Source organism: Myotis myotis, unplaced genomic scaffold (genome assembly GCF_014108235.1).
Source record: "Myotis myotis isolate mMyoMyo1 unplaced genomic scaffold, mMyoMyo1.p scaffold_m19_p_28, whole genome shotgun sequence".
In the NCBI taxonomy this organism is placed as follows: Eukaryota; Metazoa; Chordata; class Mammalia; order Chiroptera; family Vespertilionidae; genus Myotis; species Myotis myotis.
Genome location: NW_023416333.1, coordinates 1489 through 71797, shown reverse-complemented (window position 1 = coordinate 71797; position 70309 = coordinate 1489). Strand labels below are relative to the sequence as shown.

The window sequence follows — 70309 nt, the reverse complement described above, 5'->3', positions numbered from 1 at the left end:
TGTGTCTGTCCTTCCAAAGACTTCCGCAAACTCCTATAGCAACCAGAGCACGTGCTGATTTCCTGAAACACCAAATGCAACAGAGCACCCCTTCTTCCCCCCAAAAAAGCCTGCACTGAGGCCCATCCTATGCCACCTTTAACCAGTTCACGCCTGAGGCCTGCGAGGCTCCCGCAGAGCTGATTTCAGTAGCGCTGGGTAAAGCATCAGTCCCAGCACGCCTGAGACCTCTGGTAGTGTGATGTGTCACAGTACAGCTGCTCTGAGTCCATATATTCTTCTGAATTCTACTTGACTATGCCATGTATCAGAGTAGGTCACATGCCCAGGAGTGCTTAGTCCTAAATCCTGCTTTATTATAGAGCTAATCTGGGGATGTGCCCGCAACCAAGGTACATGCCCTTGACCAGAATCAAACCTGGGACACTTCAGTCTGCAGGCCGATGCTCTATACACGCATCAAGGTGGCATTGCAGTACCTCTGGAACGGTGCAAGAAGAAAAACAAAGAAACAAACAAACAAAAACCCCCACAAAAACAATTAGGGTGGTGATTTTTTTTTTAATGTAATGATATCTAGGTTTAAAGATGTGAAAATGTGGAGACTACCTTATATTAAGAAAAGAATGATAAGAGAGCTGCTTGTGAGATGCCACCAATGCTTATTTCAGCAGTTAATGACTATTAACATGAATAAAATGTCAGAAATCCATGGGAGAGAAGAAAAGATTGGTCCTTCTAACATTCCTTACAAAGCATCCTGTGGGGGCAGACTCAGTCATTCCTTTCCCAGGTCACCTCCTTCTTGCCATCCCAGCAAAGGACAAGGGGCCCATCAGGAACATACCAGTCTCTCCCTCCGTGTGAATAAGGTTTGCAAATGGAAGCAAATAAGTATACATTTGGCAAACCTTGTAAACTGGAGATTTATAATTCTCTGTCAAATCTGCTTCAATACCTCAGTTGTTAAATTAACCATATCAACACACAAGCCGAAATACCACAACTTAACCATCCACACCCCATCAGCTCCCTCTCATTCAAATTAGGGTTCCCCTCCTCCCACTACTATGTATTTCTGTCTGTGGATCTGTCTCTGTCTCCCCCCGACACCCCTATGGGCCCCTCTCTGTGGACCCCTCGCTGCCCTCCCTCCCGCCCACGTGTCTGTCTCTCACTCCCTCTCCTCACCCCCCAGCCTGGGTCCCCGCCCCCCGCAGTCACCGCGCCCACAAAGCCCCTCCCTGCGGGCAGGTCGCCTCTTCAAGGGACACCGCGTCCTCCCCCCTGAGCCCCCACCGTGGACACTGTGCTCCCCGGGCAGGCAGACCCCTTATTCAATGGGGGTGGGCCTAGGAGGGGGGTGCAGAACCCCAGGCCGGGAGCCACCCGGGCTCTTTGGGCGGGAAGCGCCGGGCGGGAGGAGGGCCCCAAAGGGCGGGAAGCCCCTGACCCAGACTCTCAGCCCCGCGGGGAGGACCGGCGGCCCCGGAACGGTTTTCAGCGGGAAAACCGCGCGGCAGGCGGTGGCCACAGCCACAGGCGGAGAGACCCCGGGCCGGGGCCTCCGTTTCCTCCCAAAGGAACGTGGCGCCCGCACCGCGCAGCCTCCCGGGGCGCGGACTCACCGCTGAGAGGCTCCGGGGCGGGGACCCCAACAAGGACTTCAGCGCCCGCAGCGCCCTCAGCCTTCCCTGCGGGGAGGGGGACGGGGAGCGTCAGCTTTAAAGACAAACACCCTCCTCAGGGGGAACCGCCACCTTCCCCTCCACGGCCGCTTCCGCGTCTGCAAGGAACTGCGCATGCGCCTCCCTGCGGGTGGGCGGGGCCAGAGCCTGAGCTGAGCGGCTCCGCGATGGGGGCGGGGCCGAGCCCGGCGGCCAGGCCTGTGCGGGGTCAGAGGGAGGGAGGGCGGGGCAGGAGCGAGGGGGCAGCCCCGGGTCCCCGCACCTCCTCCCACAGGGACAGCCCTTCCTGGGGGAGTTTCCCACGTCACTGTCAGGGTTATGGCTGGTGACGCGGCTGCGAAAGGATTCACAAGGGAGAGAAGAGACAGGAGCAGAGAGAGGGCGTTTATTTTACTTCTTTAAAGGGGGGAAAGGGCCAGGTGCCCTCTGATGGCACAAGGCACCCCAGATAGAGGGGCTGTTCCTTTATTAGGGTGCTAGCGAGTAAATGGCAGCTGTGGCAAAAGCATAAGGAGGGAGGAGGAACCTGGAATTCACACAGAAGTTTCCCAGCTCCCAGAGGCTGTGCTGAGAGCTACTGGCTGGTCTGCCCTTCAGCTGCAGGTGTCCCAGGGAGGGGTCTTTCCCAGGATCTTCACAAGCCGGGAGCACATTCTTACAGTGAAGTTACAGGGAATTTGAAAGGCGGGCAGCTTGGGTTTTGTTGGAAGCTATCCATTGTCTTCACTATCAGAGAAGTGTAAAAAAGGAGCCCTAAAAGCTGATGAACCTTGAGCCCTGGCAAGGGCCTGAGGTATGCACTGATGGGTTAGTTGAGACAATGGTAGCTCAAGCAATTTCCTGACCAAATAGTCTGAGAGTAAATCTTTACTTATATTACTGACCTTTAAGATAGTCTGTCTTAAAGTTACCGGAATTGCCTGCCTCAGGGCTATATTTTTATCCAAAATTGAATAAAAGTTTGGCAAGGCCTGGGCACCAGTGGGAGTCCTTCCCCTTGAGTTGGACTTTTGCCTGGCCCCCAATATTTCCAAATTATTATTTCTTGTCTCATTTCTGCCATTTGCGGGTGGCCCTTCTCCAGATCCTGAACCCAGAACCACGCGGGACATGGTTTCACCCAGGGGTTGAAATCAAAAACTTTCTGCCTCTGATTTGCCTGGATCCTTAAACCCTCAGTAATGGGGAGGGGAGGTCAGCCTGCTCTCTCAGCCCCTCCCTGTCTCCCCATCTGAAGGGAGAGGCAGCTTCAGTTAGGGAAGCAGGTGGATGGGGGTGTCAGAGACAGACCCAGATATCCATTCATGGTTAGGCACCTAATGAGATAAGGTCCCATCCAACACAGTGGGAAACAGATTTTAATTCATGTATTTTTCAAGGGATAAACTTTTTTAGTTGTACGTTTTGGACTTTGAAGTCTTTGCGTTTGGGAAGGCATTCTTTTTTTTTTTTTTAAATTAAATCTTTATTGTTCAGATTATTACATTTGTTCCTCTTTTTTTCCCCCCCATAACTCCCCTCCTCCCAGCTCCCGCCCCACCCTCCGCCCTCACTCCCCACCCACTGTCCTCTTCCATAGGTGCACGATTTTTGTCCAGTCTCTTCCCGCATCTCCCACACCCCTTTCCCCCCCAAGAATAGTCAGTCCATTGAGAAGGCATTCTTGAATTAAATTACCTTGAATACTGTTTTTTCACTACACACCTGTTATTATTTCATCAAGCGTTTGAATATAACACTTATTCCAAAATACACACATGAAAAATAAACATTGCTGATTTACCGACCACTGCACTAGGCAGTCCCAGGATCATGTCACATGCATTAGGTTTTTATTACTGAGCACCTCAATCTCAGGAACTCTTTTCTCTTACAACTAGTCTTTGTTGTGAAATAAAACCCCCAAAGTTCAGTGGCTTAAATTAAGCAAAATTCTCCATTGCACGTAATTCCGGGGTGGCTGAGCCTTTCTTTGCTGCTTTCACTCAGGCCAGGGGTCGTCAAACTACGGCCTGCGGGCCACATGCGGCCCGCCGAAAACATTTATCTGGTCCGCCGGGTGTTTTTGCCGCCACTGCCTGTTGCTTAGCAGCCGACTCGTCCTGGGCCCTGGGCCCAGAGTGGGCATGTGAGAAATGCGCGCTGCACTCTCCGACTCCCCTCCTTCTCTCTGTCTCTGGACTCCTCCTCTCAGTTTCCGGTGTGATCAGAGGAGTCACGAGCTTGCCTGTGCAGAGCCTGCTGCTGCCTGAGGACCGAGGTAAGAACAAGTTAGGATTTTTTTTTTTTTTTTTGAAGTTAGGAGGTCTATTTTTTTTTTAATTTTGCAGTTAGTAGGGCCTTTTTTTTGAAGTTAGGAGAGCCTTGTTTTTTGAAGTTTTGTTTTTTTACTTCAAAATAAGATATGTGCAGTGTGCATAGGAATTTGTTCATAGTTTTATTTAAAACTATAGTCCGGCCCTCCAACAGTCTGAGGGACAGTGAACTGGCCTCCTGTTTAAAAAGTTTGAGGACCCCTGACTTAGGCTAATAGATGCAGGTGCCTCCAGCTGGCAGGGCAGCTGTCTGGGGCCTCAGGAAACTGGAAAATACCTTGCTTTGAAGATATTTTTAAAGAATTTTTAGAACTGAATTCCTTAGAGAGGAAGGCAGAGATGGAGAGAAACATCCATGTGCAAGACAAACATCCATTGGTTGCCTCCCTAACATGTCCTGATATTTGGAATCACACCCTCAATTCAGGCATTTGTGGGACTAGGAATCAAACCTGCAACCTTTTGGTGGAGGGCACTACAGGCAAACAAATGAGCCAAATGGGACAGGGTTAGAAAGACCTTTGAGATAAACTTCCTTACATGGTGATATATTTGTCAGTCATAACTCATATAATGTAACTTCAAATTTATTATATGTCCCTTCAAAGAGAATCTACAGCTCAGCAGGTGTGGCTTAGTGGGTTAGAGTGTCATCCCTCCCACCAGAAGGTCACAGATTTGATTCCGTCAGGTCTGGTACCTGGGTGGAAGGTTTGGTCTCCAGCCTGCCCTGTGTGCCTGAGGGAGGCAACCAATTGATGTGTCTCTCTCATATCAATGTTTCTTTCTCTCTACCCACTATCCCTCCCACTCTCTCTAAGATCAATGGAAAAAATATCCTTAGATAAGGATTTTTAAAGAAAGAGAGACTACATTTATTTTTTGAATATTTTATTGATTTCAGAGAGGTAGGGGGAAACATCAATGATGAAAGAGAATCAATGTTCCACAGACTCCTGCATGCCCCCTGTTGGAACTGAAGGGGAAACCCAGGCATGTGTCCTGACCAGGAATCTAACCCGACCTCCTGGTTCACAGGTCAATGCTCATCCACCAAGTTACACAGGCCAGGCCACACGTTTACTTATATTGCTAGAGGCCTGATGCACTGGTGGGGTCCTTCCACCTGGCCTGTGGGGATCAAGCCGCGACCGGCTCTCCTATATCCCCCAAGGGGTCCCCAATTGTGAGAGGGTGCAGGCCAGATAGAGGGACCTCACTGGTGCACAGTCAGGGCCTGGGAGAGATGGGGGAGGGCTAAAGGGCATGTCTGGCCCATCTTGCCCAGTCCCGATCAGCTGGACCGCAGCACCAAGCTAACCTTACTAGTCAGAGTGTCTGTCCCTTGATGGTCAGTGCACATCATAGCTATCAGTCAAATGGTTAAAGGAATGGTTGGACACGTAGCATATATAGGATTATAACCTATTTGATCGTCCCCTGACTCCTGAATTCTCCATTTATTGTTTTGTTTTCTATTTCTGAATGATCTGTTACGTATGGATAACAAACCTGCCAAATATAAACACTGGAGACATTAAGACATAGTTTTAGCTCAAGAATAATTAATTCTGGCCCCAGCCAGTGTTGCTCAGTGGATACAGCACTGGCTCATGGACTGAGAGTCCTGGCTATGATTCCAGTAAAGGGGACGTACCCACCTTGCAGGGTGCATCCTGGCCCTTGCAGAAGGCTACCAATCTATGAGTCTCTCCCACAAAGATGTTTCTTTCTGTCTGTCCCCTTTCCTTTCAGTCTCTCTAAAAATCAATGGAAAAATATTCAGGTGAGGATTCACAACAAAAAGATTCATTAATTTTGTCCTAGCCAAGAAGTAACTTTGCTGGTTAGAGCATCATCCCAATTTGCCAGGATTGAGGGTTTTAGCCCAGATAGGGGCACATCCAGGGGTCAAAAATAAACAACAAAGGAATCCTTAATTCTACAACATTTTGTGTGGTGGCACATTCTCTGTAATGTAAGCCTAAAACAAAGTAAGGCCATTTATCAAATACCCAATAATTACATCTCCCTTTATACCCACAGTAATTTTTACCACAATATGTTAGTGGACATCTAGTGTGAAGTATGTTTTATTGAAAAAGATTCCATCTATAGACGAGCAGCAGGACATTCTCTGCATATTGAGTAGAAATTCTGGGAGTAAGCTGAGTCCTGGGAGCTTCGTTTTTTTGTTGTTGTCCAAAAGCAATGTATTTTCCAAACTTTCAATCTATCTCAGCATAAGCACTTAATTATTAAAAATAATAAAACCTGCCCAGACAGCGTTGCTCAGTGGTTGAGCATAGGACTATGAACCAGAAGTTGGGGTTCCGTTCCTGCTCAGGGCACGTGCTCTGGTTGAGGGCTCCATCCCAGTGTGGGGTATGCAGGAGGCAGGGGATCCATGATTCTCTCTCACCACTGATGTTTCGATCTCTCCCTCTCCATTCCTCTCTGTAATGACTAAAAAAAATTTTTTTTAATTAACAAAAGTATAATAAAATCTTATTAAAATATTAGGATAAAAATAATTTAAATTTTTCAAAACTATTATTTGAGAAAACCCGGAGGCCCTGTATTGGAAATAAGCTTTTAGAAATGTCTGTGGAACATACAGATGTGACCAGGTTGATGCAAACTCCACCAGCACAATCTCCAGAACTTCCACAGGAAACAGAATAATATTAGGTTGTTTATTTCAAGTTTAAAATTATTTTGGGTTTAAATGATGCCATTAAAAACTTGAAAGCTAGGTTTCCTGTTTCCTTTTATGTTCACATAAGGAAATTAACATCCTTACCACACGTCTCTATATGAGGCAGTAACATGGAACTCAGCCACAGGCTTTGGTGAGGTACTCACGTTGAGAAGGGGTGTCTATTCACACATGGACTAGAGCCTGCAAGTAGGCTCTGGACTATCAGCCAGGTCGTTCAGTAAGGATTGCTCAGGGGCCTCATCTGGATGATGCCCTGACGGCTCAATACAAACCAGGAACAAAGAGACTACATAGACTACATATGAAGTGATATATTAATGTGCACAAATCCCCAGGAATCTATGGGAAAAAACAACACTGATAGAAGAAACACCTTTGCCTGATTTTATGAATGCATCTGAGGTTACAGAATAGAATTAGGATGTTTCGGACTCAGAAGGATTAATAACTGGTAACAAAATGGAAAGTTCACATATAGAACTAAGGTTCCAATAGGTGTCTTAACTGACAAAATTAGTGTTAAAATGCATCATGAATGTGATTTTTGAACAGTAACCATTTGTTATTCTCTGCACATCCTTCTCACAAAAAACCTTGGTGTTCAGCTGGGGACTCTCATTGAGCAGGTGACTGCAATAAGAATGGTTATGATTTATCCAAAATATAGAAGCCATATGTGAGCTAAATGTAAGAACTCTGACATAAAAACATAGGGTTAATTCTTCATGACCTAGGATTTTACAATAGTTTGAGGTATGACAACACAAAAACAGAGAAAAGTTAAATACATCATCATCAAAATGTATGCTCTGGCCCTGACTGGTTTGGCTCTATTTGGCTCAGCGGGTAGAGAGTTGGGCTGCAGACTGAAGGGTCCCAGGTTCGATTCCAATCAAGGGCATGTACCTTGGTAGCAGGCACATCCCCAGTAGGGGGTGTGCAGGAGGCGGCTGTTCGATGTTTCTCTCTATCCCTCTCCCTTCCTCTCTGTAAAAAATCAATAAAACATATATATTTTTAAAAAGTATGCTCTGTGCATTCAAAGACTCTAGCACCACAGGGAAAATACAGTCTATTGGATGAGAAAAAGTGATTTTCAGTCACAGGTCTTGAAGCATCTGTATCCCTATTTCCCCAAGTCAACAACCAAAATACAAAGATCCCAGGGGGAAAGACAAATTCCTGCCTTCATGTGCACCAATATTTGCTTTATATACTCAGGTCCTCCTACTTTGCATCCACAAATTTTTAAAAAAATATATATTTTATTGATTTTTTTACAGAGAGGAAGAGAGAGAGATAGTTAGAAACATTGATGAGAGAAACATCGATCAGCTGCCTCCTGCACATCTCCTACTGGGGATGTGACCGCAACCCAGGCACATGCCCTTGACAGGAATCAAACCTGGGACCTTTCAGTCCTCAAGCTGATGCTCTATCCACTGAGCCAAACCGGTTTCGGCTTGCATCCACAAATGTTTACAAGGGTTTTATCCTCTTGATAAGTTGATCCCTTTAGCATTAGGAATTATCCCTCCATTATTAAGGCCTCTCTTTCAAAGTATATGTTTTATCTGACATTAGGATTGCAACCACAGCATTTTACAAATTTGATTTCCATGAAATCACTTGTTTTAACCTCCAAAGGCAGAGTTTTGTCCTGTATTGGATTTCCAAGTTTTATAAAGAGACTGTAAAGCCATCAATTAAGTGGTTCACATAAAGGAGAGGCATCTTTGCCTGAGACTCACAGCAGGCCTGCTCTGACCTGCTCCAGCTCCTTCCACAACTTTCTGGGCATTGAAACAGTTTATGTGCAGACTTCACTAAAAGGCAGCGCTTCCACATGGGTCAGCTAACTCTGAGCACGGTTGTTCTCATGCCTATATTATATGTACACTGTCCAAGATTAAAGCTCTCACTAGAGCAACATTCTCTGCAAAGTAGTTTCTTTGGGGCCCAAAGGCAGAGCTGAAATAACTTTTTTCCAACCCTTTACTTTCATGCTGTGTTTTTCATCTGAAGTGGGTGTCATGTAGACTGCATATGTAAAGATCGTCTTTCCCTATCCATTCAGATACCCTGTGTCTTCTGGTTGAAGCAGTGAAACCACTTCTATTGTGATTATTGATAGGTATATAGTTATTGGCATTTTCAAGTTAATACAATCATAGGAGAGGACTTTAACTTCCCATTGACATCCATGAGTAGATCTCCCAGAGAAATAAATCAATAAGAAAAAAGTCATCTTAAATGACATTAGACAAGATGGATTTTATATGTTTACAGCTGTGATTTTTCAACTGGGGTGTCACACAGGTAAACTCATGTGCTGCAAGAATTTTTAAAACAAGCAACAGTGACTTTTTAGTCAATAGCAAAGACTACATTACCCATAGAGAGTCGAATAAAATAGGTTACAACAGCCAACACAGCAATAACTGTGTGGTGTGCATGGATCAAAATCATACTTTTTTTTTTTTAGCAGACTGTCAAGTTATGTATTTTGGTGGACCACTGAGTTTCAGTACTTAGTCCACGTGTGTCATGGAAAGAAAAAAAAAAAGTTGAAATCTCTGATTTAAAGTTTTTCACCCCAAAGTGGAAGAATATGCATTCTGGACAAAATGAAGACAGAATGCCCTCTAACCCAAGGGACAGTGTCTGCTGCGTCTATTTTCCTAATGGCCACGTGAAAAAAAATTTTATGTGTATTTTGTATCAATACACCTCCACAACATTGCACACTACAGTATCAGAATATGGAACTATTGTCCAGATGGGATGGAATTCTATGAATGATCTGGATCCCATACTATGTCCTATAACAGAACAAATTAATAAAGCCCCTGGTCCAAATGAGTCCCAATCACAAAATATCAGCAGATACATACACATACATATTTCAGAAAGCAAAAGAATATTGAACATCTTGTCTCTGCAATGATTTTGTCAGTCCTTTGGGTGGCATGTGCATAAGAACTGATGTTCACCACCTTGTACAAATTCAGCACTGGACACTGGTGAAGTAATAAATGTGGGGCTTTCATTTCAATCTGTGCTATCCTGCCATCTCTGGAACTTAGAGTGATGGCGTGGAAAACACCCCAGGGACAGCTAATGCCAATGGACATACCTCTGGTCAGGCTGTGAATATACAAAATAACTTTGCATCCAAAATAATAAAAGATTTCAACTGCAAAGCTGCCATAATCTCTGGGGTTTCTCTAGAAATAATGACCAACATTAGGCTACATTCAAGAAAGTGAGAATAAAACCTATTTAACATGGGCTAATCCCACCCCAATAAAGAAGTTACTGATTTAACACTGAGAAATTGTTAAAGTTTCCAATGAGTATCAGGACAAGAAAAATCATTCTAATTAAAAGTACACAGATGCTAATTTGTGGTATTCCAAAAGTTCATATTCATATTAAAAACAATAGGTGTCAGCATGAGAACCTGAATGGTGAGCTTCCTAGTGAAAATAAAGCAAAATATTCACCAAACCCTAATGTCATTGCATTAGTGAATTCCAAACAACTGAGCAGAAGCTACACAGGCTTGAGGGGCTGGTGTGGACAAGAAAAGCTTGATATGCTGTGGTCATAGCACTGCAAAAAGAATTGCTGGGGTCCAGCCCCAGCAGGTCCAGGGGTCCCCAAAGGTGTGGATGGAGTCGGCGAAGAAGGAATGGCACGGAGACAGTGTTCAGTTGATCAGCAGCCTAGCCAGGATCTCTAGCCAGGAACTCCAGCCAAGTTCTGTTCAGGATCTCCAGCCAGGTTCTGTCCAGGTTTTCCAGCCAGGTTCAGTCACCAGGTTCTAGTCAGGTTCTCTTGCCATGTTCTATAGTCAGGTTCAGTCCAGGATCTTTTGCCATGTTCTCTCGCTAGGTTCTGTCTCTAGGTTTTGTTGCCAGTTTCTGTCCAGGATCTTTTGCCATGTTCTCTCTCTAGCGAAGTTCTTCTGTCTCTAGGTTCTGTCTTCTAAGTTCTGTCTTGTTACATCTGTATTTATACCAGTTGATTCCAATCCTATCAATCTCTATTCCAAAGGTTAGGGCGTTTCTTATCTCCATTCCAGGGAGTAAAGATTATGTAGCTTAAGCATGATTGTTCGTAGTTAAAGTGATTAATTACCCACCTGGCACTTAGGTGGTTTTATTTCCTCCCTAACTTCAGGGGAAAATCCCTACCTGGGGAAACAACCTTTCTCAGAGACCTTGGTTAAAACACATAGTGCCAAGAAGGTGAGCAAACATATTAAGAACAGTATGCCATATATGCCAGGTCCCTTGAAACAGCAAGGATGGACCAGCTCCCGGCAAAGAATGGCAGCTTAGAAGACAAAGTGAAAAACCAGAGAGAAACAGGAAATAGGAAACAAAAGAAATAGAATTAATTTTTCTGAGTTCAGCCAGCAGTGCAGCCTGGGGAAGGTGTAGTCTTTCCACATGCAGAGTTCATGCCAATTCTGAATCCTGGGTACAACAATGTCACTGCTATTGCAATATTCCTCTTAATTATGGAAAACCTAATACAGACAGCACTGTCCTGATTGTACTTCCATCACAAAAACTTTAAATCAGAGATTTCAACTTTTTTTTTTTCATGACACACGTGGACTAAGTACATCAAAACCACAAATGGACATGCCATCAGAAAGTTTTCATCTGAACACATTGGCACAGAAAAGGAAGTAACTTTGATGACATCATTTATAAAACTCAAGAATTATTTTAAGAGATTCTTTCAATAGTGTAATTCTCTAATAGAAAAAAATGTGTGCCTTACAATATATCTAATATTCCATGGGGAAAAGTGCATAAGTGAAGTCCATATAACATACAAGAGCTCACAGATCTTTAAGGCAGAAAGAGTCAACCACATGATTTCACACATACACCAGGAAGAACACATAACAGCATCAAGTAATATGGGAGTAGAATCACATGAATATTTCCTTCTCAAAATACTTAAAGTGATTTCAAAATAAATGAGATAACACTCTGAGAAATTGTACATATTGAAACATAAATTCTTTTGATATATTCAAGCATACAAAATATTAACTAACTACATTTAAAGTTTGGAGTACACTGTGTAGGAAACACTGATTTAGAGCAATACCTGAAAGGCATTTTGGCTACCTACCTAGTGTGAATTCAGTAATACTTTAAAATTCATAATCAATTACATACTTGGGTCAAGTCTTTACATTAAAAAAATATTTTATTGATTATTTACAGTGAGGAAGGGAGAGGGATAGAGAGTTAGAAACATCTTTTTTTGAGAATATATTTTATTTTTTTAGAGAGGATGGGAGGAGAGTGATAGTGAGAAACATCGATGAGAAACATCTATTCAGCTGCCTCCTGCACGCCCGCTACTGGGGATATGCCCACAACCAAGGTACATGCCCTTGACCGGAATCGAACCTGGGACCCTTCAGTCCGCAGGCCAACGTTCCTTTCACTGAGCCAAACCTGTTAGGGCAAGTTTTTACATTTAAAAGTCATCTAAAGGCATAAATTCCTTGGAGATTTGTAAACTCTCTATTTTGAACAAAAGTCCTCCCTCCTATATCATGAATGTAGAATTTCTACCCAATTACAATCCCTAATATTGACTGAGGCTGTAGGTCCAACTATACAATTTCCCATATTCTTCAGATTTAAGGTTTCCCTCTAGAATGAATTCAAATGTGAGGAATAAACTATGGATGCTGATTAAACATTTAGGACATTGTTTACATTTGTATTGATTCTCTCCAGTATGAATTCTGATGTCGGGTAAGGTTTGCATACTGAGTAAGCTTTCTCAGATTCTTTATATCTGCTGGGCTTGTATTCAGCAATAATTATTAGATGTTGTATGACATATAAATTAAGATATACACTTTGACATATGGCTCATAATTTGTAAAACCTTTTTTATCATTCTCAATGATAAATCATGGTTGAATCTTTGGATGAAAACTTTCATATTATTGCTCTTTCTCTTTAGAATGATTCCTAAAATGTTGAGTAGGGTAGACCTCAGATTAAAGGCTTTCTCACATTGTTTACAGTATAAGGCTTTCTCCAATATAATCATCTGTTATTCAGTAAATTTTGAGCTGTGGGTACAGTCAATGCACATGCTCTACATTTGTAAGGACTCTCTTTGTTATAAACTCTCTCAGGTACAGGTAAAGGCTTTTCTACATTTTTCACATTAATAAGGCTTCTTGCCAGTATCAGTTCTGTGATGTTCAGTAGGTTCTCACAGGTGGTAAAGGACTTACGACACCCCTCACATCTGTAATTCTTCTCTCAGGTATGAACTCTGCTGTGCAGTAAGGCAGGAACACTGATGAAAGGCGGATATATTTTCTACATTTACAAGGCTTCTCTCCAGAATGAACTCTGATGCTTAGCAAGGCCTGAGGAGCTGCCAAAGGATTTGCCACATTTTCTACATTTACCTGGTACAAAGTTTCTCTGCAGTGTGAACACTCTGATGCTTAACAAGGGATGAGGACTGGCTAAAGGCTTTGCCACATCCTCTACATTTGTAAGGCTTGTCTTGTGTGAACTCTCTGGTGCTTTTTAACGTCTGAGAAGCTGGTAAATGTTTTGCCACATCTCTACATTTATAAGGCTTCTCTCCAGTGTGAACTCTCTGATGACAAGTAAGTAATGATATAACACGGAAGGCTTTGCCACATTCTCTACATTTGTAAGGTTTCTCTCCAGTGTGAACCCTCTGATGATAAGTAAGGGATGAGGAGTGGCTAAAGGCTTTGCCACATTCTCTACATTTATAGGGCTTCTCTCCAGTGTGAACTCTCTGATGTGCTGTAAGGTTTGAGGAGTCGCTAAAGGTTTTGCCACATTCTCTACATTTGTAAGGTTTCTCTCCAGTGTGAATTCTCTGATGATTACTAAGGTTTGCGTGTCGGCTAAAAGCTTTGTCACATTCTCTACATTTAAACGGCTTCTCTTCACTATGAACTCTGTGATGTCGATTAAGGGTTGCAGACTCCCTGAACGCTTTGCCACATTCTGTACATTTATAAGGCTTCCCTCCAGTATGAATACTCTGATGACGACTAAGCGAGGAGGACATGCTAAAGACTTTGCCACATTCTCTACATTTGTAAGGTTTCTCTCCAGTGTGAATTCTCTGATGAAGAGTAAGGGTTGAGTGTTGGCTAAAAGCTTTGTCACATTCTCTACATTTGTAAGGTTTCTCTCCAGTGTGAATTCTCTGATGATTCCTAAGTTTTGAGTGTCGGCTAAAAGCTTTGTCACATTCTCTACATTTATACGGCTTCTCTCCACTATGAACTCTGTGATGTCGATTAAGGGTTGAAGACTGCCTGAACGCTTTGCCACATTCTGTACACTTATAAGGCTTCCCTCCAGTATGAATACTCTGATGACGACAAAGGGAGGAGGATGTGCTAAAGACTTTGCCACATTCTCTACATTTGTAAGGTTTCTCTCCAGTGTGAATTCTCTGATGAAGAGTAAGGGTTGAGTGTTGGCTAAAGGCTTTGTCACATTCTCTACATTTATACGGCTTCTCTCCAGTATGAACTCTCCGATGACGATTAAGGGTTGCTGAGGTATTGAATGCTTTGCCACATTCTGTGCATTTACAAGGCTTCTCTTTAGTATGAATAATCTGATGACGATTAAGGTGAAAGGACTGGCTAAAAGCTTTGCCACATTCTCTACATTTGTAAGGTTTCTCTCCAGTGTGAATTCTCTGATGAAGAGTAAGGGTTGAGTGTTGGCTAAAGGCTTTGTCACATTCTCTACATTTATACGGCTTCTCTCCAGTATGAACTCTCCGATGACGATTAAGGGTTGCTGAGGTATTGAATGCTTTGCCACATTCTGTGCATTTACAAGGCTTCTCTTTAGTATGAATAATCTGATGACGATTAAGGTGAAAGGACTGGCTAAAAGCTTTGCCACATTCTCTGCATTTGTAAGGTTTCTCTCCAGTGTGAATTCTCTGATGAAGAATAAGCACTGATGGCCGGCCAAAGGCTTTGCCACATTCTGAACATTTATAAGACTTTTCTTCTGTATGATATCTATGATGTTGAGTATATCCTGAGGACTGACTAAAGTGTTTTCCATTTTCCCTGAGTTTGTCAACTTTTGCCCTAGTATGAATTCTTCCCTCATGTACAATAAGAGTTAAATGACATTTAAAGGCTTTGCCACATGCTTTACATTTGTAAGGCTTCTCTCCAGTTTGACTTCTTTCATTTAGAATACAACCTAAAGGCCAATTGGATGCTTTACTAGAATTTTCCCATTTATAATGTTTTTCTTCATTATGGAATTCTTTCAGTCTATTTAGATTGAATATTTGACTGAAGATTCTACCACATGAATTACCTGTGTAATCCTGCTCCCCAGCATGAATATTCTTTTTTTCAGGGTAATTTGAAGATTCCTGAAAGGATTTGACACATCTACTTTCTTCTTGTGTCTTCTCCACAATAGGAAAAACCTGACCTATATGGTGTGTGGGCATTTGGTCAAAGAGTTTTCCACTTTTATAATGATCCTCTGCAAGCTCAATTCTCCATTGATTATGAAGATATGACTCTTGCTTAAAGTTTTTCCAATGTTCGTTCCATTGGTAACTTGCGTCTTCATTATATTTACTCTGCTGGTAAGGGAGATAGAAAGGCCTTTAGGGACAGTTATAAGTTCAAGAAACATGTACACTTGTTGCGTAAGAACTATTCTGTGATACACATTAAACCATGATAGCTGTGTAAAAAAACATTCCCAATTTATTGAAATTATAGACAAAACAGAAAAATAAAATTGTTTGGGGAAGAATAAGGAGTCCTCATTTAAAAGACTGCCAAAATGCTCAGCTGGCAGCGCTCAGTGGTTGAGCATTGATGTATGAAACAGGAGATCATGTTTTGATTCCCCATTAGGGCATATGCCCGGGTTTCAGGCTAGGTCCCACGAGGGGGCATGCAGGAGGCAGCCAATCAATGACTGTCTCTCATTATTGGTGTTTCTCTCCCTTTCTCTCCCTTCCTCTCTAAAATCAATAAAAATATATTTTTTAAAAATCATAAATTGCCAAATTGAGCAGATTTTAATTTTATAGAAACATTATAAATATCTAAATTTTAGAAATTAATGACTAAAAGATTAATCCCACCCCACATTTTAAATAATTCTAATCATTATTCACACCAAAGATTCCCTTTCTAAGAATACATAACAGGCCGAGACCGGTTTGGCTCAGTGGATAGAGCGTCAGCCTGCGGACTGAAAGGTCCCGGGTTCGATTCCGGTCGGGGGCATGTACCTGGGTTGCGGGCATATCCCCAGTGGGGGATGTGCAGGAGGCAGCTGGTCGATGTTTCTCTCTCATCGATGTTTCTAACTCTCTATCTCTCCCTTCTTCTCTGTGAAAAATCAATAAAATATATTAAAAAAAAAAAAGAATACATAACAGTAAAAAGTTTTCAATCATCATGTGCAGAAACACACTGATCTGCCAATGTAATTGACTTTAAAGTGGGAGGTTTCCCAAATGCATAGCACACTTGACCTCTTTAGTTAACAAGAACTGTATTATGAATAACCGTTCCAGGTTACTTCGGTTTATATTAACATCCTCTCTTCTCATCACATTCGTCCTCAAATTCCAAGGCTTTCATTAAGTGTACATTATCAAAACCACACCTTTTATATCTTACCAGAATAATTTCAGAGAATAAATCTTGAATTCTGGGCTTTAGGAAAAAGGCCTGGGCATCTTCAGATGGCATAGCTGAAAGAAAACAAATTTTTAGTTTTGACAATCAAATGAGTGCACTTTGAAATTACCAGCAAGTACTGACCAAATGACTTTGAGTACTCCGAATGCAAGTGCAGAATTCCAAGAAAGCTCACGATAGGTACAATGAGGAAAAGTCCCATCAAAGAGGAACAAAGAGTTGCTTACATTTGCCAATGATACCTGCTCAAACACCCTGGCACACAATTGTAATATTATCAAAACACTTCTGTGGGCAGCCGCCTATTGTCTTATCTAGCAGAGAGGTGTGGACAAGGAGCCCGGAATGCTGGTGACCCTTGAAGCCCAGGCAAAGGTCAGGGCTATGTATCCACTGTTTAGTCCAGACAATGGTAGCTGAAGCAACTTCCCCAACAGATAGTCACGTAAATCCTTACTGATAAGATAGTCTGTCTGTTACTAGAACTTGTCTGCCTAAGGGCTACAGGTGTATCTCAAATTGAATAAAAGGATGGAAAGGCCTGAGCACAAGTGGAGTCCATCCTCTTGAAATGAGCTCTCACCTGGCCCCCCATTTTCCAAATTATCTCTTGTCTCATCTCTTTCATTTGCATGCAGATCCTGAACCCTGAATCAGGCGGGATGAGGGGGAACACACACAATTTCCACCTCCCGGCTTCTTCAGTGGAGAGAGAAAAGAGGGAAGTGGGTGCTCAGTGATCTCCCTGTTTTGAAGCATCTTGAATAACAAGTGTCTGTTGTGCATGACACAGAGTGCGAACAGAATGGCGGTACACAATGAGTGCCCTGTAGTGGTTGCTACAAAGAAACAATGAGAAACTGTTTGAGCACAACAAAGACTGCGGCACTGAAGATGTATATGAAGCTTGAAAAGATACCATGGGGCCTTAATCGGTTTGGCTCAGTGGGTAGAGTGTCGGCCTGTGGACTGAAGGGTCCCAGGTTCAATTCCGGTCAAAGGCATGTACTTTGGTTGCAGGCACATCCCCAATAGGAGATGTGCAGGAGGCAGCTGATCAATGTTTCTAACACTCTACCCCTCTCCCTTCCTCTCTGTAAAAAATCAATAAAATATATTTTTTTTAAAAGAAAAGATATCATGGGTCTGAGAAAGAAACATACAACATTTAAAATGGGAAATTAAACAGACAACTGAACCAAGACTACAGATCCTGAAAACAGTGTTGACCGAAAATAGAATTTATGCATCAGATGGTTATTAGTTGTTTCCTCCTACAAAAAGCATATTCAAAAGCCTGCTTGTTTACAATTCCTGAATCTTAACAAAAGACATCGAGTCATGCAAAGAAACAAAAAAATGTCCCATCAGAAAAACAAAATATATGTAATCAAACGGGCAATATATTAATGGAAATATATTAATTACCTGAAGAAAAATGAAAAATATCTTAAAACTAAAAAGTAGAAAAAAAGAGAACTATATATCACCATAATATTATATAATCAAAATAAAAATACTAAGAGAAAGAAAATATTTTACAAACACCACAGGAAAATGGGAAATTGAAAAATATAATACCTGAATTAAACACCTTATATAAAAAATTAACAGTTGAAGGTCATGACAATTGGAGAAATTGAAAATATCATGAATCCCAGAATACAATCCTAAAAGCATATGAAAAAATAACTTCTCAAAAAATATATTTTTAAAAAGAATAAATAAAAGGAATAAAATCTTAAATCTCTGCTAGAAGACACACAACATAAAAGATAATGTGATATCAATAACTTCAGTGGGTACAGGGGTAGAGATGGCAAGTAGCACAGTTTTGTATGCAACTGACATACTGAGTTTAAAGTATATTGTTATAGCCTTGAAATATTTTAAGTAGCTCCCACGATCACAACAAAAATAGAAAATAATAAAATGATCTGTTAATAGGTCACAGAATTGTGTGTTGCAAATCACAGACTACATATTTCTAAAAATATATATAAATCCAATGAATTTCTCAAAACATGGTATTTAAAGCCAACCCTCAAAGTTAGCGGTGTTCCTGTACCGTAATAGAAATTAGTACAAGATAACAAATTAAGTGTGTAATTACATGAATAGCAGCATAAAGTGAAATTAAATAATTAACAGTTTACGCCGAAACCGGTTTGGCTCAGTGGATAGAGCGTCGGCCTGCGAACTGAAAGGTTCCGGGTTCGATTCCGGTCAAGGGCATGTACCTGGGTTGCGGGCACATCCCCAGTAGGAGATGTGCAGGAGGCGGCTGATCGATGTTTCTCTCTCGTCGATGTTTCTGACTCTCTGTCCCTCTCCCTTCCTCTCTGTGAAAAATCAATAAAATATATAAAAAACAAACAAACAAACAAAAAAAAACAACAGTTTACTTCATGTAGAAGGTGCATTAATTTGTATGCTGTAAAGTATAAAATACTGCTGGCCGCCATCCTACTTCTAGGTATATATTGAAAAATATTCACAGAGGATCTTCAAGAGACATTTACACATTTGTGTCCATTACAATGTTATTCAGAAGAGCCTGCATTAGATGGAACCAACTCAAATGTCCATAGATAGTTGAATGAATGAATGAAATTTACTGTATACATGTAATGCAATACTATCCTTCTAAAAAATAAAAAGAGGTATTATCACCTGATACCACAAAGAGAAACACTGATGACACTTTGTCACTGAAGCACACAAGTTACAAACAGAGAGATACTACAGGATGTCCCTCAGGTGAGTACTCTAATATAGTCCACATTATTTTATAAAAAAAAAAAAAAAAAAGGTAGTTACAAGCAAGCCTTCCTTTAAAGGCAAATGAGGAAGTAGTGGTTTAATACATAATGAGATATGTCTGCAAGATGGAAGTTTTGAGATCAGATACACAACACAGAGAGTAAGAATCTACCCTAGAAAGCAGAAGCCCCCTAAAGATAGCATTTTAGGCTTTTATTGTATAGGATATCTTTAGGGGGCTTCTGCTTTCTAGGCTGGACACTTAGCATTTTAGGTTTTCATTGTATAGGGTAAGTGTCTGGTTGACCAGTTGGCCATTCAACCAATCAAAGCGTACTATGCTAATGATATGCTAAGGGAGCTCAACTGCTCGCTATGACATGCACTGACCACCAGAGGGCAGACACTCCAACCAGTAGGGTATCTTGCTACTGGGGTCCAGCGGATCGGGATTGAGCAAGATGGGTAGACACACCCTGGAGCACTCCCGTGGTACCTTCCCAGCTGGCCAACCTGCCTTGTCTTACCCCACCGTGATCGTTCACTGGTGGGGTCCCTTGATGGGCCTGTACCCTCTTGCCATCCAGGACCTCTCATGGGATGTCGGTGAGCCAGTTTCGGTCGGATCACACGGGGCAAGGCCAAGGGACCCCACTGGTGCATGCATTCATGCACAGGGCCTCTAGTTAAATAATAAAAGGAACAAAACCCTGGTAATAAATGAATAAAACCCATGCATAGGAATTCAGGAGAGAAGTCATCCTCACCCACGGAGGCCAGGTTGCCATAGTTCTCCAACATCACATCCATGTATAATTTCCGCTGAGCTAGGTCCAGGCATTCCCATTCCTCCTGAGAGAAATCTATGGCCACATCCGTGAAGGTCAGCTGTCTCTGAATGAAAAGAGAAGACACACTTACCAAGAGACCGCCGGCAGAGTTCATGTCACCCAACATGAAAAAAGCGCTAGGGGAGTATCTTGAATCATCCAATAAGATCACTTTGCCCCAATAAAATTCGCTGATGTTTTCGAACACTGACACATGAGGGTGACACATGTCCAACAATCCATGGTACGGATTTCCCATTTCAGAAAAATAAACTTTAAAATTAGGATGTGGACACAGGCGTATGGATTTCTGAGTGCTGTGTTTGCATTATTAAGGTTCAGTGGTGTATATTTCTCAGCGGGAAATGTCAAGATATGTCCGAAATATAAGCACTTCTTCAAGCGTAATTCAGAAAACAACTGCACTTTTCGGAAAATACACATGCTGATTCATGTTCTGAGATGGGGCCTCTGTTTCCACTTGTGTAATAAGCTCACTTTTTACTTGTGATACCAATGTTACCGGATCACATGCCATATGTCTGAATACACAGAAAATGAAAACACTGGAAAATTCATATATAACTTTGATCTCAAGGACTTTGTAAATGGAATTTATAGTTCTCATGGAATAGGATATACAAAAGCCACAATCCTATTTGAAAATTTACTATGGGTAATCTTAGAACAAGATCATCTGCCTGGTCCAGCGGGTGTGCCTCAGTGGTTGAGCATTGACTCATTAACCAAAAGGTCTGGTCAGGACATATGCCCAGGTTGCCAGATTGATTCCAATGTGGGGCGTGCAGGAAGCAGCCAGTCAATGATTCTCTTTCATCACTCATGTTACTATCTCTCGCTTTCTCTCTCTCTCTTCCTTTTTGCAATCAATAAAAATATACTTCAAGAATGAGAGAGGGAAATATAGAAACTGCTGACATTGACTATCACCAGAAAATAGGAAAGAAATAAGGAAAGGAAAAGAACCTAGCAAGGCAAAACATCAACAGTAGAGAAATAAATCCAAAGATATCAGTGGAAAAGCAAATACAGTCTCTGACCCAGGACACATCTTTTACCTGAGAAGCAGCCATCTGGTCCCAGCTACTGATCCTGGTCCTGGGATGTTTTCTCAGGTGACAATATGTTGAGAAGTCAGACAACGTGCCTTCAAAGGCATCTGCACAGCCTGTTCATCAGCTCACCTCACACCCACAGTGAGAAGAACCTGGAAATGAGGAAAATGCCACCCCATCCTGCATTTGTCACAGGAGTCTTAGAAACAATGAGCTCCTACATGTGAGATGTTTTATTCTGTCTTCATGTGTCTGTCCTTCCAAAGACTTCCACAAACTCCTACAGCAATGAGAGCATGTGCTGATTTCCTGAAAAACCAAAAGCAACAAAGCACCCCTTACCTCCACCCCAAAAAAACCTGCACTGAGGCCCATCCTATGCCATCTTTCTCCAGTTCACGCCTGAGGCCTGTGAGGCTCCCCTAGAGCTGATTTCAGTAGCCCTGGGTAACAGACATCAGTCCCAGCACACCTGAGACCTCTGGGTAGTGTGATGTGTCACAGCACAGCTGCTCTGAGTCCATATATTATTCCGAATTCTGTTCGACCACACCATGTGTCAGAGTAGGATCCATTTCTTCGGGAGAGCTTTCTCCTCAATCCTGCTCATAGTGCTAATTGTGAGAAGTTCCTCCTTGAACCCTGCTCACTGTACCGTTGGTAATTTAGTCTACGTTCCTCCTTTACCCTCAGCTTAACTACCCCAACTGTGGGGTCCTTGCTTCTCTGCCAGGGGCTGTACCTTCTTGTACACGAAATAGTAGAAGGAGATGCCATGAGAAGCTGTGGGTATATAAGAGAGTCCTTATTATAGAAGGTAGTGGGCCTATAGGCACTGCTAACAATGAGCCATCAGACAAAACAGCTCTTCACAATAATCCTATACAGGCAGCCGCACACCGGCTGATAAATACATCTTTCCCACAAAGTAGCAGTAGCCTCTGTGCCACAGCCTGAAGCAGCAGCAGTATCCTCTGTACCTACATCTATTATCTGAGCAGCCGCATGCTGCCTCTGAACTCACAGCCTCAGATAGTAGAGGCACCTGAGCTCCCTGCATCTTCCCAGCCTCTTTAGCACGCTGGGTTCACAAGGTAGCTATATCTGAGCTCTCCATAAGCTCATAGCCTCATGTCATAGCCTTACCAGCTCTCAGCTTCATCTGAGGTCTCTAACCTTACTAATATATTTTAATACTAATTAGACAAAAGAGGCTTCCTGCCAACAGTGACATCAATCCTTTGGGTTATAGAAGGGCACAGTATAGATTGCAGTGGCCTTGTATCTCTGTATAGTCCTTGATCACCCTGATAAGATTCCCATGCTCAGAGTGTCCTTGGCTGTCTGGCATATTACAGATGAGTCCTTCACACTCTAATTACCCTTGACTATCTGGTATCACTGGCATGGTTCCCACAGATGGCTGGAAGCAAGAAGTTTTACCAGTGCAGGTTTCCTAGGTAGATTTCCTTCCCCTTTCCCAGGAAATTAGAGAATAGGTCTTCATGCTAAAATCTTTGGGAAAGGTTAGATATTCAAATGTGCTGATCAAGTGAATTCACCATGAACAGATGGGCTCTGTGGGAACCAAGTTTCAGGTCAATCCAGCCCGTCCTTCAACATTTTCTGAGAATGGAAAAGAGCGACTTGAGGGGAGCCGCTCCTTTGTGGCTCAACAAATCACATGAAGGCAAGGAAGCAGCTGCTCAAAGAACTTGGCTCTGTTAAGATCACTGACATCCTTACCAGTGCCCGCTGAGATCGCCTCATATTACTAAGTGCCAATGAATGTTTCGAGACATGATAAACAGTAGAAACGATACAGGAGTTAGAATGTGAACTACACACAATATATTTGAAACTAAAAACATCACTACTCAGCCTTTTGGCTAAGATCAAGCATAGGATCTGTTCTTATCAGTTTAATATGTGATATGTCCTCTATGAAAGGACATTATATTGAATGTATTTTTGTAGCAGGAAAATGGAACAGGAGTTTGCTCCATCCACTCCACGCATCGTCCACTCCACACATCAAGTTGGTATTGCAGTACCTCTGGAATGATACAAGAAGAAAAAGAAACAAAAAACCCCATAAAAACAATTAGGGTGATTATTTTTTTAATGTAATGATATTTAGGTTTAAAGATGTAAAAAGGTAGAGACTACCTTACATTAAGAAAAGAATAAGAGCTGCTTGTGAGATGTCACCAATGCTTATTTCAGCAGTTAACAACTATTTACATGAATGAAATGTCAGAGATGGAAAATGCAAATACATGGGAGAAGAAAAGACTGATCCTTCTAACATTCCTTACAAAGCATCCTGTGGGGGCAGACTCAGTCATTCCTTTCCCAGGTCACCTCCTTCTTGCCATCCCAGCAAAGGACAAGGGGCCCATCAGGAACATACCAGTCTCTCCCTCCGTGTGAATAAGGTTTGCAAATGGAAGCAAATAAGTATACATTTGGCAAACCTTGTAAACTGGAGATTTATAATCTTCAGTCAAATCTGCTTCAATAATTCAGTTGTTAAATTAACCATATCAACACACAAGCCAATATATCATAGCTTAGTCATCCACATCCCATCAGCTCCTCTCATTCAAATTAGGGTTCCCCTCCTCCCACTACAATGTATATATGTCTATAGTTCCATTTCTGTCTCCTGTTCCCTTTCTCTCCACTGTGGTCCTTTCCTGTGTCCCCCCCTCTCACTCCTGCTCTCTCTCCCCTTTTCTCTCTGTCCTCACCTGGACCATGAAACTCCTGAAACCTACTTCCCTTCAGGGGCTCTTTCTCCTGGTCTCTGAGGCTCCATCTCCACACACGTCTGCGTCTTCCCCTCCCCACGCCCGTGGCCCCTCTGCTGCCTGTTCCCGTCTGTCCACTCCCACAGCTGCTGACTCAGGGCTGCTCCCTCTGCTCCCTCATCCCTGAGCCCCCCTTTCGGTGGACCCCTCGCTGCCCTTCCTCCCGCCCACGTGTCTGTCTCTCACTCCCTCTCCTCACCCCCCAGCCTGGGCCCCCGCCCCCCGCAGTCACCGCGCCCACAAAGCCCCTCCCTGCGGGCAGGTCGCCTCTTCAGGGGACACCGCGTCCTCCCCCTGAGGCCCCCCCATGGACACTGTGCTCCCCGGGCAGGCAGACCCCTTATTAAATGGGGGTGGGCCTAGGAGGGGGGTGCAGGCCCCCAGGCCGGGAGCCATCCGGGCTCTTTGGGCGGAAAGCGCAGGGCGGGGGGAGGGGTGCAAAGGGCGGGAACCCCCTGACCCAGACTCTCAGCCCCGCGGGGAGCACCGGCGGCCCCGGGAACGGTTTTCAGCGGGAAAACCGCGCGGCAGGCGGTGGCCACAGCCACAGGCGGAGACACCCCGGGCCGGGGCCTCCGTTTCCTCCCAAAGGAACGTGGCGCCCGCACCGCGCAGCCTCCCGGGACCGGACTCACCGCTGAGAGGCTCCGGGGCGGGGACCCCAACAAGGACTTCAGCGCCGGCAGCGCCCTCAGCCTTCCCTGCGGGGAGGGGGACGGGGAGCGTCAGCTTTAGAGACAAACACCCTCCTCAGGGGGAACCGCCACCTTCCCCTCACAGCCGCTTCCGCGTCTGCAAGGAACTGCGCATGCGCCTCCCTGCGGGTGGGCGGGGCCAGAGCCTGAGCTGAGCGGCTCCGCGATGGGGGCGGGGCCGAGCCCGGCGGCCAGGCCTGTGCAGGGACAGAGGGAGGGAGGGCGGGGCAGGAGCGAGGGGGCAGCCCCGGGTCCCCGCACCTCCTCCCACAGGGACAGCCCTTCCTGGGGGAGTTTCCCACGTCATTGTCAGGGTTTTGGCTGGGGACGCGGCTCCGAAAGGATTCACAAGGGAGAGAAGAGACAGGAGCAGAGGGAGGACGTTTATTTTACTTCTTTAAAGGGAGGAAAGGGCCAGGGGCCCTCTGATGGCACAAGGCACCCCAGATAGAGGGGCTGTTCCTTTATTAGGGTGCTAGCGAGTAAATGGCAGCTGTGGCAAAAGCATGAAGAGGGAGGAGGAACCTGGAATTCACACAGCAGTTTCCCAGCTCCCAGAGGCTGTGCTTAGAGCTACTGGCTGGTCTGCCCTTCAGCTGCAGGTGTCCCAGGGAGGGGTCTTTCCCAGGATCTTCACAAGCCGGGAGCACATTCTTACAGTGAAGTTACAGGGAATTCAGAAGGCGGGCAGCTTGGGTTTGAAACCAGAAACTTTCTGCCTCCGATTTGCCTGGATCCTTAAACCCTCAGTGAGGAGGGGGAGGGGAAGGGCAGCCTGCTCTCTCAGCCCCTCCCTGTCTCCCCAGCTGAAGGGAGAGGCAGCTTGAGTTAGGGAAGCAGGAGGGGGTGTCAGAGACAGACCAGGATATCCATTCATGGTTAGGCCCCTGATGAGATAAGGTCCCAAACAACAGTGGAAACAGATATTAATTTATGTATTTTTCAAGGGATAAAAATATTCTGGTTGTAGGTTGTGGTCTTTGAAGCCTTTGTGTTTTGTGAGTGCATTTTGAAATAAATGTTATTAATTTAGGAGTCCCTATAACTAGTTAATGGGCCATTGAGAATAATGTAGAATGTCTTTTTCTAGTTTCTTTATATTTGGGAAACAAAACAATTTAAAAATCAAGAGTAGCCCTAACCGGTTTGGCTCAGTGGATAGAGCGTCGGCCTGGGGACTGAAGGGACCCAGGTTCGATTCCGGTCAAGGGCATGTACCTTGGTTGCTGGCACATCCCCAGTAGGGGGCGTGCAAGAGGCAGCTGATCGATGTTTCTAACTCTATCTCTCTCCCTTCCTCTCTGTAAAAAATCAATAAAATCCATTTTTAAAAAAATAAAAGGCAAGAGTATTTAAAAGTTATAATATATCAGTTTACTCAGTATTGCAAATTTTTTATTTTTGTTATTTTCCAGTTTTTTCATGAATATAGTTATTCCCTACAGTTTTATTCATCTTTTTTTTTTTAAATATATTTTATTGATTTTTTTACAGAGAGGAAGGTAGAGATATAGAGAGTTAGAAACATCAATGAGAGAGAAACATCCATCAGCTGCCTCCTGCACATCTCCTACTGGGGATGTGCCCGCAACCCAGGTACATGCCCTTGACCGGAATCGAACCTGGGACCCTTCAGTCCGCAGGCCGACGCTCTATCCACTGAGCCAAACCGGTTTCGGCCAGTTTTATTCATCTTTATTTAAAGATATGGCCCTAGCTGGTTGGGGTCTGTGGATAGAGTGTCTGTCTGCCGACTGGATGGTCCTGGGTTCGATTCCAGTCAAGGGCATGTACCTTGGTTGCAGGTTCCCCACCCTGGTTGGAGTTCCTGCTGGAGGCAACAGATCCATATGTCTCTCCCACATCAATGTTTCTCTCCATCTCTCCCTCTCCCTTCCATTCTCTCTATATAATCAATGGAAAATTTCCTCAGGTGAGGATTGACTAAACATAAAAAAAGAAAGATATGACCTGTTTAGAAACCTGTAATTTAGAGTAAGTCAGACTAGAGGATTATGTTTAACTTATATAAGTATTTAATCACTTTTGGTCAATAAAATATCTCCCCTCAGTATTGCCACCCGAAAACACACCACATATAATAAGCAGACAAACACATGAAGACAATCCATTCTACAGACGGTGAAAGACTTACACACTGAAAATGACACAACAATGCTAAACAAAGCACATACAAATAAAATGAAAGACATTCCTTAAAATGTCCGAGTGTCTACGCAATAAATTCTCTATTCAAAATTTCAAGGCAATTTTGGCTGTAATTAGAAAACACCACCACTACAATTCATATGGAATAAGAAAAAGAGATTCAGGAGAGCCAAAACACTTCAAATATAGGAAAGTTGGAAGACTCACTTTTTTAGACTGAAAAACATTTTACAAAGCAAGAGTAATCAAGTGGGTGTGATACTGGATTAACATAGACACAGCATCTTCAGAAATTCCACACTAAACAGTACAATGAATATTAACTTGTATATTTCAAGTTTAAAATTATTTGGGGTATAAATGATGCTAGTAAACATTTGAAAGCTAGTTTTACTGTTTGCTTTTATGTTCACATAATGAACTACCATCCTTACTACACGTCTCTGCATGAGGCAGTAACATGGAACTCAGCCACAGGCTTTGGTGAGGTGATCACGTTGAGAAGGGGTATCTATTCACACATGGACTAGCCTTCAAGTAGGCTCTGGACTATCATCCAGGCTGGTCAGTAAGGACAGCTTAGGGGCCCCATCTGGATGCTCTGGCAGCTCTCTACAAACAAGGAAATAAGAGACTACATATGAAGCGATGTATTAATGGACACAAATGCGCAGGAAGCTATGGGGGGAAAAAAAACAGATAGGAGAATCAGTCTTTGCCTCATTTTATAAGTGCATTTGAGATTACAGAATACAATTAGGGTGTTTCTGACTCAAAAGTATTACTAACTGGTAACAAAATGGGAAGTTCAGAGATAGAACTGAGGTTAAATGAGGGTTTTAAATGACATAATTAGTGTTAAAATGTATCATGAATGTGATTTTTGAACAGTAAGTATTTGGTATTCACTACACACCCTTCTCACAAAAAAACCTTGGTGTTGAGCTGGGGACTCTCATGGGCAGGTGATTGAAATAAAAGTGATTATAATTTAGTGAAAACATAGAAGCCATATGTGAGCTAAATGTGAGAACACTTAGATCAGCGGTTCTCAACCTGTGGGTCTCGACCCCTTTGGGGGTCGAATGACCCTTTCAAAGGGGTCGCCTAAGACCACCGGGAAACACATATATAATTACATATTGTTTTTGAGATTAATCACTATGCTTTAATTATGTTCAATTTGTAACAATGAAATTGGGGTCACCACAACATGAGGAACTGTATTAAAGGGTGGTGGCATTAGGAAGGTTGAGAACCAATGACTTAGATAAAAACATAGGGTTAAATGTTCATGACCTCAGATTTTACAGTAAAGTTTGAGATATGACACCAAAACAAAAAAAGAGGTTAAATAAATTAGTCATCATCAAAATGTATGCTCTGTGAATTCAAGGACTCTATGACATCACGCAAAATACAGTCTATAGGATGGGAAAAAGATTGTAAGTCACAGATCTTGAAGCATCTGTATCCCTGTTTCCCCAAGTCTTCCTACAAATCAACAACCAAAATACAGAAATCCCAGGAGGAAAAATCAATCTCTGCCTCCATGTCCCCCAATATTTGCTTTATATACTCAGGTCCTCCTACTTACACTATATACAGGAATAAATTCAAAATGGATAAAAGACTTAAATGTAAGTCATGAAATCATAAAAACCTTAAAAGAAACCATAGGCAACAAAATCTCAGATATCTCTCATAGCAATATGTTTATGGATACATCTCCTAAGGCAAAGGAAACTAAGGAAAAATTAACAAATGGGACTACATCACAATAAAAGGCTTCTGCACAGCAAAAGAAACCATCAATAAAATAAAAAGAAGCCCACTCTATGGAGAATATATTTGGCAATGATATATTTGATAAAGGGTTAATATCCAAAATATTTAAGGAACTCATACACCTTAACAAAAGGAAGATAAACAATCCAATTAAAAAATGGGCAAAGGGGCCTAGAGACACTTCTCCAAAGCAGACATACAGATGGCCAAGAGACATATGAAAAAATGCTGAAAGTCACTGATCATCAGAGAGATGCAAATTAAAACAACAATAAGGTATTACCTCACAACTGTCAGAGTGGCTACCATCAACAAATCAACAAACAACAAATGTTGGCAAGGTTGTGGAGAAAAGGGAATCCTAGTACATTGCTGGTGGGAATGCAGACTGGTGCAGCCATTACGGAAAACAGTATGGAGTTTCCTCAAAAAATTAAAAATATAACTACCATTTGGGCCAGTGATCCCACTTCTAGGAATATATCCTAAGAAACCCAAAATATTCATCAGAAAGAATAGATACATCCCTATGTTCACAGCAGCACAATGTACAGCAGCTAAGATTTGGAAACAGCCTAAGTGCACATCAGCAGATGAGTGGATAAAACGACTGTGGTGCATTTACACCATGGAATACTATGCAGCAATAAAAAAGAACTCTTACCATTTGTACCAGCATGGATGGACCTGGAGAGTATTATGCTAAGTGAAATAAGCTAATCAGAGAAAGATAAATATCACAGGATCTCACTCATATGTGGAATCTAATGAGCCAAATAAAGTGATGAACAAAAATAGAGCCAGAGACACAAAAGCATGAACCAGTGATGGCGAACCTATGACATGCATGTCAGAGGTGACATGCGGACTCATTTTTTTGGGGTTGATTTTTCTTTGTTAAATGGCATTTAAATATATAAAATAAATATCAAAAGTATAAGTCTTTGTTTTACTATGGTTGCAAGTATCAAAAAATGTCTATATGTGACAGGGCATCAGAGTTAAGTTAGGGTTTTTCAAAATGCTTCTTAGTTATGGGGTGGGGCCACAATATTAGTAACAAAGAAACAGAGTTTCTGGAGGATGAGGCCCAGAAATCAGGATTTTAAGAAGATTCCCAGGTGATTCTAATGTGCAGCCAAGGTTGAGAACCACTGAAGTCTGTTCCCAGCAGTGAACATCTGAGCCTCAACCCATCTACTGTACAGGGTCTGCAAAGCTCCAGTCCCGTAAGTCTCCACAGGCATACACTAGCCTTTCCCAAAACAAACATAAAAAACAAAGCACCTGACTTCAAGTAAAATCTGAAATCTGAACCTGAAACTCCCATTCATTATCACCCCCACGGCCCAGGCCTCTGATATCTGAACTCCACTAAATCGCAATTCCGTCAAAGACACCGCGTTCCCTGATACTCACCTACCACTCCAATTCTTTTTCTTTTTCCAAACACTCAATAACTGTATTTGCATTGGTCGGTTTCTCAGGTAGGGGTGGGGAGGGAGGGGGTAGGGGGAAAGCAAGGGGAAAGAGGAGGGCTGGCAGCAGCCTGGGCTTCATGCGCCCTCTGGTGGACCTCAGAGGCCATGGCCAGAATTGTGGCCAAACCCAAAAGACTTCCGCAGTCTGGAGGCCACAGTCAGTCCTAAGTGCCCATCAGCACTTAGGATGCCTGTCCACTTCCCGCTTGGTGAGGATGAAGAGGATACCACAGGGGAAGCCCAGGGCGCAGGCTACGCCCACGGCTTTCATGGGGTTCCCGCCCCTCTTTCTGGGAATGTTTTCCAGCTCAGGAGATGGGGGCCCAGGCTCTTCCTTGAAATCTGGGGAACTGTGCCTTGCCGTGCCCGGGGCCTGTTCTGGGGAGCTTTGTGTTAGCCTTGGCTCCAGAGAGAATCTCCCCCAGTCCTTCAGCGCCATAGCAGCTACTATCGCTGCCATGTTCAGATCCCACCCCCAACCATTCCGATTCTTTTTTTGTTTTTTAATCCGAGGATATTTTTCCCATTGATCTTTTTTTAAAAAATATCTTGCCCTAACCGGTTTGGCTCAGTGGATAGAGCGTCGGCTTGCAGACTCAAGGGTCCCACGTTCGATTCTGGTCAAGGGCATGTATCTTGGTTGGGGGCACATCCCCAGTGGGGAGTGTGCAGGAGGCAGCTGATCGATGTTTCTCTCTCATTGATGGTTGTAACTCTATATACCTCCCCTTCCTCTCTGTAAAAACCCAATAAAATATATTTTAAAAAAATAAAAATAAAAATATTTTTATTGATTTCAGAGAGGAATTAAGAAGGAGAGAGAGAGAGAACATCAATGATGAGAGAGAGTCACTGACCAGCTGTACTGCATGCCCCCTACTGGGGATGGAGCCCACAACCCCAGCATATGCCCTTGACTGGAATCGAACCCCGGAAACCCGCCCCACCCCCAGTCAGCAGGCCGACACTCTATCCGCTGAGCAAAACCAGCCAGGACCCATTGATCTTTTAGAACAGCCATTATCCACCTGTGGGTCGTGACCCGTTTGGGGGTCGAACGACCCTTTCACAGGGGGCGCCTAAGACCATCGGAAAAGACATATATAATTACATATTGTTTTGTGATTCATCACTATGCTTTCATTATGTTCAATTTGTAACAATGAAAATACATCCTGCATATCAGATATTTACATGACGATTCATAACAGTAGCAAAATTACAGTGAAGAAGTAGCAACGAAAATAATTTTATGGTTGGGGGAAACCACGACATGAGGAACTCTATTAAAGGGTCGCGGCATTTGGAAGGTTGAGAACCGCTGTTTTAGAGAGAGTGGAAGAGACAGGGAAAAACAGAGGGAAATACTGACGTGAGAGAAACACATTGATTGGTTGCCTCCTGCATGCGCCCCTGACCAGGGTCCCGGCAGGGGAGGAGCCTGCAACCGAGGTAACTACCTTGACCGGAATCGAACCCGGGACCCTTCAGTCCGCAGGCCGACGCTCTATCCACTGCACCAAACCGGCCAGGGCTCCCTCCAGTTCTTAATCCCTGAGCACCACAGCATCACCCAGGCCGACAACCAACCCCGCCGTTCCCATTGTCCATCGTTAAGGCCTTCATACACTTGGTAACCTTGGACGCCAAGGGGAGGACCCCTAAAGCCAAGATTCCCTAGTGACCGAACCCAAAGTGCCCAAAGAGCCCTTCTCTCGCCTCACAGGTCCCCCCACCGCCCCCCACTCCCGTCCGCACCCCGCGCAGACCCACCTGATGCTGCGCTTCGCAAGACTCTGCAGTAGCAGCTAAGGCTCAACTCATTTCCGCAACGATTTCTATCCGCCGCTGGGGCACCCGAGTCCTCCCTCCCACTGTCGCTAGGGACGCTGCCGGACGTTCCGGCTGCAGCCGTGGGCGTGGCTCTGTGACGTGACGTGGCCACGCCCCGGCTCTGTGACGTAGCGTAGCCACGCACACCTCCCCTCCGATCCAGTCCCAAGCGGTCAACATGGATGGCGTTCGCCCTTCAAGAGAATTTTGAAATCACCTTTTGGACGCGTGACAGTCCCCCCCTTGGTCAGCAGCAGTGCGCTGAGTAAGTTTTCAGAGGCCGGAGCCTATCGAAAGCCAAGGCGGAGCTGGTTGTGTTTTATTTTAGCCCCTCCTCCCGGGTCTCCCCCACCCCCCGGGACTGGAAAGATGGCGGCGCCCATGGCATTGCCGCGGAGCACCATGGGGGCGGCAATCTTACCGGAAGTGCAGTTCCCACAGGCGAGAGCGCCCAGGAACTGAGGTCTGGAGGAGGCTGCGGACGAGCAACGAAGCTGGTAGGGCCCGAGATGTCAGAGGTGTGGTCAGACTAGGGACAAAACCCTGGAGATGTTTGAGCGCGGGGGACGTCTGGGATTTTGAGTGGAGCCGGCCTGGCGACCTCGGTCGGAAGCGGGTTGTCGTGGAGGAACCGATGGGGAGGGCAGGGCTGTGAAGAGCGAGGCCCACGGGTTTCTCTAGACACGTGATAACTGAAGACTGTGGCGATGACTGCAGAAGGTGGGAAGGAGGTGGGATTCCTCCCGCGCTAGTGAAACCAAAGTGCTGTCTCGCGAAATCGGAAAAACAAGGTGTTAACGGTAAAACAGGTCAGGAAAAGCGAAAGCAAAGTTTGAGAGATCCCATATAATAAGACCCTGATATGCAAATTGGCCTAAGGGTGGAATGACTGTTTGCTATGAGTTGCAGTGGCCACCAGGGGGCAGACACTCAACACAGGAACTGCACCCTGGTGGTCATTGTGCTCCCACAGGGGGAGCGCTGCTCAGCCAGAAGCTGGGCTCAGGACTGGCAAGTGCAGCAGTGGTGGTGGGAGCATCTCCTGCCTCAGCAGCAGCAGTAAAGACCCCTGGGGAAATGTCCGACTGCCGGGAGCAGGCCTAAGCCGGCGGGAGGACATCCCCTGAGGGGTCCAGGACTGCAAGAAGGTGCAGGCAGGGTTGAGGGACCAACCCCCCCATTGCACGAATGAATGTCATGCATTGGGCGTCTAGTACTAGTACAGTGATTCCCAAAGTGGGCGCTACAGCGATCCAGGGGGGCGGTGATGGCCACAGGTGCATTTGTTTTAACTTTTTTTGTATTACCTTTCTATTCTGAGTTCAATAAATAGTTTCAGAATTTCAAACTTAAATATTTCTAATTTACACCTTTCTTTACTATATTTTACGAAAAAGGTAGAAACATTAATACATATATCTTTCTGTTTAATTGCTATTAAAATTTTAAAAAAATTAATTTCCAGGGGGCGCTGAGTAATATTTTTTCTGGAAAGGAGGCGGTAGGCCAAATAAGTTTGGGAACCAATGTACTAGTATATGGTTCCAGGCAGAGGGATGTCCCATGGGTCCCTACAGACCAGCAATTCTACTAAAGTGATATCCAGAAAAAAACAAACTTAGTCCATGTGCTCTTGACCGGAATCGAACCTTGGACCCTTCAGTCTGAAGGCCAATGCTTTATCCATTGAGCCAAACCAGTTAGGGTGGGAGAGACTATTTTCTTACAGAGAATAAAAGTGTAGACGGCGAAAGGAAAAAATAAAATTGGTTATTCAGATTTTTCAGTTATTTTTCAATCAGTATTTGTAAAATAATCTACTAGAAAATAATACATTTCCCTTAAATACATAGATTGTTTTGATTTGTATTTTCCAAATGCCTAATAATGTTGATCATATTCTCATTCCTGTCTCTTTGGTGAAATGTGTATTCAAGTTCTTTTTCCCATGTCTTTTTTTAACTGGGTTGGTTTCTTAATGAATCTTAAAAGTTTACATATTATTCATCTGGAAATGTCTTCATTTTGCCCCCCCTTTTTTGTTGTTAATCTTCACCTGAGGACATTTTTCCCATTGCTTTTCAGAGAGAGAGTATAAGGGGGGGAGAGAGGAAGGAAAAGAAGAAAGGAGAGAGAAAGAGAAATATTTGCGTGAAAGAGACGTACCGAAATGTTGCCTCCCACAAGTGCCCTCATGGGGGGGTGGAGGGTGAAGTGCAACTGAGATATGTACTCTTGACCAGAAATCGAACCCTCCACCCTGCTGTGCGCAGGCTGGCTCTCTAACCACTGACCACACCGGCCAGGGTGAGGATAAAGTTTTTTAAAAGAAAGCAGAAGGTGCAGTAAAGAGGATTATCATTGCTATTATTGTGAGCATTTGGGCCAATATAAGGAATGTTCATTTCTGTCACTTGATTCAATTAAAATACATGGCTCCAGCTTTTCTTTTCTTCTTAAAGCTTTCAGGAATTTGTGAGGGTCGCCGAAGGAGCGAAGGAGGAACTGCACGAGGACAAAGAGAGTGGCCTAGCGATGCTGGTGGAGTTGCACAACCAGGGCCAGGACCGCTGTGTCCTCACCTGCACTGAGTGCAAGCAGCGGGTGAAGACAGGCTGGCACTGCCCCGGGTGCGAGGACTACGACCTTTGCATCAACTGCTACACCACCAAGGGCCACACCCACAAGATGGTGAAGGTGGGGCTGGGCCTGGATGAAGAGGCAGGGGAGGGCGATGAGGGCGGCAACCAGGGGGAGATGCAGTTCAGGAGAATCCGGGAGGCTCGGCGCCTGAGCATCCTGCGCTGCATCCAGACCCTGAGGCATACCCGCCAGTGCCGCGACGCCAGCTGCTCTCGGACCAACTGCCACACGATGAAGCGTGTTGTGCTGCACCCCAAGCGCTGCCAGCGCAAGGCCAATGGAGGCTGCCCAGTGTGCAAGCAGCTATTCGCCCTTTGCTGCTACCATGCCAAACGCTGCCAGGAAAACCCATGCCCCATTCCCTTATGCCTCAACATCAAACAGAAGCTCCTCGAGCAGCTGCTCCGGCTCCGCCAGCAGCGGATTGGGAACCACCTGCCGCAGGGGTAGCTCATGTGCCAAAGGATGCCACCATGAACACCCGTCACGTGCCTCAGCAGTCCTCCATCCCCTCCTTGAGCACCACCCTGGACACCCCACAGCAGCCCAACACACCCCAGACACCACAGCCTCCGACTCAGTCCCAGCCCTGGCCTGTAAGCATGTCACTAGCCGGCTTCTTCAGCTCGGCCAGAACTTCGCCCCCATCAGTGTCCATGGGGAAGCCCATTACCCTTCAGCTCCAGCCCAGCCTGCAGAACCTGAACGCCACGCCAGCCAGCAGGCCACGACCTGCTGTCCCTCCGCCGCAGCAACAATGGGAGGCCTGAACCCCCCAGGGCCAGGCCTTGAACATCATGAACCCGGGGCGCAACCCCAGCGTGGCGAGAATGAAGCACAGCACAGAGGGACGCCGCGGAGCAGCAGCAGCAGCAGCAGGAAGGCAGCACTGGCATGGCTGCAGGCCTGGCAGGACACGCCCAGTTCCAGCAGCCTCGGGGACGCCGATGCCTCCCGCAGCCATGTAGCAGCAGCAGGTCCAGCAGCAGAGTGGGTCCCAGGCCAGCCAAACCCTGTTAGGACCTAACAGTGAGGCATATTTTGTACCTTTCCCGTGCCCTCAGTTTCTCCCCTGCACTCAGTACTTTCTGTTGTCCCCACTGGAGGCTCCTGTCCTCTCTGCTGTTTTCCTGTTATTCTCCTTTCAGGTGTCACAGGAGACAACTAAACAGCTGAGAAAAGCAGCTCTAGACCCAGCTTCCTGCAGCCGCCTGCACCTCCATCCGACCCACCCAGAGACATAAATATCCCGCCCTCCCTACTCTTGCTTGCTGAGATGGATATGCTGGTGTGTATTAATAATACCATTTCTAGCCCTGACCGGCTTGGCTCAGTGGACAGAGTGTCAGCCTGCACACTGTAGGGTCCCAGGTTCAATTCTGGTCAGTAGCATAAACCTTGGTTGCAGGCCCATCCCCAGTAGGAGGTGCAGGAGGCAGCTGATGGATGTTTCTCTCTCATTGATGTTTCTAACTCTCTATCCTTCTCCCTTCCTCTCTGTAAAAAATCAATAAAATATATTTTAAAAATTAAAAAAATAAAATTTCTAAACTCTCAAAAAAAACCCAAAAAACACATACATGGCTCCATAATAATAATGTAAAAAGAAAGTGGCCCAGTTGGCGTGCTCAGTGGTTGAGCATTGACTTATGAAGCAGGAGGTCCCGGTTCCATTCCCAGTCAGGGCACATGCCCGGGTTGCAGGCTTGATCCCCAGTGTGGGGTGTGCAGGAGGCAGCTTATCAGTGATTCTCTGTCATCATTGGGGTTTCTATCTCTCCCTCTCTCTTCCTCTCTGAAATCAATAAAAAATATTTTTAAAATAATTAAAAAAATAAAACGCCCCGAAAATAACATATTTATCAGCATTTAATGTGGTTTTTAAAACAACTAATTACTGAAACATCTAAGACCTTGCTCTTGAGCAGTTGTCTGCAGTTTGGGTTCAAATACATTTCTATAAAAATTCAAATGAATAAATAAATAAAACAACTGATCCCACTTCTAGGAATATATCCCAAGAAACCAGAAACACCAATCAGAAAGGATATATGCATCCCTATGTTCACAGCAGCACAATTCACCATAGCTAAGATTTGGAAACAGCCTAAGTGCCCATCAGCAGATGAGTGGATTAGAAAACTGTGGTACATCTACACGATGGAATACTATGCTGGGGTAAAAAAGAAGGAACTCTTGCCATTTGCAACAGCATGGATGGACCTGGAGAGCATTATGCTAAGGGAAATAAGCCAGTCAGTGAAAGATAAATACCACATGATCTCACTCACTTGTGGATTATAGAGAACAACATAGACTGATGAACAGGGACAGATCCAAAGACAGAGAAACAGCAATCAGACTATCAATCCCCAGAGGGAAAGTAGGGGAGGGAGGGGGTAAGGGGAAGAGATCAACCAAAGGACATGTATGCATGCATATAAGCCAAACCAATGGACATGGACAACAGGGATGAGAGCATGAGTCGGGGGGGGGGGGGGGGGGGGGAGGGGGGAAAGGGGATTAATGGATGGGATGAGGACACATTTGTAATACCTTAACTAATAAAGAATTTTAAAAAAAAGACTAAAGAAAATAGAACAACTGATTACTTCAGGAAGTGTTAAAGAGGCAAACACAAACATCCCGCCTTTCCAATGAGATCAATATCAGATGTAACCACATAGTCCCACTTTATAAAGGGAAGCCAAAAACTTACCAGTTAATGGATGTAAAAGAACCTCAGAATTAGAAATCGAAAATTTTAAAAAAATAATGATTTAAGGGGAAATTCTCAATCTTAAAATCAACTACTTAATACTAGATGGGGATTAGGAATTCTTTTTTTAAATATATCTTTATTGATTTCAGAAAGGAAGAGAGAGAGGGGATAAAAACATCAATGATGAGCGTGAATCATTAATGGGCTGCCTCCTGCACACCCCCTGCTGGGGATCAAGCCCGAAACCCCAGCATGTGCCCTTGACGCGAATTGAACCTGGGACCCTTCAGTGCTCTGGCCCACCGTCCAACCCCTGTGCCAAATCAGCTAGGGCAAACCTGCATAACTTTTGACACCCCTTCCTCCACAAAAACAAACACCCGCCCCCCCACACTTTAAAACTACACCCGGCCCTGGATACCATGGGGAATTAGTTGCAGGACCCCTGCGGATACCAAAATCCATGGAAGCTCAAGTGCCTAAGGCCCTTATATAAAAGTGGGTAGAATAATGCATACAGTCAGCCCTCTGCATCAGGAATTCCCAATCGGATCAAAATACTGTTCCTAATTGGTTGGTTGACTCCCTGGATGCAAACCCCATGGACAGGAAGAGCTGACTGTATATTTTTTTTTCCGGGGGTGGGATCGGGGAGAGAATCCCAGTATGAGCCCTCCCTGGCAGTTTAAACCTGTGTCGTTCAAGAATCAACTATAATCCCAAAGTAACATTATACACATTGCTATCTAGCTACCCCAATGGAAGGGTCCCAAATGCACATTGAGGAACAATCCACACCTCAGGACTCCCATCTTTTCTTTTGGCGATTCCTTCCTGGACATGCTCCCAGGAGTTGGTGGCACATTGTCCTTAGCCGGGGGCCTAGGAGAAATCTGAAGGGTGGGCAGTGCTCCCAGCATTGGTAGATTCTGGAGGCACGCGTCCTCTAGGGGACGGGGCACGGTGCCTTCTGAAGGCCCCGCTTCCAGCCTCAGGGCATCGCCCTGTGAACTGCGTTTCCCAGAAGTCTCTGCGACAACGCCCCTTAGGGCCTTCGAGAGTGGCACGCCGGCGAGGTGAGCCGCTTCCATCTTCGCGGATTCCCGGGTTCTGGACTACATTTCCCAGAGCCCCCCGAGGCGCGGCTTCATTAGGAGCGCTCCGCGTTGCATTCTGGGAGACGCGTCCCCAGCACACAGGGTTTTTTTAGGCTCGGGCTTCCCTGGATGCCATCCAGCGTTCACCTCGACCCTTGCGCCCCCTCCCGACGCCCTGTGGGCCGTTGGGTCCCACGCGGTAAGCTGCTAGCATCCCAGGAGGAAACCCGCGCGGGATGCGGCGGGGGGCGGGGGTGGGGGTAAGGGGGGCAGGCGGGTGTCGGGGCGCCAGACGCCCCGGGCGCGGAGGCCCGAAGCGCAGCCTCGGCCTGCGGCTGCGGGGAGAAGTGCGCGCGCGTGTGAGTGAGTGAGTGTGAGTGTGTGTGTGTGAGTGTGTGTGTGTGTGTGTGTGTGAGTGCGAGTGCGCGTGTCAGTGTCAGGGACCGGGCCACGCCCCCGGGACTCAAGAGCGTCGGCGCGGGCGGCAGGCCGGGCCCCCTCGCGGTGACGCACCAGCGCGTGGTGGTGCTGGGGGCGGCTCTGCTCCGCGGGGCGGGGTGGGCGGGGCCTGGCAGGTGACTGTGACGTGGGTGTCGGTGGGTGTGCGCTTGTGCGGCCGCGGCGGCGCGGGGCGCGTTGGGAGGACTGGGTGCGTGGCCACCGCGGAGCGGGGACCGGGGTGTGCGCGGCAGCGCGCCCCGTGGCTGTGCTGTCTCTGCGGCTCCCCTGCCGTCACCTTCCCGCCGGGGGGTGCCTGCCTGGACGCAGGGGCCTCAGGGGGGAGTCAGAGCCCGACCCTGCGAGGAGAGTGACAGCTGGAGGCGGGAAACCCCTTCCTGGCCGTGGAGGGGCGTCTTCTTGTTTGTCGGCAAAGCTGTCCCCGTTTAATTGGTAGCAGATTCTGACTTGCACAAGTAGCATTCTTTTTAAAAATTTATATTTTAGCCGAAACCGGTTTGGCTCAGTGGATAGGGCGTCGGCCTGCGGACTGAAAGGTCCCAGGTTCGATTCCGGTCAAGGGCATGTACCTTGGTTGTGGGCACATCCCCAGTAGGAGGTGTGTAGGAGGCCGCTGATGGATGTTTCTCTCATCGATGTTTCTATCTCCCTCCCTTCCTCTCTGTAAAATATCAATAAAATATATTTAAATATATATATATATATATATATATATATATATATAATTGATTTCAGAGAGGAAGGGAGAGAGAGATAGAAACATCAATGATGAGAGAGGATCATTGATCGGCTGCCTCCTGCACGCCCCCTAGTGGGGATCGAGCCCACAACCCGGGCATGTGCCCTTGGTGGGAATCGAACCCAGGCCCCTTCAGTCCACAGGCGGATGCTCTATCCACCGAGCCAAACCGGCTAGGGCAGTGGCATTTTTTAAAAATATATATATTTTTATTGATTTCAGAGAGGAAGGGAGGGGGAGATTGAAACATCAGTGATGAGAGAGAATCATTGATTGGCCGCCTCCTGCACCCCTCTACTGGGGGTGGAGCCCATAACCCAGGCACCAGAATCGAACCTGGGATCCTTCAGTCCCGCGCGCCGATGCTCTATCCACTGAGCCAAGCCAGCTAGGGGGCAAGTAGCATTCTTTAAAAAATAAAAATAAAGAAGGGCGCATCGTCCTGAGATGGCAATTTCAGCGCTAAAGTGCTCTTCCCAGGGCTACCTGAATGACAGGACAGAAGGGCCTCAGGAATGAGATCCTGTTTTGCAGGGGGGAGGTTCCAGACCTGACCGGTGGGGGAGGGGGCAGCTGCACAGTGACAAGGCCCCGCGGGCACTGGAGCCTAGTCCCCAGGAATCTCTGAAATACTCAGACCCGAGTTCCCCCTCGTTTCTGGTTGGTTTTAGATATGACATGGGGACAGGTGTGGCATGGGGACAGAAAGGACCTGGTGTCTCATTCTCTCCTCTTTCCCCCAGGCCAGCCATCCTGCATCGTCAGGCGTCTTAAAATCAAGGTTCTGGTGAGTTTTGTTGTTGTTCAGAACGCAAATGATTTGTTTATAGGGCGGAGGAATATTTGCTTTTCTTGGCCAAAAATGTCCCCCCTAACAGGGACCTATCCCAGTGACTCCTCCCCAGGACGTGTGACAGGGCCCTGCAGATGTATTTCCCCGTGTCCTCCCCACTGAGCCACCCTCCTTGGTGAGCATTCACTTGGCGGATTGCTCACATCCCCGTAGCTGATGCCAGTGGGAGTGTTTGCGCTTTAGTTCAGTGTGACTTGGTGTTTAGGGGGAACCGAACACTAGACATCTATGGTCCTTTCACAGGCCTGCCTTTCAGATCACAGCAAGAAAGGAGAGGGTGCCCTGACTGGTTTGGCTCAGTGGATAGAGCGTCAGCTTGTGGGCTGAAGGTTCCCAGGTTCGATTCCGGCCAAGGGCACATGCCCAAGTTGTGGGCTTGATCCCCAGTAGGGGACGTGCAGGAGGCAGCCAATCAATGATTCTCTCTCATCATTGATGTTTCTATCTCTCTTTCCCTTCCCTCTTCCTCTCTGAAATTAATAAAGATATGAAAAAAAAAGGAAGAAAATGATTTTTTTTAAAAAAAAGAAAGAAAGGAGAGGGTGTGATCATTGTAGTAAATGACAAAGCAAACGGCTTTGGGAGGCGTTTGAGGGTGGGGTTCGAGCGAAGGTCTTTGCCAGAAAGGCAGGGTTTGTTTTTTTTTCAGTAATCAGTTAATAGAAATGCGTTGCATGAGCCAGGTCTTGTTTGAGGTCTGACAGTTGTAGCTTAGTTGCATCTTGTATGAAATGTGAGAAGCAGTTGATACTGGGTATGAGTTCTGGATGTAGAGCCCGGGTTGGTCAGCTTTTTCTGTAGAGGATCCTGTGCTAAGTATTTTAGTTTTGTGGGTTGCTTGTGGCTGCATGCTGTTCTTTCCAATGGATTTATTTGTTTCGAATGGTTTTAGATTCACAGAAGAATTCCAAAAAATTTTTCATACAGAGAATTCCCAGGTACCCTGCCCCTGTTTCCCCATTTTGACCAAGTTACATTAGCATGGCACATTCCTTATACTGAATGGGCCGATTTGATACGTTATCGTTAACTCAAGTCCATGCTTTATTCCTTTCCCGTAGTTTTTACATAACCTTCTCCATCTGTTTCAGGATCCCATCCAGGAAACCACGATACAGTTCGTTGTCCTGTCTCCTTAGGCTCCTCTCGGCTCTGACAGTTTCTCAGCCTCCCCTTGTTTCTGATGACCTTGAAGACGTAAGAGGTGCCGATCAGGCGTTTGGCAGGATGTTCCTGCACTGGAATCTGATGTTTGTCTCGCGTGTAGACGAGGTGCATGGGTTTGAGGGTAAAAGATCACAGAGGGTACAAACTGTCAGCACGATGTGCGGTTGTTGAGGTTGCCCGTGATCGTGCTGGCCATGGCAGTGTTTGTTCGTTTTCTCCACTGGAAGGTTTCTCCTTTTCCCTCCTTTTCCTACTTACACTCTTTGGAAGGAAGTCGTCTGTGCAGCTCATGGGTAGAGTGTGCAGAATTATGCCCCTCCTCCTCCTCTGTTTCTTGATCATTTCTTTTTGTTTTCACAACCCTTTAAAAATGTAAAACCGCCCTCGCCGGTTTGGCTCAGTGGATAGAGCCGTGGTTCTCAACCTTCTGGCCCTTTAACTACAGTTCCTCATGTGGTGACTCCCAACCAGAAAATTATTTTCGTTGCTACTTCATCACTGTAATGTTGCTACTGTTTTGAATCGTCATGTAAATATCTGAGATGCAGGATGGTCTTAGGCGACCCCCGTGAAAGGGTTGTTCGACCGCCAAAAGGGTCGCGACCCACAGGTTGAGAACCGCTAGGATAGAGCGTCTGCCTGCATACTGAAGGGTCCCAGTTTCGATTCCGGTCAAGGGCATATGCCCGCGTTGTGGGCTTGACCCACAGTGTGGGACCTGCAGGAGGCATCCGATCAATGATTCTCTCTCATCATTGATGTTTCTATCTCTCTCTCCCTCACCCTTCCTCTCTGAAATCAATAAAAAATATTAAAAATAAATAAATAATGATAACAAAATAAAAATGTAAAACCCTTTAGCCCTACAAAAATAGGCTGACCTAGAGTATTGGGGTTTCAATCCTGTCTCTGCCTCTTAGCATTTGGGGCTCTATAAAGATAAGGTTGTGATGAGGATGAGATAATATAGGTAAAGCCCCACAGAATAGCCCCCAGTGCATTAGTGTTCAGTACATTCTGTTTTCTCTATGTGGTACGTCTGGGTGCCCTGTAGGTCAGAAGCAACATACATATGAAGGTCATTGTGATGGATACTTACCAGTTCTCAAAATGAACCAGAGCACCTGGCTGGTGTTGCTCGGTGATGGTGATTGGTTGAGCGTCAACCTATGAACCAGGAGGTCATGGTTTGTTGATTCCTGGTCAAGGTACCTGCCCAGGTTGTGGGCTCGATCCCCACTGTGGGGCATGCAGGAGGCAGCCGATCAATGATTCTCTCTCATCATTGATATTTCTGTCTCTCTCTCCCCCTCTCCTTTCCTCTCTGAAATCAATAAAAATATATGTATTTTAAATGAACTAGAGCATAGAACAGGAATCCTTAGCCTGAGGTCCTTCCTTTAATTGCATTTGCCATTTTCCAAGGGAAATTGTATACAGACTTATTGCATATGGCTTTCTTCCTCAGAAAAAATCTATAACTTCGTGGCATTCACAAGTGTGGACGTGCCCCCCCAAATTAGACCCTTGTTCTGGGACCAAAGGCTGTGTTCAGAACACAGCCAGTATTCAGAATGATGGACATGGTTAAAGTAAATCACACCCAATTCATGTTATGAAGTATTATGCAGCTATGAAGAGTGATATTTAGAAAGTCATAAGAAGGAAAAATGCATGTGATGTAATATTAAACAGTACTCAGTTATAAACAATATTATGCATGAACATTTTTACTTAGTTGAAATTTTATTTAATAAAACACTTTTTAAGTATGCTTACTCAATGAAGGCGGAAGGGAGAGGGGCCACTTGTATTGAGCACCTTCCCTGTACCAAACACTCTTCTATCTGCTTCACACACTGTCCCTAATCAGGCCACAGAGCAGCTTAGCTGTTGTTGTGCCAAGTCTGATGGTATTAGAGACACAGGGGAAGGATGTGCAAGGTCAGGGAGGTCATATCGGTTTGTCACCTGTTTTTCCGATACTGGGCCTTGTGTCAGTTTCCTGTTGCTGCTGTAACATATTGCCACAGATTTAGTGGCTTAAAACAGCACATATTTGCTAAGGTGCAGTCCTAGAGGTTAGAAGTCCAAAATCCCCTGGGCTGAAACAAGCATGTCAAACTCAAAGGCTGAATAAACAAGGTGTAAGTGTATGTGGGCCGAAAAAAAACCCCAAAAGCTCCCATTTTCATAGAAACGTGGGTTTATTTCACTAGAGACGTGCTGAATACAAAGGGCTGAAATAAATGAGTCATCGTTAACATAAAATAATAGAACATTTTAATAAAAATTAATATTTTTTTTTTTTTAATTTTGCAATATTGGGGGACCAGGCGGCAAGTCCCGAAGGACTTCTCCCAATGCTCAGGCCGCTCCAACCTTTTATTGATCTGGGATGCCCCCATAGCATATCCCTTAGGCAGGTGACCCCCTAGTAACAAGCAGACTAGCCCATCAGCAAGGATTTACATAATAATAAATGGGGGAGTAGTTTCAGCTACCACTGTCTGGACAAACAGAGGTGGCGCCTAGCTCAGACCTTTGGGAGGGCTTCAAAGGCACCCAGCCTTCGGGGGGTTCTCTGTCTATGCTTATCAGATAGTGAAGGCAATAAACAGTTTCCCACATCTCCCCCTTATTTTTTCTTTAAAAAATAATCAAGTCCCAATTTCAATATCCAAAAGTTCTGAGTCCATGTTTCAATGTCCAAAAAAGTTCATGTGTACATGCCAGCAATGAAATGTTGGTTCTGGATGGTGGACAAATGCAGGTCCGGTCCTCTCTGGTTTGGTCCTGGGCACCCTGCAGCGCCGCACAGCTGCTGACTGCTAGCGTGGCAAGGCATCTTCCACCATCTCAAAAATTAATATTTTTTCTTGAACATGAACTTACCAGACACTGAATAACTGCACAAATTCATAAGCATTATGTAAATAAACCTATTCTTGTTCTCCGAAAGTGAAATATTTCCTGTTGTGCACACCAAACAAGTCAGTCCAAGACTAATGACGTGGCAGTCGGCTGCTAAAATATTCACTGCTGGTATTAGTGGAGAGACATGGGGTGCCGGCGAGTAAGGGAAATGAACGCAACAGGATTATAGTCATCAGTCATTAGCGAACTTTGTAGTTTGTTATTAATAATTATGTATAACAGGATTTGTAAAAATTAAGTTACGAAATTTTTATTGAAACGTTTTTTACATGCCGTTATATTGGCTGGGCCGCAAAAATATTCATTGTGGGCCTCATGCGGCCCGCGGGTTTGACATGCTTGGGCTAAACCCAAGGTGTTGGTAAGGCTGCGTTCCTTTTCAGAGGCTCTAGGGGGCACCCTTCCCCTGCCTTTCCCGGCTCCAGAGGCTGCCTGCATTCCTGGAATTACAGCCCATTCCTCCATCTTCAGAGCCAACAGACAAGTCCTCTCATGTCGTATCACGCTGTCCCTGCTTTCCTCCGCCCGTCTTTCTCTCTCCTTCTGACACCCCTCATCTACTTTTGCGATTACATTGGACCCACCTGGATAATTCTGGATGATCTCCCTATTTTTTTTTTTTATATATATTTCATTGATTTTTTACAGAGAGGAAGGGAGAGAGATAGAGAGTCAGAAACATCGATGAGAGAGAAACATCGACCAGCCGCCTCCTGCACACCTCCCACTGGAGATGTGCCCGCAACCCAGGCACATGCCCCTGACCGGAATCGAACCTGGGACCCTTCAGTCCGCAGGCCGACGCTCTATCCGCTGAGCCAAACCGGCTTCGGCAGTCTCCCTATTTTAAGGTCAGCTGATTAGGACTTTAAGTCCAGCTGCAACCTAACTCCCCTTTCCATTTAATATAACATATTTCAGTTTCCAGAGTTAGGACGCATGCTGTTCAGTCTACCACAGGCCTATTCGTTCAGCCTTCTCTTACTGCCTGCAGTACACCGCACTCCAACGGTGGGGCTTTCCCTTTCTTATTTTTTCTTTAACTTTGGGACTGACTTAAGTTTATTTCTTATAATGGGATTAATGCAGGCCTACTGCCACAATTTCAGCTTCCTAAGGAGCTCATAAAGGAGAAACTTGAGTGTGTTCTCCCTCCCAGGCATGCCAGCACCCTCCCCTCCGCTCCCCTCCCCTCCTCTCCCCTTCCTCTTCTCTCTCCCTCCTACCTCTGTCCCTCTCCTCCTCCTCCCAGGCCTATTACCATTACCTTCCTCACTTCCAAGCTCCTAGCGCCCTTCCTTTAAAGAAAAAAGAAGAAACTTGAGCCCGGCCAGTGTGGCTCAGTGGTTGAGCATCGACTCATGAAACCTATGAACCAGGAATTCATGGTGCATATACTGGGTGTTTCCCCCCAAAATGTATACACTTAAAAGCTGATAGCTAAGTTGATTTTTCTTTCTTTTTAGATTTAACCTACTGGAATTAATAATTATTCAAAGTCTGTATTCATTTTTGGGGAATAATTCTCCAAAAAAATATGTGTGTGTGTGTGTGTGTGTGTGTGTATGTATGTATATGTGTATGAATGTATATGTGTGTGTGTGTGTGTGTGTATACATATATATGATCTGTGCCTTCCTTTGTTCTGTGCTGCCCCCTAGTGGTCAGCACATGTCATAATGATTGATCGAACTCCCCAAGGGGACACTTCGCATATTAGCCTTTTAAAAAATATATATATGTAATATAATAAAACATTATATATGTGTGTGTATGTATTCTTTAAAATATATTATATATATATATATATATATATTATACACACACACACACACACACACATACATATATATACAAGACATACATATTTTCTTCCTTGGGATACATGCCAAAAAGTAGAATGTTGAGCCAAAATCATACTTCTGTTCAGTGCCTGCAATGAGCCTGACCCTGGGGTAAGTGCTGTGCCCTAACAGGTGCTAGGAGCAGGACATCATCCCTCTCACTGTGGTCACTGAGGTCAGGTCATGACCAAAGAGTCCTGATCGCACAGGCTCTAGATGGAGAGATAGAAAGTTTATTTTCTAAGTTAATTAAATGTCTGACCAAATATAGCAGGCTAATGTTTAAGTGGATAATTTTGTATGGCCCAGGAATGATATTATAAATATCCAAATGGCTCTTGGCAGAAAAAGGTTCCCCACCCCTACTCTGGATGGACTCAGGGTCCAACCCATTGTCCTCCCCGTGGCCAAGAGGTATTACAGGGAAAGGGTTCAGGGCAGTCAGCCGAGGGAAAGGCACACAGGACTAATCCTCCCTCCATCAGAGTCCAACCACATGCAGTGTTGTCTGGGGGGGAGCTCACAGCCTGGGAGCCAGGGTTTTTATCAGGTGTCAGTCACGTAGGCACCCTCTGCATAGCACATACAAACATTCCAGGAGCGTGAGCCACTGTCCTCAGTGAGGGAATGGCGGGAACCCTGCAAGTCCAGCCAAGGACCAGTCTTGCAAGCAGGCTTAAGGTTAGCATTTTCAGGCCCGCTGTGCAAGGGATATACACTTTTCAGGATGCTTTCCTCTATTCCTCTCTACTTTGATATCTATCTCTCTCTCTCTCTCTGTTGATGTCTTATGGTCTGTTTGTCAGTATCTGTGTGTTTGTCTCCATATGTGTGTATATTTATTCATATAGCACATATATGGATATATACACACATTGTATTTGTATATATTCATATATAGAATTTAAAAAATACATTTTATTGATTTCAGAGAGGAAGAGAGAGGGAGAGAGATGGAAACATCAATGATGAGAGAGAATCATTAAATTGGCTGCCTCCTGCACACCCCACACTGGGGATCGAGCTCAAAATCAAGGCATGTGCCCTGACCGGGAATTTGAACTGTGACCTCCTGGGTCATAAGTTGAAGCTTAACCACTGAGCCACCATGGCTGGGCTTATATAGAGACAAGGTATTGTACCATCTTGTTTTGGTAACATTATTTTCCTACTGATGGTATATCTGAAATACTTTTCATATTCTAAGCATTCCAACTTAGCAGTAAGTAACCACTGACCTTGGTGTTCTGCATTGATAGTGTGCATATGTTTATGGGGTCAGCTTTTCTTGTCCGCCTGCCACGTCCTGACTCATGTCACCCTCTCTGGAGGCCAGAAGAGATTTGAGTTTGGATGATGCAGCCTCTCCTAACCCTGGACAGTGTGACTGGAGGGAGCAGGATGGACTCCAAGTGAGGCTAGGTACCCTCAACACACCCACTCAGGTCCAGATCCCAGTCCCCTCCCCAGAGTCAGCCACATTGGGGGTTTGAGGGCCACCCTCAGTTTTGACGCCAACTGCAGGTTTGGGAGTTTCCTGAAACCAGCCTCAGGGTCAGTAATTCAGGACTAGGACTCCCAGCACTCACTGGAAGCTCTTCTCTCAGGAGTGCGGTTTATTACAGGGAAAGAGCACAGAGTAGCATCAGCCAAGGAAGTAGGTGTGTAAGTCCAGGTGTGGGGGATGTTCACAGCCTGAGCTCCGGTGTCCTCGCCCCAAGGGCACTGCCTACCAGGGACTCACCTGGTCCACCAGGGCTTCATCACATAGGCATCACTAATTGACTTGACTATAGAGAAATATAGACCTGATTGATTAGGTCAACTGATACCTCATGACCCAAAACCCCCACCCAAATCACTTGGTCCTTCTAGGATGAGGAGCTCCTACCCTAAGACTGTTGGGTGTGGCCAGCCCCAGCCTAAGACTGTTGGGTGTGGCCAGCCCCAGCCTAAGATTGTTGGGTATGGCCAGCCCCACCCAAAGATTGTTGGGTATAGCCAGCCCCACCCTTAGAATGTTGAGTATGGCCAGCCCCACCCTTAGATTGTTGGGTATGGTGAGGCCCACCCTTAGATTGTTGGTCATGGCCAGCCCCACCTAAGAATGTTGGGTATGGTGAGGCCCACCCTAAGATGCAGCATGGCAGCTAGTACCCAAAACAAAAGACCTTCCTATCAAGTCTGATGCAGATTACCTCTTAGAAACTGAGGACAAAGGTCAGGTCTCTCTTTGGTCAAGAGCAAATCCTTAGTACTTACCTCTAACAGGGAGCTGGCTGAAGATCCTCTTGCTAAAATGTTTGGGTCTGACTTCAAAGCAAAAAAATAACTAAAAACCCCTCTTTTCTGCCCTGTGCTGCTGGGTGTCCTGGAGTTGGAGGGAGAGCCCGTTTTCCCTCCGATCTTTTCCTGACCTGTGGTGTCTGTGTGGGGGTGCTGGGAAGGATCTGGCGTCCTTGCGAAGCAAAGATGGAGGAGCAGGAAGGTTGTGTGAAGTCACTCTGGGGACCCAGGAGCACTGACTTCAATGCCTCTTTCTCCTGGCCCAGCTCCGCCTTTTCCAGAGTCGGTCTGCAGTGAAGGAAGCCCTTAGACAACTCATCAGGTCCTGATTCTGAAACTATGGCCCACGTAAGTGTGTATGTCTCTTCCCTCCCTGCAGTGTGCTATTTGGATCCCGTGGTGGTTTTTATGAATTATCCCCAAGCCTCCTGCCTCAGGGAGCCCCATCCAATGACCTGCTTCCAGTCCTCTCCATTCCGTCAATGGTGATGCCGCATAGCCCCTCGCCCACCTCGGAGCCCACGTTCATAGAACGTGGCGCTGATGATTCAGTACCTCCCTTATGCTCAGTGTTTTGTCAGCGGGAATGTTGGGGGAATGGAGGAAGAAAGTCCCTGGGGAGAAAGATTTGCTTCGGGTCCATGGTCTGATTAGTTGGAGATGTTGGACGCTTTTGAGCACAGGAGAACACAGAAGTCCTCTGTTCCAGGCAGAAAAGAGGGGATGTGCATATTAGTTGGCCTCGGGGTTAGTGTGTGGGAACAGCCCAGGCTCTGAGGCTGTGAGCATCCGACAGGGCAGGGGCTGAGGCCAGGGGACCCGAGAGCCACTTTTCTTGTTGAACAGACTTCTGTGTGTGTCTGCGTCGTTTGCCACCACCATCCTTTCAATCAGGAACAAGGGATGGGGAGTGGGGGGGTGGTCATGGGTCAGAGCATCCAGTACAGAGGAATAGGTGACCACATGCTCCCAGAACTGTGGACAACCAGAGTCATTTTGTGCAATCACTATCATTCAGTCTAATCTGTCCATGTGGTGGAATTTTAAAAATGTTTTCTGTCATTACAAAGGAAGACTGCTTAAAAGATAGCCTGGCAAAACGATGAACTTGAGGCTCGAAAACATTCAAACAGGCCAACCCTGTTTTCGAAGATAAGAGATCGCATGTTAATTTCTGAAACAAAGCCGGAGGAATGCTGTGAGGCAGGCACGTGGCAGGCTGTGTGCGTGGGAATGGGAGGAAGCCGGACCGCTCTGTCCCTGCTCCGCAGGCTGTGGTGCGGAATTGCACAGGTGCAGCCGGCTTTTCTCTGCAATCACACGGAGGGATTCTGCCTGTCACAGCCACGCCCTCACTGTCCCCTCCCATCTCTCAGGCTTTCCGGGAGGCACTGTGTCCACTCTACCCAGAGCATAGGCCTGCCTCTTCTTTCCTTCGTCTTGAAACTGCCCTTCTGTTTCCTCAGGGACATGTGGGTTTGTGTTCTCAGGGTCCCGTGACATTCTCAGACGTGGCCATCGACTTCTCCCAGGAGGAGTGGGCCTGCCTGGACTCCACGCAGAGGGACCTGTACTGGGACGTGATGTTGGAGAACTACAGTAACTTGGTCTCACTGGGTAAGTTGCCTGAGTCATCTAACTCACACTCTGCTCCCTGGAATGTCAGCCCCTTCCCTTGTGAATTTTAGGGCTGCCTTTTAAGAGACAGAGTTTAGCCCAGCAGGTGTGACTCAGTGGTTGAGTGTTGACCCATGAACCAGGAGGTCACGGTTCGATTCCCAGTCAGGGCACATGCCTGGGTTGCGGGCTCGATCCCCAATATGCAGAGGCAACGGGGCAATGATCCTCTCTCATCACTGATCTTTCTTTCTCTTCCTCTCCCTTCCTTTCTGAAATCAGTAAAAAAAAAAAAATTTTTAAGAAATGAGTTGAGCCGAAACTGGTTTGGCTCAGTGGATAGAGCATCGGCCTGCGGACTGAGAGGTCCCGGGTTCGATTCCGGTCGGGGGCATGTACCTGGGTTGCGGGCACATCCCCACTGGGAGATGTGCAGGAGGCGGCTGATCGATGTTTCTCTCTCATCGATGTTTCTGACTCTCTATCTCTCTCCCTTCCTCTCTGTGAAAAATCAATAAAATATATTTTAAAAAAAAAAAAAAAGAAAAGAAATGAGTTGAATCTTCTTCCTGTTCCCAGGGAGTGCTTTGAGCCTTGTTGGGTTGGAAGTGACCATCACACACCTTCCTCTCGTCATCCACCAGTGATCTTCCCACCTTCGTCTGGCCCTTCCTGTAGTTCCCACTCTCTTCATGAGCAAAGGATTAGTTAGAATTCTGGAATATTTATTTCACAACCATCTTCAAGAACACCAAGCTTCCTACTGTGTTGCTATGTTTATACCCAAATGGCCTGTGGCTCTTTGGGGTGACGTGATTTCTCTATAGAGGTGGATCGACAAACAGAATTCACATAAAAGCAAACAGCATATTCCATTTCCGACACATTGTGCCCAAAGTGAGGTTGAAGGTTACAAATCTGTGACCTTTGAGTTAAACATTACATGATAATACCTTTCATTATCTCAGGAAATTTCTTATTTTTCTGTTAGAAAAGTAACAACCATAATATTTATGGCTAATTTTTTAAAAATATATTTTTGTTGCCCTAGCCGGTTTGGCTCAGTGGATGGAGCGTCATCCTGCGGACTGAAAGGTCCCAGGTTCGGTTCCGTCAAGGGCATGTGCCTTGGTTGTGGGCACATCCCCAGTGGGAGGTGTGCAGGAGGCAGCTGATCGATGTTTCTCTCTCATCGATGTTTCTGACTCTCTATCCCTCTCCCTTCCTCTCTGTAGAGAATCAATAAAATATATTTAAAAATATATATATTTGTTGATTTCAGAAGGTAATGGAGAGGGAGAGAAAGAGAGAGAAACATCAATGATGAGAGAGAATCATTGATCGGCTGCCTCCTGCACACCCCCTACTGGGGATCGAGCCCACAATCTGGGCATGTGCCCTTGACTAGAATTGAACCCAGGACCGTTCAATCCGCAGGCCGACAGGCTATCCACTGAGCCAAACCAGCTAGGGCCTTATGGCTGATATTGTGCTCACTGTATACGAGGTATTGAACTAGGCATTGTGTGTATGTGTTGTATAAATACCCTTCATTTCATTCCCACAAGTTTAGGAGATAGACACAGTGATTAAGTGTGATTTGCGGATGAGTATGCTGGGTCCAGAGGACATGGTCAGACAGAGGAGGCAGGACAAGAACTGAACGGAATTCTGGCCCAAATCCATGCTGCCAGCTACCACGTTCTACTCGCCACCAGGGAGAAGGCCTTCAGAAGTTTAAAATGAGACCTGTCCCTACCTGTCGGTCCACCTGTTGGTTCTCTAACCCTTTCTCTCTTTTTGAAGTCTCTGTGACTTTGACGTCTAGGTGGTTATAAACTTGGTTTTCCTGGGTTGCCCAGGTTTGTCATCACCACATGTACAAAGTGTGCTCCTGCCGATACCGGTTTGGCTCAGTGGATAGAGCGTCGGCCTGCGGACTGAAAGGTCCCAGGTTCGATTCCGGTCAAGGGCATGTACCTGGGTTGCGGGCACATCCCCAGTAGGAGATGTGCAGGAGGCAGCTGATCAATGTTTCTCTCTCATCGATGTTTCTAACTCTCTATCTCTCTCCCTTCCTCTCTGTAAAAAATCAATAAAATATATTAAAAAAAAAAAAAAGTGTGCTCCTTTTCGTCTTTAATTTCCAGATTTCCCCTCTAGTGTCTGGTGCTTACTCGTGTCTGCTGATAGGAAGTAGTAGCTGATAGTCTTCAGGTTTATTCATTAATATTGTGGTACCCGACATGCACATGTTACCAAGGGTCTAGTTGGTTTATATTTATTCTACTAGAGAAGCTTTTTTAAAATACATACATATACAATGTGTGTGTGTGTGTGTGTGTGTGTGTGTATGTATGTGTATATTTTTTAATTGATTTCAGAGAGGAAGGGGAGAAACATCGATGATGAGAGAGAATCACTGATTGGCTGCCTCCTGCACGCCCCACACTGGGGACCCAGCCCATAACCCGGGCCTGTGCCCTGACCAGGAATTGAACTGGGACCTCCTGGTTCCTAGGTCGACACTCAACTACTGAGCCACGCCGGCCGGGCAGAAGTTTTATTTCTACTAGAGAAGTTTTTGGTTTGTAGTTTGCTTTGTTTGTTTGTTTTGTTTTTCTTAAAAGGAAACAAAATGTGGTGTTTTTTCCTCTAGATTTGGAGTCACCCCATGAGACCAAGAACTTACCTACAGAAAAGGGCATCTGTGAGATGCGTTTCTCCAAGTGGAGCTCGGACGGGAAAAGCAAGTCCCTTGGCCTTGACTGGGTGTGTGAAGGTGAGTTAGTAGGGGCGCGGGGCCCTCCAGGGGGGTATCTCAACCGAAGGAAAACCAGCCGTGCGAAAGCGCCCGCCGGGGAGGAGGCCTCGGACAGGCCACCCCAGAGACCTCCTCGCAGGGAGAATGCCTATGAGTGCAAGGAGTGCGGGAAGGCCTTCAGCCGTGGCTACCAGCTGACTCAGCACCAGAAAATCCACACGGGCGAGAAGCCCTACCAGTGTAAAGAGTGTAAGAAGGCCTTTCGCTGGGGTAACCAGCTGACTCAGCATCGGAAAATCCACACCGGCGAGAAGCCTTACGAGTGTAAGGACTGCGGGAAGGCCTTTCGCTGGGGCTCGAGCCTCGTCATTCACAAGAGGATCCACACGGGCGAGAAGCCCTACGAGTGTAAAGACTGCGGGAAGGCCTTCCGCCGCGGGGACGAGCTCACGCAGCACCAGAGGTTCCACACGGGTGAGAAGGACTACGAATGCGAGGACTGCGGCAAGACCTTCAGCCGCGTGTACAAGCTCATTCAGCACAAGCGGATTCACAGCGGCGAGAAGCCCTACGAGTGTAAAGACTGTGGGAAGGCCTTCATCTGTGGCTCGAGCCTGGCTCAGCACAAAAGGATTCACACGGGCGAGAAGCCCTACGAATGTCAAGAATGCGGGAAGGCCTTTACCCGTGTCAATTACCTTACCCAGCATCAGAAAATTCACACTGGTGAGAAGCCTCATGAATGCAAGGAGTGTGGGAAGGCCTTCCGGTGGGGTTCCAGCCTCGTGAAACACCAGAGAATCCACACGGGGGAGAAGCCGTACAAGTGCACGGAATGTGGGAAGGCCTTCAACTGTGGCTATCACCTGACCCAGCACGAGAGAATCCACACTGGCGAGACGCCTTACAAATGTAAGGAGTGTGGGAAGGCCTTTATTTATGGGTCCAGCCTGGTGAAACACGAGCGGATTCATACCGGAGAGAAGCCCTACGAGTGCAAAGAGTGTGGGAAAGCCTTTAGCCACGGCCACCAACTCACACAGCATCAGAGAGTGCACAGCAGTGCGAAGCCGCACGAGTGTCAGGACTGTGGAAAGGCGTGTGGCCACGCACACCATTACAGAGGACACCAGGGGCTCCACGCCGCGGGCAAACCTTTCGAAGACAAAGAATGTTCAGAGGCCTCTAGACAGCACTCGTTTCTCCCACAACACGAGGCAAATTCATGATACGATTTAACATAAGGAAGTCGTCACCGGCCACTCTTCTTCCAGAATCTCAGGATAGTCCTGCGAGAGGCAGGTTTGGAGACGAGAAGTCACTTTTCCTCCCCGATTACAACATACGCAGTGTAGACAGTTTGTTTACTGGATGGGTTAATGGATGCATAGAAGGTTCCCAGGACCTTTTGATTTCATTTCAGATTCATTCTGGGGAATAACTGCTGATGTAACATACGTGCAATAGCCTTTCCTCTCCACGGCTGTCATCCTCAGCCCCCCCTCACTCACTGTGCCTCGGGGGAAATGACCTTTAACCCCTGTGTGTATCTGTGAAATCAGGACAGCCACTTGATACTGCCCGTGGGCCATTAGACAAGTCTGGTATGTGGAACTCCCTGCAAGTGTATCTGGAATATTGTGCAAACTCAATAAACATTAGCTGCGTTTCTGTCATCATTACCCTCGCTGTTGCTGTTAGTGAATTATTGCAAGAAGACCCCCTGTGGGGATAACAAGTTTAGAAAAGACTATTAAACTTCTACAAGAAAATACAGTTTTCACAGCCCGGGGGCCTATGGTGTTTCTTAGCACATAAAAGGTGCTAAACATAAAATAAGGTTAATAAGTTGCACTTCCTCACCTGACCTGGATGGCTCAGTGGTTGAGCATTGACCTATGAACCAGGAGTTCACGGTTCAATTCCCAGTCAGGGCACATGCCTGGGTTGTGGGCTCGATCCCCAGTGTGGGGCGTGCAGGAGGCAGCTAATCAATGAGCCTAATCATTGATTTTCTCTCCTTCCCTTCCTTTCTGAAATCAATAAAAATATATATATATTTTTTAAATATATTTTATTGATTTTTTACAGAGAGGAAGGGAGAGGGATAGAGAGTCAGAAACATCGATGAGAGAGAAACATTGATCAGCTGCCTCCTGCACACTCCCCACTGGGGATGTGCCCGCAACCAAGGTACATGCCCTTGACCGGAATCGAACCTGAGACCCTTCAGTCTGCAGGCCAATGCTCTATCCACTGAGCCTAACCGCTTAGGGCTAAAAATATATTTTAAATAAATAAGTTGAACTTCCTCAAAAGGAACAAAGTCCTGTTCATCAGTGGCACCGTGAGGAAGTGAAAGGCAAGAAGCAGGGTGGGAGAAGATGGTACCTGGACCTGAAAATGTAACGCATGCCCCACGTCAATAATGAATCGGCCCCGGGTCGCTCAGGTTAGAGCCTCATTCTGACTCGCCCAGATTGTGGGTTTGATCCCTGGTCAGGGCACATACAGAAAGCAGCCAACGAACACACCGATAGTGGAACTGTTGTAGGCGGTGGGAACGGCCCAGGTGTTCTACTGGTGGGGTCAGACCACACCTGGGGTTCAGCAGCCTCAGTTCTTGGGTTCTTGCTGGGAAAGAATTAGAGCCAAGACCCAAACTGTAGGGGAGCATTTAATAGGTCAATCACCGAGGCAGGAAAGTAATTCCTAGAAGAAATGGGCTGAGGAAACGAGTTATGGGGGTAAAGGAAGGGCCCTTGGGGCTTGGGAGGGGGGAGGGTCGGGGAAGGGGAAGGCGGGGGCTCCCGGTGGGAGAGCACACCACACTGAGTCCTCCAGCTGCAGGGTGTTATGTGGAGACTTTGGGGGCAGTCCCAAGAGATCGAAATAGACCAGCGGCTCTCAACCTGTGGGTCGCGACCCCTTTGGGGTCTAAGACCCTTGGAAAACACATATATAATTACATATTGTTTTTGTGATTAATCACTATGCTTTAATTATGTTCAATTTGTAACAATGAAAATACATCCTGCATATCAGATATGTACATTACGATTGATAACAGTAGCAAAATTACAGTTATGAAGTAGCAACGAAAATAATTTTATGGTTGAGGGTCACCACAACATGAGGAACTGTATTAAAGGGTCGCGGCATGAGGAAGGTTGAGAACCACTGCCCCAGACTAGTCATTTTTCCAGGTGCGTCCGTTCAGGGTTGTGGCCCCCACTGATCGACTGGCCGGCACCGGGCAGCGGGTCATTATTCCGTGCAGCTGGTCCTGACCTCAGCCGTGGCTGCCTTTGTTGCTTATCTGGGCCTGGAGCTGAAATACAACTGAGGCCTAGATGTCATCTCTAGGGAGGAAAGGTCCGGGGTCCAAACAGCGCGACCAGCAGTGACATGCTGGGGGCGAGGTCCCACCCCACAATGTCCTTTGCTAGGCCCTGGGGCTTCCTGCCCTGGTGACCTGTTCCTGGCCTGTCTTCCTTGCTCTGTTCATGTCTGTCTAACTGCCTGTTACAGACCAACAGATTAATGTTCCTCCTTCTCTCTCTCTCATCAAATTTTTTTTATTTTTTATTTCTTTTATTATTTTTTTTTATTTTTTTATTTTTTTATATATTTTATTGATTTTTTACAGAGAGGAAGGGAGAGAGATAGAGAGTTAGAAACATCGATGAGAGAGAAACATCGATCAGCTGCCTCCTGCACATCTCCCACTGGGGATATGCCCGCAACCCAGGTACATGCCCTTGACCGGAATCGAACCTGGGACCTTTCAGTCCACAAGCCGATGCTCTATCCACTGAGCCAAGCCGGTTTTGGCAAATTTTTTTTTATTTTTAATAAAAAAGTAATAAATTAAGAGGCGGGAGGACTTAAATGACTATGGAACAAGAGAAGATCACCAGGTCACCAGTAAGTACGTGAAATTGTGTTCAACTTCCTTTCCCATCCAGGAAATGCAAAGCAAAGGGCCACATCGCTAGACGCTCAGCAGAATGGCTAAAATAGAAATTGCATGAGCCGCTGTCTTTGTTGGATTTGCAAACATGGCCTGTTCAGGAAGGAACTGAGCCGGGCCACTGTACCCATCACATCCTGGAGGTCCCGCCACAGGGACCGGAGGCCATGCTGCGGGCTGAGAGCGGGTTTGTCCTGAAGGGGCCAGGGCCTGGGGTAGAGACCCAGGAGAGTGCTGGGAGCAGTCAGACTTGGGGGGGACCTGAGCCGTCTGAGACCGGTCAACCCTAGGGCAAAGGCTGATGTTGAGGAAAGAACTGGAGCTCCTGGTGGGAACCTGAGAACAAGGGGGTGGGCGCTGTCCTTCCAAACTACTCCATACAGGTAGGGGGGTGAGGAGAAAGAATTGGCAAGTTCCTGTCGGGAGAGGGAGGAGGGCCACAGAGGACAGAGTGTGCGGAGGGAGGCACAGAGATAAGATGAAGCTGTGCAGACAGGCAGTGCCGGGCAGGCCTCTGGACACAGCCGAGCAGCAGGGACACTGCCTGAGTGGACAGGTGACACAAAGAAACAGGGAAGTGGCCATCACTCAGGACTCTTGCCCCAGGGTAAGGGCTATGCCCTCCATCTTACCCTGGATCCTCCATTTTTGGGCAGCCATGTGCTCGGCAAGGAGCTTCTTCCCGGAAGCCCAAGCCTCTGCCACCCACACCCAGGATTTCTTTAAACTAACCAATGACAATCAAGGGAAGTGCGGGCCATAGATATGACCACATCCTGTGTAACAAGACACCGACTTGCGCCTGGCCAATCAGCAGGGCCCACAGTCATCTCTCTTCCCCTTACTCCAACCGCCCTATAAAACCCCTCTCCACACAGAGTTCTTTCTCTCTGCCGCTTGCTGCTGCGTCGGTGAGTGTGGTCGGGGAGCCGAGCTAGCTCGAATAAAGACTCTTTGCTTTTGCATCAGACTCAGCTGGCTCCCTGGTGGTCTATTGGGGATCCTGAAATCTGGGCATAACAGTTCCGACTACATGGATGGACCTAGAGGGTATTATGCTAAGTAAAATAAGCTGGACAGAGAAAGACAAACACCACATGATCTCGCTTATATGTGCCACCTGAAAAAACCAAAATAACTAAATGAGCAAAACAGACACGGAGATACAGAGAACAGACTGCTAATTGCCAGATGGGAGTGTGACAGGGCAGTGCTGGGTGAAAAGGGTGAGAAGTACAAACTGGTAGCTACAAAGGAGTCACGGGGATTTCAGTACAACACAGGCACATAGTCAAAAATATTATAATAAATATTACAGTCAGGGGATCCCTGCATAAATTACATAAATATCTCACCACGATGCTGTATATCTGAAACGAATATAATACTGAATGTCAACTGTAATTGAGAAAAAACCTTTTTTAATTAAAAATTACCCCCCAAAAGTGCACTGTTGACACCACAGAGTTGAAACAGGTCTTTTCACCCATGGGGCAATCTGTTCTCTCTGGAAGTGGGCACAGGGGGGTCCCCTCCGTGCGGGGAATATTTCATTTCCTCCTCCGGTGGCCGGCGGGTCCCTGTCCGACTTGCGTTGCGAGAGCGCATCTCTCTGCCCCAGCACAGTGCATTGTCCGCGTGTGTGTCTGCCTTTACAAGTGGACACTGAGCAGGGCTCGGGGTGCGCCCCACCTTCGCGCTCCATAGAGGCTCAGAGGCTCCGAGGAACCAGAAGAGGCTGTAGCGCGAGGAGATGCCAGGCAGCATCTGGCTCCCGTGGTCACACTAACCCCACTAGAGGCGCGTGTGAGAGCTGGAGGCGGCTGGCTGTGGCTCACTGGTCTCCAAGCTGTGCCGGATCCCGTATCCAAAGTATATGGCGAAGCCTGGGACGGACACGGGACCATGAGAAGGGACAGTGCCCCCTGGGCCTCCTGTTACGGCACCTGAGACGGCCGGGTGGGAACGGTGGTAGGAAGGAGGTTGGGTTCGGTGCCCCAAGAGGCCACTTACCAATCGCCATCCAGATGCCAAACTGGGCCCAGGTCGTAGAGGTCATCTGCATCATCAAGTACATGTTCACAAAGATGCTGACCAGGGGCAGGACAGGCAGGGCGGGGACCTGTGGGCAAAGCCAGGTCATCGCTGAGCACACCAGACGCTGCAGAGGGACACCCTGCCCCCGCCCACGGGTGGGAAGGGAGAGCTCAGTCCTGCTCAGGCCACGCCCTCGATGCCAACTCAGAGCATGCTCCTGAGCAGAGTGTGGGTCGGGGAGCAGTCCATTCGTTGTGGCCCCTCCCCCTGCCTTCCCTGGTCCAGCGAGGCAGGCAGAGTTCATTCCCTCCAGGCAGGTAGACTGGGGTCCCCAGGTCACCCACCTTGAAGCTAAGAGGAGCTGGGCTCTGGGGCTGCCTCCAGAGGATGAAAGTGAGCCCCACAATGAGCAGCAGCAGCAGAGCAGTCACCGCCGTGGCCATTGGGTCCCCGGAGACCAGACGGCCGGGCCACTGGGCCAGGACCAGGCTCAGGACGGTCAGCAGGAGAGCTGCCAGGGGCGGGTGGAGGAGAACAGGTCAAGGTCAGAAGCCAAAGGGGTCAAGGGCTTGGGTCACATCCCACCCTCAGACTGCCCACCCCAACATGGGCCATCACGCCCTGGCCGGGGTCACTCATGGTTAGAGCGCCAGCCCGTGCACCTCAGGGTCACAGGTTTGGTTCATGGACATGTGCCTGGGTGGCAGGTTCGATCCCTAGTGCGGGAGGCATTCAATCTGTGTGTCTCTCCCACATCGATGTTTCTCCCCGCAACCCCACCCCCACTTCCACTCTCTCTAAAAATCAATGGAGTGGCATCGGCAACAAAAATATGGGCCGTCACCTGTCCAACAGTCCTCCACAGGCACCCACTCCCGCCTCATCCCGTCACCACCCAAGAGCCAAGCCACTGCTCACCCAGCAGCAAGGCACACTCATAGACGATGCGGCCAGATTGCGGGGTGGGGACGGCGCTCTCGGGGCTCCACAGGCTGCTTAGGGCGCCCCCCATTCCTGCTTCACGTACAGGTTCCTGGGAACCGGCGTCAAGCCCAGGCTTTATCTCCGTTATTTCCACCTCTGTCTTCTCGTTCTGGCTTAAATGCTGGTCTGGCTGGTACCTGGGTGAGAGACATGCCTGCAACCTTCACACACGGCCCCTCCCCCAGCCGAGTGGAGCGGCACCCTGAGGAGGCCGCACGCAGGCAACAGAGGAGCCGCTCCCCCCATCAGGAACCTTGGGTTCAAGCCCTGGCCCGGGGGGTTCAGCTGGGAGGGCATCCTCCGGTGCATCTAAGGTCCCAGGTTCCATGCGTGGTCAGGGCACAGGCCCAGCTGTGGGTTCGTCCCCAGTCGGAGTGTATATGGGAGGCAACCACGATGCCTCTCTGTCTCTTTCTCTCTCTTCCCTCAGGAGCCCAAGCCGCGGTGGCTCATGGTTGAGCATTGATGACCTAAGAACCAGGAGGTCCCGGTTTGATTCCCAGTCAGAGCACATGCCCAGGTTGCGGGCTTGGTCCCCAGTGAGGGGCTGTGCAGGAGACAGCCAATCAGAGATTCTCTCTCATCATTGATGTTTCTGACTCTCCCTCCCCTCCCTTCCTCTCTGAAATCAATTTTAAAATCATCTTAGCGGGGCCTCACCTGAGAACCAGCACGGAGAAGGCCACCAGGGCGTACGCCAGCAGGGTCCCGATCGACATGAGGTCCACCAGGTGGTTGAGCTCGAAGAGGAAGGCCATGAGCGCTGCAAGGAGGGCGCAGACACCGTGGGGAGCGGGCGAGGACCCCCTGGGGACATCCCAGCGGAGGGAATTGCATGGCCATGGGGCGGGTTTGGCTTATTCACCTGCAAGAGTTCCAGATACTACGGTGGCTGCGATGGGGGTGTGCGTTCGGGGGTGGACCCGGGCCAGTGCCCGGAACAGGAGTCCGTCCTCTGCCATGGCCAAGATCACCCGCGGCATGGGGAACATGGCGCCCAGGAGGCTGGCGGGGGGAAGGGAAGCGTGTGTGGTGATCGCCAGCGGGCAGGCTGGGCTTCCCAGGCCTGGCCCACACTTCGTCGTCGTTCATCCTCACCTGGGGATGTTTTTCCATTGATTTTTAGAGAGAGTGGAAGGGAGGGGGAGAGACGGAGAGGGAAACACCAATGTGGAGACACATCCATTGATCGCCTCCCGCCCCCCGCCCCGAACAAGACTGGGGATCGAACCTACAACCAAGGTACATGCCCTTCACCAGAATTGAACCCGGGAGCCTTCAGTCCACAGGCCGACGTCCTAGCCACTGAGCCAAGCTGGCCAGGGTGTCTACACGGCTCGAGGTGTGCCTCCCCTCGTCTCTCCACCCAAGGCTGGGGCAGCTGGGGACGGGAGCTGACGGGGAGGCAGCTGATGGGACTGACCTGGACGAAAGGGCACACAGGGTCCCCACAGCCACCACGTATCGGGCCCAGGGCCAGCCCGCGTGGAGGAAGGCCTCTGGCAGGGGGCTGTCGGAGTCGATCTGGTAGTAGGGCACCGTGAGGGTGAGCGCCGCCGAGACCCCGAAGTACGCCAAGAAGCAGACGAAGAGCGAGATCACGGTGCCCAGGGGCACGGCCCGCTGAGGGTTGCGGGCTTCTTCCCCTGCGCGGTGGGAGGGTGTGGGGTCAGGGACACACACCGAGGGGAAGGCACAAAACCCTCTTCCTTCTGAAACTCCCCGGGAGCCGGGCCAACCTCCCACCAACCCTGTGCCCAAGGGCGGCCCACACCCGCCATGGGGCAGCCTGACCGTTACCTGCAGTGGCGATGCAGTCAAAACCAACAAACGCATAGAAGCACGTGGCTGCTCCGCGGAGAACCCCCTCAAAGCCAAAAGGCACGAACCCCCCGGAGCCCAGAGGGCCCAGGCTGCGGTGAGAGAAGGGACGAGGAAGAAGAGGGTGAGCAGGTCAGCCACCTCTACGGGACCACAGCCCCGGCCCATTCCCCCACCACCCGGCCCCACCGCCCGGATCTGCTTCCCACCACATTCCCAGCTCTGCACTCCACACACGTCTGTGGCCAAGAGTCCCCTCCCACCTGGCTGGTGTGGCTCAGTGGTTGAGCATCGACCTATGAACCAGGAGGTCAAGGTTCAGTTCCCGGTCAGGGCACATGCCCGGGTTGTGGGCTCCATCCCCAGTGTGGGGCGTGCAGGAGGCAGCCGGTTATTGATTCTCTCTCATCATTGATGTTTCTCTCTCCCTTCCTTTCTACAATCATCAATAAAAAATATATATTTAAGAACAAAAATTGCCCTCCTGACCTCAAGGTGCCATTGGACTCAGATTTGGTCAACTCGTAGTCCTGCTCCGTGAGCTGCCAGCGGTGCAGACGTCCATTAATGAAGCCAGAGAGGACGATGAAGCCGAGAACCAAGAGGTTCACGCCCGTGAATATCTTGGTAACCAGGGCCGACTCGCGAACTCCCAGGACCAGGACACCTGTGGGGAGATGGAACGGAAAACTAGACAGAAAGCCAAAGAGTGGTTCCCGGGGGCGGGGCGGGGACTGCTGCATGGGTGCAGGGTTTCCTCTGGGACTAGAAGAAGGTGGTTGCACAATATTTGGAATGTACGTAGGGGTCATACACGTTAAAATGGTGGGTTTCACCCCAGCCAGTTGGGGTTAGTGGATAGAGTGTGGGCCCTTGGACTGAGGGGTCCCAGATTCCACTGCAGTCAAAGGCTCATACCTCGGTTGCAGGCCGGACCCCTGGCCCCAGTCAGGGCAGGAGTGTGAGGCAACCCATCTTTGTGTCTCTCTCACATCATTGGTGTTTCTTTTACTCAGTCTCCCCCCCTCCCACTCTCTCTAAAAATCAATGGAAAAATATCCTTGGATGAGGATTAATGAAAAATAAAAATGAAAAACATTGATGGTTGATTTTAAAAAAAACAAACATATTTTATTGATTTTTTACAGAGAGGAAATTGAATGCCGGGATCAAACCAGCCACCTAGGTATGTGCCCTGAACTGGAATCCACCCGCCACCTTGTGGTGCACGGAATGACACCCAAGGGAGTCACACACCAGGGCTGAAATGGCTGATTTTTTTTTTTTTCCAATTCTCACCCGAGGATATTTTCCCATTGATTTTAGGGAGAGTGGAAGAGAGAGGGAAAGACAGAAACATCCATGTGATAGAAACACATCGATTGGTTGCCTCCGACCAGGGCCTGGACCCAAGGAACCTGTAACCAAGGTATGTGCCCTTGACCGGAATCGAACCCAGAGGCCGATTTGGTCCATAGGCCAATGCACTATCCACTGAGCCAAACCAGCTAGGGCATAGGGCTAATTTTTGTCATGGTAACCAACTCATAAATAGTTATGAAATCACCACCTTAAACTTACACAATGTTATAAGTCAATTCTATCTCAATAAAGCTGAGGGGAAATCTCTCTATATAAAAGCCTAATATGCAAATTGTCTTTGCGGGAGTTCAACTGGCAGATCGACTGCTCGTGATGACATGAGCTGACCATCAGGGGGCAGGGTGGAAAGAAGAAAGGCCCCGGCCAGCAGCAAGGGAAGGAAGGCCCTGGCCAGCAGGTGGAAGGCCCCAATCGACCCTGATTGCTGGCCAGGTTTAGGGGACCTACCCATGCACTGGGCCTCTAGTAATAAAATAAAATGGTTCATTTTCCATTATGGGAATGTCACCTCCATTTCTGTTTTAATGATACAAAATACTTTTTTTTAAAGCTTTGGTCTTAGTACAGAGGAAGTTACTGGTTCTCAGCTGGAGGTGACTTTGTCCCATGCCTGAAGCCAGTCCATCCTTGCTGCTTGACACAGTCGCTGCAGGGAACAAACATCTGCACAGCATATGTTTCAAGGGACCTGGCGTATATGGCATACTGTTCTTAATATGTTTGCTCCCCTTAGCGCTGTGTGTTTTAACCAAGGTCACCTCTCCGAGAAAGGTTGTTTCCCCAGGTAGGGATTTTTCCCTGAAGTTAGGGAGGGGATAAAACCCCTGAACTAAATGCCAGGCGGGTAGTTAATCACTTCAACTACGAACAATCACCCTTAAGCTACACAATCTTTACTCCCTGGAATGGAGATAAGAAACACCCTAACCTTTGGAATAGAAATTGACAGGATTAAAATCAACTGGTATAAATACAGATGTAACAAGACAACAAAACACAGAACCTGGCTAGAGAACCTCGCTATGCTGATCAACTAAACGCTGCCTCTGTGTCATGCCTTCTTTGCCCACTCCGTCCACACCTTTGGGAACCCCTGGACCTGCTGGGACTGGACCCCAACAGTCCCACAGGGACATTAGGCGATGTCCTAGACATTCCAATTGCTCCATTTGGGGGGGGGGGGGGGCAGCGCCCCTGGCATCCAGTGAGTAGATGATTGGAGGATCGCTCAATATCTTAGGATGATTTTTTTTTCATATTTATTGTTGAAATGCCCCCTTTTCCCCCCCATTAATCCCTTATAGCCCGCCCCCCCCACCCCAGACTTTCATCACCCTACTGTCTGTGTCCATGGGTTACACATATATGCATACAAAGTCTTGTGTTGATCTCTTCCCATCCACACTCACTTTCCCTCTGAGATTCTAGTCTGTTAAATTTTTTTTAAATGAAATCCTACAGCCCTGGCCAGTTTGGCTCAGTGGATAGAGCATCCGCCTTCGGACTGAGGGATCCCGGGTTCGATTCCAGTCAGGGGCACATGCCTGGGTTGTGGGCTTGATTCCCAGTAGGGGGCTTGTGGGAGGCAGCCGATCAGTGATTCCCTCTCATCATTGATGTTTCTCTCCCTTCCTCTCTGAAATCAATAAAAATATATTTAAAAAATAAAAGGTCCAGCTCAAAATGAGTTCGGAGGGTGGGAACAATGTCGACATCTTGCCTTCCTGTTTCTCCCACGGAAAAATCCCCTTTTCTGGCCTCACATCCCCCCACCCCTTCGCCGCAACCAAGCCTTCCCCGCCCCAGCCGCTCCCCCTCCATGCCCCGCTCACCCCATCCCGTCTCTGGCCCTGCCTCACCTGTGAGCAGCAGCACCAGGCCCAGCGAGAAGAAGTCCAGGTAGCTGGCCAGGAAGGGCACACGCAGAGGCACGCTCCCCTGCAGTGCCCGAGACATGTGGTGCCCGGTCAGGCTGTCGATGGTGGTGCTCCAGGCCCTGGCCACACTGGCGCTGCCTGCAGCCAGAAGGAGGCACATTCGTTCACAGAACGGCCGGCACCCCTGCTGGGCACCAGGGCTCAGGTTTTGGGGGAAAACAAACATGCAAAAGAGTCATCTCAAAGAGGTTCCTTTCTGCTTCCCCCAACCCCTTTTTAAAAAATATTTTTTAGCCCTGACCGGTTTGGCTCAATGGATAGAGCCTCAGCTTGTGGACTCAAGGGTCCCAGGTTCGATTCCGGTCAAGGGCATGTACCTTGGTTGCGGGCACATCCCCAGAAGAGAGTGTGCAGGAGGCAGATGATCAATGTTTCTCTCTCATCGATGTTTCTAACTCTCTATCCCTCTCCCTCCCTCTCTGTAAAAAAATCAATAAAATATATTTTTTTAAAAAACACTTTTTAATTTGTTATTTTAGAGCGAGGAAGAGAGAGGGAGAGAAAGAGAGAGAAACCTCAAACCAGCAACATTGGAGGATGGGAACAACTCTCTAATCAACTGAGCTACCAGGCCAGGGACGCCTCCTCCTCATGGGGTGGGGAGAGGAGACCCATGTTTCACACAACAGGTGAACTATTTAATTTGTTAGAAGGAGTCCGCCTTATGCAAGAAAGGAAAACACGGGAGAAGGCCCTGGAGGGCTGGGAGGTGAGGGGTGACATTTTAAATTGGGCCCGGCCGGTGTGGCTCAGTGGTTGAGCGTCGACCTAGGAACCAGGATGTCATAGTTCAATTTCCGGTTAGGGCACATGCCCGGGTTGCGGGCTTGATCCCCAGTGTGGGGCGTGCGGGAGGCAGCCGAGCCATGATTCTCTCTCATCATTGATGCTTCTGTCTCTCCTTCTCCTTCCCTCTCTGAAATCAACAAAAATGTATGTGTTTTATTTAAAAGAAATGTTAAATCGGGTGGTCAGGGGGGTCTCCTGAAGCCAGCAGCGGCCGAGCGGAGACCTCACCATGGTGAGGCAGGAGCCTTGGGCCACTTCTCTCACCCACGGGGACCCTTCCCCAGTTCCTACCCTTCCCACTGCTTCCTGGTTGTTGTCGTTCTAGAACAGGGGTTCTCAACCTTCCTAATGCCGCGCCCCTGTAATCCAGTTCCTCATGTTGTGGTGACCCCCAATTTCATTGTTACCAATTGAACATAATTAAAGCATAGTGGTTCATCACAAAAACAATATGTAATTATATGTGTGTTTTCCGATGGTCTTAGGCGACCCCTGTGAAAGGGTCGTTCGACCCCCAAAGGGATCGCGACCCACAGGTTGAGAACCGCTGTTCTAGAATATATTTTGTTGATTTTACAGAGAGGAAGGGAGAGGGGTAGAGAGTGAGAAACATCGATGAGAGAGAAACATCCATCAGCTGCCTCCTGCCAGCCCCCTACTGGGGATGGAGCCTGCAACCGAGGTACATGCCCTCGGCCAGAATCCAACCCGGGACCCTTCAGTCCGCAGGCCGACGGCTGGGCCTAGGGCAACAGTGTGGGGGTGTTCCTCACACTTCCCCACTTCCCCTCGAAGCTGGACCCCCAAGTGCTCATGGAGGAGGATGAAGTCCCCACCCCCCTCCTGTTGTCCTGATGGAAGTTTGCTGTCCCCCCAGGGGCCCTGCCGTCTCACCAATGACATAGGAGAGGATGAGGTTCCACCCGGTGACGAAGGCGCACAGCTGTCCCACGGTGACGTAGCTGTAGAGATAGGCAGACCCGGAGCAGGGCACCCGCGCCCCGAACTCCGCGTAGCACAGCCCAGACAGCACGCACGTCACGGCGGCCACCAAGAAGCAGAGGACGATGGCCGGTCCCGCCTTGTCCCTGGCCACCTCCCCGGCCAGGACGTACACTCCGGCCCCCAGGGTGCTGCCCACCCCGAGGGCCACCAGGTCCAGGGTGCTCAGGCACCGGGCCAGGCCGCTGCCAGACCCCTCCCTCCTCTCCAGGGGCCGCCTGCGCACCAGCTTCTCACAAAACCGGCCCAGGCGTCCATACAGCATCTTGGGTGGAGCTGAGCCGGAGGCACAGATCTGCAGGGAGAGAAAGACAGGAAGCCATCAGGAATGTCCGCCCAGCCTGGCCGGCTGTGTGGCTCAGTGGTCAGGGCCTCAGCCTGCGGACCGATGGGTCTCGGGTTCCATTCCCGGTCAAGGGCACCTACCTTGCTTACAGGGTCAACCGCTGGCCCAGAAGGCGACCAATCCATGTATCTCTCTGACACGGATGTTTCTCTCTCTCTCTCTCCTTCCCTCCCTTCTCTCCCTTCCACCTTTTCCCTACAAATCAATGGAAGAAAATATCCTTCGGTGAGAATCAAAAAAAATAAAAACTAAAAATGTAAAATAAAATAGAATAGAATGGGAATGTCCCCCTAGCCTGGCTGGTGTGGCTCCACTGGCTAGAGCACCTCCGCTGCCCCACGCGGCACAGACCTCGCTCTGTCCTCCCTTCTTTTACAAAACAGGGAATTCTTCCTATTATCCTGGTGTCCTCCCTGTGCTCGCCTCGGCGATAAGAGAGCTCACAGGCGAAGGTTTGTCTGCCGAGGCCCTTGAAACTTTCTGGGGGGTTTTGGGTTGTGGTTTTTTTTTTTCCATATCTGATCTTTATTATTTTTTTTATTTTTTTATTTATTTTAAATAAACATCGATCAGCTGCCTCCTGCACACTCCCTACTGGGGATGTGCCCACAACCTAGGTACATGCCCTTGACCCGAATCGAACCCTTGAGTCCGCAGGCCAACGCTCTATGCACTGAGCCAAACTGGTTAGGGGTGATCTTTATTTTTATTGATCTATTTATTTTGTTAATCCTCACCCAAGGATACTTTTTCCCGTTGATTTTTAAAGAGAGCGGAAGGGAGGGGGAGAGACAGAAAAACATTGATGTGAACCCTGGCTTGTGTGGCTCAGTGGATAGAGCGTCGGCCTGTGGATTGAAGGGTCCCAGGTCTGATTCCGGTCAAGGGCACATGCCCTGGTTTCGGGCTTGATCCCCAGTAGGGAGTGTGCAGGCAGCAGCCAATTAATGATTCTCTCTCGTCAGTGATGTCTCTCTCTCCCTCTCTCTTCCTCTCTGAAATCAATAAAAGTATATTAAAAAATTTTTAAAAACACACCAAAAACATCAATGTGAGAGAGACACATCGATTGGTTGCCTCCTGCACGACCCTGACCGGGGCCAGGGATGGAGCCTGCAACCGAGGTCCATACCCTTAACTGAGAATCGAACCCAGGACCCTTCTTCAGTCCACAGGCTGACGCTCCAACCACTGAGGCAAAACCAGCTAGGCGGGCGTTTTGTTTCTGTTTTCAAAGTGAAACGGATTTGGAATTTGGAGCTGGGGCGAAAAAAGTTGGGATTTGCAGGGAGAGATTCCAGCCTTGCTCACAGGAAGCATCGAGCCAGAATAGCCCCCCAGTGGCCGGAAGGGAGGGAGGAAGGACCACTCTTCATTCCAGACCAGAAAAGACAGGGCTGTTCCCCAGGCCCCTCGGGCCTAGAATGTGTCCTGGCTACACCTCCCTGAAGGAACAACCACAACAAAAGCCTTGAAAAGGAAGGAACTTATGCCCTGGCCAGTGTTGCTCAGTGGATAGAACATCACCTGCAGACTGAAGGGTCCCGGGTTCGATTCCAGGCAGGGGCACATGCCGGGGTTGCGGGCTCGATCCCCAGTGGGGGACATGCAGGAGGCAGCCGATCCATGATTCTCTCTCGTCATTGATGTCTCTCTCTCTCTCCCTCTCCCTTCCTCTCTGAAATCAATATTTTTAAAAAATATATATTTTATTGATTTTTTACAGAGAGGAAGAGAGGGATAGAGAGCCAGAAACATCGATGAGAGAGAAACATCGATCAGCTGCCTCCTGTACACCTTCCACTGGGGATGTGCCCGCAACCAAGGTACATGCCCCCGACCGGAATCGAACCTGGGACCTTTCAGTCCGTAGGCCGACGCACTATCCACTGAGCCAAACCGGCTTCGGCAGAGTAGGATTTTTTTAAAAAAACTATTTAAAAAAATAAATAGCGCTGGCTGGTTGCTCAGTGGTTAGAGCATCCCATCGGCACATGGACTGAAGGGTCCCGGGTTTGGTTCCGGCCCAGAGCACGTACCTCGGTTACAGGCTCATCCCAAGCCCCGGTCCAGGCACGTGCACATGCGGGAGGCAACCAATGTATCTAAGATCAATATTTTTTTTCTTGCTCTACCTCTCTCTTCCCCTCTCTCTAAAAAATCTGTGTGTGTGTGTGTGGGGGGGGAGAGATATCCTCAGGTGGGGACTCCTAACAGAAATAACAATTAAGAACCAAAAAACACCAGCCTCAGAGCCCAAGGACACGCATCCAACCTCCCCCACCTCCACCCTCACCCCTTCTCTCTCTCTCTCTCTCACACACAGCTCCGCTCCGGCTTTCATCAGGAAAATGGGTCTTTTCCAGCCTTGAAATGGAGCCGGGCTGAGCACCCAGCTGCAGGCCGGATCGCCCAGGCCTCGGGGGATGTCTGAACCCTCGCGCCCCGTCGTCTCCTGCGGAGAAGGGTCAGGTACCCAGACTTACCGGCCTGACTGCGGACGGTGAGCGCAGACTGAGAGCAGATGCTGATCCTGGGTCGCACACGCAGCCTGTGAGTTTGAGTGGAACCCCAGGAGCAAAGGCTGATAAAATCTGTCTCAACTCTGAGCTGGAACCGCCTAAATTTAAGCCCACCTCCCCCTGGCTGGGCAGGGCGTCGAGGTGGGGCCAGGTGGGCAGGAGCCTGCAGCGAAGGAGGCTGCTGTGTTTGCCCTCAAGGTGTCATGAACGCCCCAGGGCTGAGGAACAATAGTAAATTACAGTTAAATTAGGTCATCGAAGCCTCTGGCTCTGTTACAGGACCACAGCTCCCTCTTAACATTTCTTACAGCCAAGAAGAGCAGCTCACGGTTTAGCCAGGGGTGACGGGTTCCAGAAACTGAAGTATGGTAGCAGTCATCTCAGGTAGAAACGGTAGTTTAACTCTAACTCGGCTGTTTGGCTTAACGATAGAAAAGTTTTATTTTGATTTTTCTGA

The 70309-nt window shown here is 47.4% G+C and overlaps 4 protein-coding genes, 2 non-coding genes and 1 pseudogene across 12 annotated transcripts in view; 4 read left to right on the top strand and 3 right to left on the bottom strand.

Annotated features, from left to right (window-relative positions):
- The window catches only part of LOC118649212 (zinc finger protein OZF-like), an 11768-nt gene extending 9967 nt beyond the window's left edge, over positions 1–1801 (bottom strand). Inside the window, exon 1 of the mRNA XM_036296095.1 lies at positions 1629–1801. The gene's annotated coding sequence lies outside the window, so the exon portion shown is untranslated. The remainder of the gene's footprint in view (positions 1–1628) is intronic.
- An 11328-nt stretch (positions 1802–13129) lies between these two features.
- Positions 13130–24748, bottom strand: LOC118649177 (annotated as a pseudogene).
- LOC118649322 lies at positions 23021–23207 on the top strand. The gene has a single exon (XR_004965603.1). It is a non-coding gene; the product is annotated as a U2 spliceosomal RNA (small nuclear RNA).
- A 7340-nt stretch (positions 24749–32088) lies between the features above and the next one.
- Positions 32089–35988, top strand: LOC118649232 (histone lysine acetyltransferase CREBBP-like). The gene is made up of 2 exons (XM_036296126.1): positions 32089–32195; positions 34393–35988. The coding sequence occupies exons 1-2, from the start codon at positions 32113–32115 to the stop codon at positions 35021–35023; spliced, it is 714 nt and encodes a 237-aa protein (XP_036152019.1). The 5' UTR covers positions 32089–32112; the 3' UTR covers positions 35024–35988.
- Positions 35989–38365: 2377 nt separating this feature from the next.
- On the top strand, positions 38366–54740 carry ZNF331 (zinc finger protein 331). 7 transcript variants are annotated; one of them, XM_036296119.1, is made up of 7 exons: positions 38366–38591; positions 40334–40377; positions 41535–41715; positions 48944–49025; positions 49748–49884; positions 50168–50294; positions 52954–54740. In XM_036296119.1, the coding sequence occupies exons 6-7, from the start codon at positions 50261–50263 to the stop codon at positions 54285–54287; spliced, it is 1368 nt and encodes a 455-aa protein (XP_036152012.1). In that variant the 5' UTR covers positions 38366–38591; positions 40334–40377; positions 41535–41715; positions 48944–49025; positions 49748–49884; positions 50168–50260; the 3' UTR covers positions 54288–54740. The 7 variants fall into 7 exon arrangements, with proteins under 7 accessions (XP_036152012.1, XP_036152007.1, XP_036152009.1 ...); XM_036296114.1 differs by lacking the exon at positions 49748–49884 and having other exon boundaries at positions 38367–38591; positions 41535–41640; XM_036296116.1 differs by lacking the exon at positions 49748–49884 and having other exon boundaries at positions 38367–38591; positions 41535–41647.
- Positions 39188–39315, top strand: LOC118649312. Its single transcript, XR_004965593.1, has one exon. It is a non-coding gene; the product is annotated as a small nucleolar RNA SNORA24 (small nucleolar RNA).
- A 4085-nt stretch (positions 54741–58825) lies between the features above and the next one.
- Positions 58826–67249, bottom strand: LOC118649138 (cationic amino acid transporter 3-like). The gene is made up of 11 exons (XM_036295939.1): positions 66877–67249; positions 65116–65271; positions 62363–62540; positions 61853–61965; positions 61476–61698; positions 60918–61057; positions 60713–60815; positions 59987–60189; positions 59413–59579; positions 59045–59153; positions 58826–58917 (listed from the first exon to the last, which is right to left on the bottom strand). Exons 1-11 carry the CDS (start codon positions 67247–67249, stop codon positions 58826–58828), a joined length of 1857 nt encoding a protein of 618 aa, XP_036151832.1.
- Between the last annotated feature and the right edge of the window lie 3060 nt (positions 67250–70309).

Bases quoted from the DNA above. Each gene is read 5' to 3' on its own strand.
- LOC118649138 (XM_036295939.1), bottom strand. From the start codon at position 67,249: ATGCTGTATGGACGCCTGGGCCGGTTTTGTGAGAAGCTGGTGCGCAGG. The intron at 65,272-66,876 runs GTGAGACGGCAG...TTCTGGCTGCAG, and splicing joins CATCCTCTCCTATGTCATTG to GCAGCGCCAGTGTGGCCAGG. The intron at 61,058-61,475 runs GTCAGTCCCATC...TCCCCCCGCCAG, and splicing joins CTGTGTGCCCTTTCGTCCAG to CCTCCTGGGCGCCATGTTCC.
- ZNF331 (XM_036296118.1), top strand. The intron at 50,295-52,953 runs GTAAGTTGCCTG...TTTTTCCTCTAG, and splicing joins CAGTAACTTGGTCTCACTGG to ATTTGGAGTCACCCCATGAG.
- LOC118649232 (XM_036296126.1), top strand. From the start codon at position 32,113: ATGGCGTTCGCCCTTCAAGAGAATTTTGAAATCACCTTTTGGACGCGT. The intron at 32,196-34,392 runs GTAAGTTTTCAG...TTCTTCTTAAAG, and splicing joins GGTCAGCAGCAGTGCGCTGA to CTTTCAGGAATTTGTGAGGG.